At 33.6% G+C, this 72,089-nt stretch overlaps 2 protein-coding genes across 2 annotated transcripts; both read right to left on the bottom strand.

The window, feature by feature from the left end:
- Window positions 1–27,467: 27,467 nt before the first annotated feature.
- On the bottom strand, window positions 27,468–28,925 carry LOC109618005 (Zinc finger MYM-type protein 2). Its single transcript, XM_066074176.1, has 2 exons — window positions 28,242–28,925; window positions 27,468–27,936 (listed from the first exon to the last, which is right to left on the bottom strand). The coding sequence occupies exons 1-2, from the start codon at window positions 28,837–28,839 to the stop codon at window positions 27,530–27,532; spliced, it is 1,005 nt and encodes a 334-aa protein (XP_065930248.1). The 5' UTR covers window positions 28,840–28,925; the 3' UTR covers window positions 27,468–27,529.
- A 13,278-nt stretch (window positions 28,926–42,203) lies between these two features.
- LOC117692107 (tolloid-like protein 2) lies at window positions 42,204–65,830 on the bottom strand. Its single transcript, XM_066073740.1, has 12 exons — window positions 65,747–65,830; window positions 65,493–65,620; window positions 62,016–62,177; window positions 57,325–57,432; window positions 54,871–54,976; window positions 54,602–54,714; window positions 54,294–54,458; window positions 50,748–50,832; window positions 46,685–46,806; window positions 43,210–43,356; window positions 42,914–43,051; window positions 42,204–42,401 (listed from the first exon to the last, which is right to left on the bottom strand). The coding sequence occupies exons 2-12, from the start codon at window positions 65,617–65,619 to the stop codon at window positions 42,265–42,267; spliced, it is 1,410 nt and encodes a 469-aa protein (XP_065929812.1). The 5' UTR covers window position 65,620; window positions 65,747–65,830; the 3' UTR covers window positions 42,204–42,264.
- Between the last annotated feature and the right edge of the window lie 6,259 nt (window positions 65,831–72,089).

Here is a 72,089-nt window from a genome sequence, read left to right as displayed (position 1 = left end):
GAAGAAAATGTTGGCATCAATGATTTAAATCGATTCCACTTATCAAAACACTAATGTCTGTCCGCATTAGGGAACTACAGGGCTGGCCCCTAAAATATTCAAACATTTGTATCTCAAACATGAACAACAATTTAAGATAGGTGCAAGAGCAAAAATGTTTGTATTCTTAAGACCTTTTCAAAGAAATCAAGAAAAAGGGGCTGACCCCTTTCATCAGGGGCCAAGAGACTCGTAAATTCTATTACAAATAACTTAAAAACGATAAAGATATTGGTATCAATTATTGAAGCAAAGTTGTTGATAATACCAATATCTATCAGACAAAATCATTGCCACGCCCCTTTATTACGCAACAAGGGATTTTTAGGGGCCAAAGTACATAAACGTTGACGCAATATATCTAGAAAAGGAGACATATTTTGTTAGACATCATAGAAGAGAAAATGTTTGCATTTATGATTTAAATCGATTCCACTTATCACAACACCAATGTCTGTCCCCATTAGGGATCTACAGGTCTGGCCCCTAAAATATTCAAACATTGGTATCTCAAAAATGAACAACAATTTAAGATGGGTGTAAGAGCACAAAATGTCTGTATTCTTAAGACCTTTTCACAGAAATCAAGAAAAAGGGGCTAGCCCCTTTAATTAGGGGCCAAGAGACTCGTAATTTCTATTACAAATAACTAAAAAACAACTCTTACAAATACCTTAAAACGATTAGGATTTTGTAAACCATTATAGAAGTAAAGTTGTTGATTGTAACAATATTAGTTTGTAAAACCCATTGCCACACCCACTGATGACGTCATTAGGGATATTAGGGGACTAAAATCTTAAATCTTTAATGTGCTGTATGTGATAAAGCAAAACTCTTTGTTAAGCATTTGAAAGGATATTGACAACCGTATACATTATCTGAAAGGGAGGGGTTGAGTGGAAATTCTGAAATTTCTTTGATATTTTAATGGAATCGTTTAAAAAATTGAACGGAAGACCTACTCGTTACTCGTAACGAGATCGTTTCTAGTTATTATTATTTTTGTCTAGTTACTATCGTGTCTAGTTATTTTTTTTTCTTACAAATTTTGTGCACGCATTTTCTCAGAAACGGCTCGACTGATTTTCATGAAACTTGCAGATTTGATAGATAATGATCTAAACCTCATAGGTTTTTTAATTATATTGATGACGTCACTTAGGTTTTTGAGAAATTGACGTTTTAACGATTTTTAAAGAGGTTGCTTGTTCCTCTACGTTCTCCAAAATTATAAAAGATATCGAGTTCAAACATTTAAGGATAGTAGATAAAAGATTGTAGATTTGTAAAAAAAAATTTCATTTTGATCTGTCTTGAAAGGCGCCGAAGCTCGCCTAGACCCGGAAATTGAGATAAAAATATCAACATATTAAAATTCTTTCAAGCAACTTCAATCAACATGCAATTTGCACCAAATTACAAAATAAATATATATATATAATCTGTAAAATCGATTTAAGGCTATTTTCATTTCAATGGACTTTTGATATTTTAAATGTTTATATTACATTTAATCAAGATGCTAATCGATTCAAAACAGCATGATTTGATGATTTAATGATTTCAAATCTGTCTTAACCATTTGAATTGAACTAAATGGTAAAAGAAAGAATACAATTTATATCAATAAATTTTTACTTTGAAAAAGAAAACATATCTTTCTCTATTTCTCTGAATTAAGAAATGAAGATAATAATTTTTCTATTGATCGACGTATCAAAGAAAAATTTGACCGGAAAACTTTTTCATCAATGCGCGTAGTTTTCCGGTCAAATTTTTCTTTGATACGTCGATCAATAGAAAAATTATTATCGTCATTTCTTATCATTTAATAAAACATTTTCAAATGAAAAAAATGTGAAGTGTCTTTGATCAAAAATGTAAATAATGTAAATGAAGCGACGCGTATGAATACAAAACAACAACAGCAAAAATATTCAAAATGGATGCGCCTTCAGCTGATGCAAAGCTATTGAGCTAAATTTAATTGAATAAACACAAATCGTGAGTTAAAAGTTGAACCGGTTGAATTGAAAACGAAAGGAAAATACATGCGATAGCTTGTGATATTATTCACTGTGCAGAAAAACTCGTAATACAAATAAAACTAGTTTTCATGTGAGATCGCTGAAATATGCAACTGGACATAATCATCCAAGGAAAGGCGATCGTGGACGAAAATAGCTGATATGTCGACAAAGAATAGTATGTATAAGCGACTTTTGTAAACGTTGTGGTAACTAGATAGCCACTAATGTACTTAAATGGTATATCTGCCGCTTGGAATGCGCTGAAGGAGTTGATGCATTACTCATAGATTTTTTTTTACGACGCTTATTCTGATGACCGATCGTGTACGTGTGTAAATTTAAAAATTATCGTTACCAAATTTGAACAGCATTATTACCGTGAAAGTTTATAGACCTATATGTTAGTTATTGTTTCCTGGAGAAGGAACAGCATGTCTCGCTGTAAATGTTGATTGATCTTAAGCAGACGAAATCGTGAGAAGACGCTTAATTTTCTATTTCGTGAATCAAATAATGTGTTTTGTTTATTTTTGAAGGTTAAACTTTTAAGTTCTTGTGTTTATAAAGTTGTATTCTGTTTGCTGACAATAAAACAGACACAACTTTACATTTTGTTTACAGTGTTTATTTTTGAAATTCCCGTTCTATAAATACTGTTAGATCAGAACAGTTGAGAAAAGTAGATCCGGCGAAAATTTTATTGATGCAGGTATCAAAGAAATTTTTCGACCAATCAGAAGCGCCGATATCTCATCAAATGAATAAATATTAAATGATATTATTTTCATGCAATTTCCGTTTGCTCAATTGAAAGATTATTGAATTTCTAAAAACTAAATTTCTATAATTGATTTTATATTAGAGCTTTGTCTCAGGTGAACTTACAACAATGAGAAGCGAAATACTTGTAAAACTTACACAGGAAAGCCATTGGAACCTTTAGGTGGAAATCTGAAACCCCTTGGATCGTAGCCATCAATCTCGATTTCTTCACTGCCGCCTGAACATGCAAGGTCACCTAAAATAGTTGAATGGAGAGGAATATCAAACCTTTTGGTTGAATTACTCCTTGAATTAACTGAACAGGATACATTTAAATTAAAACAGTGTTAACATTATCATAGATGTTTTTTTTAATTAATACAATACGGTTAGATTTGTAGAATCTAAACATTTTTTTTATCATTAAAACAGGTTTTTTTTTTTTTTTAAAAAAACAGCATGTATTAATCAGATCATTGTAAATTTATCAAAACCCCAACATTTTGCAAGAATCATGGTGTATTTTGATATCACATGAACAGTTAACATTGCAATAATAAATTGAGCTTTAATCGGTATTTCAATGGTAATTGTTGAACTATATATGTTATAGAGGCTTTAAGAATTCCAATCACAGAGTATTACGTTTGTAATAAATAAGTTTAAATTAATAAACTATGTTCATCAGCATTTATTTTTTTTTTTGAAGTTTTAATTTCAATAGTCTGATGGTCTCTTATGAAAATGGTAAGAGTTACATGCAATATGGCCTGGCTCTCGTGTGTTTACCTTTAAAATATCAAGGCAATTGAACGTTCCTAAACTGATGCATCTTTCATTTAAAAAATATTAGTGTGGTCTCTTGAATTGAGAGTCATGTAATACTAGTTTAAAATTCCCCTGCATTGAGGCTAGAAACAAATTTTAATGGTTATTGGTTATACACCCGTGATTTGTAAAAATAATTATAATGGAAGCTATATTCTGCCTTGTATCGAGTAGATGTTCTTGCTTGGTATTTCATCTTTTATTAGTAACAATAGATATACAAAATAAGCAAGAGTTGAAAGAACTGCGAACGCTAACGCCCGTTCCCCGCCTACATTTTACATCCAAATATTTCGGAATTTCTGTCAGATATTCAAAAACTAAGTTTTCTAATAAAAAGTATAATCAAATCCAAATCAATTTATATAAGAATAAAATGTGTAATCAAATAATTTATCTTTAAACAAAAGTTTTGCTAACGCAGGGTCTTAAAACAAATTCATTGAAATCGGACTCTATGAGTGAGGAAAATATTATAAAGCGGCCAGTATGTGCATAAAAAACTAAATAATAACATAATTACGATATGTCTCAAAGTAAAATTTCATTTAATTCATATCTGTTAATTATTTTTCGAAAATTTACGATGCAAAATTCTTTTTTTGGAATGTATTTCGGTCTATACATATATGTCCCCCCCCCCCCCGTGAAAAAAACAAACCCTTTGGTAAAAAATATGCTTAATAACAATAATTAAAACCCCTCAAAAGGAATTTTTGTTTCTCGGGGGGAAAGATGTTTTAAAAACATTTCCGTTTTCCGTTATTTTATATTAAGAAATTAGCTATTTTAACCCAAAATACAAAGTTATCGCTCTTTGTTTGACCAAATCATTAATATTTAATGACAATATACATAAAGATAACTTTAATCAGACAACTTTCAAAAAATTACTTTTAGTTAGGCTATCGTTCGCAGTCCTTTGTATGTACGCAAATATGTATATTATCTGCTTAATTTTATTTTATATATTTTATTGAGGTAGCAGCACTTTAAAAAAAATGAAACTTCCCCTTAATTGGTATTCGGAAGATGATACTGATTTGTTTAGTGTATTAAAAAAATAGATTTAGGTATGTTTTCCGATGTCAAACACATAAAAGTTGTACATTAAACACTCTAGAAAGAAAGCATACGCTTAAAAAATTGCAAGGTAATCACAACACAAACATGATTTGCATTTATGAGTATAGTAATTGTTTGAACAGTGTGATCCGTTTATTTATGAAATGCGAAATGTTAAAAAATTGATTGATTCAGCTCTTTCTTTACACACATGTTGTATGCCTCAAAATATCAAGTGCGATGTCAAATTAACAAGTGTACCGCGATTGGTCAGTTGTTTAATATATTAAACGTTCTTGAACTTACTTGAATACAAAATTACACGCAAAAGTAATATTCAATGTAAATTAATGTATTCGCATAGATGACATTCGGGTATTACTTTTTTGTGCAGTTTTAATGCCTTATTGATGTGTGTGTGGTCATAGTTAACATTTACCTACTTTTTGGTAGTCGTGATTAATTAGTAGACCCAATAGTGCTGCGCAAAACAGTAATGACCCGAACAACTACTGTCAGTGCGACTGTTATGATTTCACTTTGTTACTCAATAACTGTCATCCGTAGATTATCTATCAACAATAGATGCTTGGTACACTAGTCATCAAGTTTTGTCCATGTTACCTTCAGGCTGTAAGCAGGCATTGACGCAACTGAACTTGTTGACATTAGCTGGGTAGTATGTTCATAAATTCAGAAGCTCTTACAGAAATATATATCTCACTTGATATTTTAATTTACATTTTTTATTGAAAACATACATGTACTGACAAGGGCGATCAACGACAGTTCCCCTGGCTGGCGTCTGTGAACTTAGCAGTTATTTCACTGTATCAGGCGATATATTATAATCATCCTAACATAAACGTTTTACTGGCTTAATATGTTGAATATGACCTAATAAACAGAATTTGAAAAAAAATTGACTGCTTCTGTAAAAATCTCATCTAGCCGGATCTCATTCACAAAACAAATTCTAGGGTTCTGACTTTATTGGAGGGGGGGGGGGCGTTTGTTCAGAGATTGGCTAGATGCGGTAGTGTATCTCCACAAAAAGAATTAAAATTAAAGGACCGTGGAACTACACTTTCATTTTAACAAATAAAAAAATCTTTGTTTGTTACCTAAAACATGTTAGGCACAGTTGGACTTAATAAACTAATTTAGGTTTATGTTCTGTGCAAATTAAATTTAATGCCAAAATTTCATTGCGACATTTAACCTTAAATATCAGTACGTTTGTGATCTCTAAGTATTAATGAAGTAAAATGTCTCGAAAATCTTTTGATATGAAAATATTTAAGGAACATATTCCTAAATGACTTTTATAGGATTGCGCATCTTTATGTGCGCTAATATAATGTTGTTTTGTATGGATAAAACTGCATTAGTTCCATTATTCATCAACCCGAATCCTGCTTGGAGCTACAAATTGGCATAATCAAGAAAATTAAAATTAATTTGGATAAAAAGGGAGATTATTTTTCGTACCATTTTCATTTATTGTTTAATTGTATTTCTTTTGTTAACTTATGATGTAAAGACATTAGTAGAAAAGAGTGTTTTAACGGAAGCTTGTAAACGCTATGCAAATTTTTACACATATCCTTAGGGATACAATGTTAATGAACAATGAGAAAAGATAGAGACAGATAACCATTTGATCAATTTATTGGAATCACACAGCTCGACAATTCGGTAAACAGTACTGAAATGGTTTTGTAAGACATCAAAATAGGAACTGTATATAGATATCAACCGGGTAACAATGAGAAAAGATAGAGACACATAACCATTTGATCAATTTATTGGAATCACACAGCTCGACAATTCGGTAAACAGTACTGAAATGGTTTTGTAAAACATCAAAATAGGAACTGTATATAAATATCAACCGGGTAATTCTAAATGAAATATATTCAATTCAACGACTTGCAGATAAAAGTCTCCTCAAATCCATTTTTATTTACCAAATTTGATATTTGATATTGCTGAATCCTAAGGAAATCAGATGGAGTTTCAGAGAAACACAAATTCAATTTGCAATCAAACCTGACGAAAAATGCTGAACAACAAGAGAAAGAGAGAGTTGGGGGATACACAGTGTTAAAGGGTTGAAGCGATGCACGGATATATCGTATATCCAGTATGAATTTTTCATGTTTTGTAAATAAGAAAATGGAATAGTTCTTTTATTCACAAAATCCAGGGATTTTTTCAATTTTTTAATTTTATATTTAAAGACATAATTAAATTTAGTTTTGCTTTGTACTGCGATATCAGAGATATGTTTTAAAAAATGATGAATAATCAAACATCACAACTCGAATACACGATTTAAAAAGTTTTTTTTTTCTTGTATATTGTCAACAAGCGTGATTTATAGATTTTAAGATTTTGATAAATACTTCTTGCTCATCTTGCATTCCTGTAATCTAAATTAACAATTTATCTTTTAACAAAAAGAAGAAGCAAAACAAAAATGCACACATTTTGTTTTTACCAAAAATAATCCTTATTTTCTATGACATATTGACTATGGTTGAAATAATGAGGTAATAAAGCTACATTTACTGAATCAGATGTATCTACTCCACATCGTGGTACCTGAGGGTGTAAGAGGATTTCAACCCCTTCATGTAACTCATCCTGGATCTACACTCTGACAATAGCAAAATGATGGTCATAATTTATACATAAAGTTTAAATATTTTGTTTGTTGTAATTTTTGTCTTCATTCCTATAAAATATCGAATATTTGTTTATCTTTTTGGCGGCATATTTGCGTGACCAAAAATAATTTTCCATAGAGAGGGGTGGTTTAAAGTGAAAATGTGTTTTTGCTGGTGGTACTCTTGTTGTTTGGTGTAAATTTACTACATCTTTCATTTTTCTGGAGGGGGCACCCCGTCCCCTTTCTAGATTCATGATTGACAGTATACAAGGAAAGAATTAGAATAAATGGAATGTACCGAGCATTTTCTTTGATGAGAACGGGTTCATGCCGAGGAAATGTCATTTAGGGGTATACACTTTAGTAAGGATATTGCTGTCTTATGACAGTATTAAGTTTTTATTTAGTGATTAAAAATATGGTAAGTGAGTTGGGAAAAAAACCTAGTGTACTCACCTATCTGTATACAGGTTACTGTCAATAAGTTTAGGGCAGCTAAAATCCAAACAGGTCTTAGCAACATGTCACGTTGGGGATTGAAAAAAACTCCTGGTAACAATTTTAACACATTTTGGTAGTGTAATTATTGATATCAATGTTATCGTGTTATATACAATTTTCTCACTTGCGTATGACTCGCGGCTATGTCTACCTATACCAAAAAAATCATAATGCATGTATCCATCATTGGTTGAAGTGTTTGTCCTGGTGTCTGTGGACGGTTGGTGGAACAAATCTTCCGCTATCAGGTCCCAGTTTTATCGTGAACCCGCACGTTTGCAAATGAGGAAACGTAAACATCGAATAAGCAAAGAGTAAACAATTTTGTAGTAGGTTCGGACTGAGTCTTTCGTGTTCTTTATGACTGGTTTGCTAACTGTTAATTCTTAATTGGATTGTGAAGAGCTGCGAATAATCACCACTCATTTTTGTCGTTTATAAGTAAAAATAACCACTACGTAGTGGATTTATCAGATAATTTTATTTTGTCTCTGGACAGTGCGATGTCACCCAATGCTTTCTTGATAAAACATTTCTTGTATGAAATCAAAGGAAGGATTGAAACCATTGCACTTAGTATTATCGATAAATTACACATATAAAATGTTTGTTTACAGATGTGTACAATTTCGACACGGACCAGAATCAGTCACAGACACAAAACAGAACATGGCATTAACTTCTCAAAAGACCTTTAAAAAATTGGATAAAATTGAAAATTTAATATTAAATGTTGCTAAAAAAGGTACTGGAAGTCACGAACATTAATGATTAATGAACTTTGTGCACCCTTCCAAACAAAAGATAATCATTGCCAAAAATGTCCTTTCCTATTTTGAATTTAAAACAAATAATTTTTCTAACAAATTTTTAAATAGCATTGATTTTTGTCCAATGTTTTTAATTTTTTTAAAAATATGTTTTAGAAAAAGATAATTGAAAACCGTTGACCGACGAAAATGACGTCACCCATTGAAAAGTACATTTGTTTAGATTAAGTTATCAACATTTATTTGCTAAAATATTGTGAAAATTTCTATGAACTTTTTTTGAGATATTTGGTTATGCAAGTAAATATGCCACAAAAGCAAATCTCTGGCATTCTTAATACTTATCAATTTAAATAGGCAAAATTCAAACTTTTTCATCACACTGGTTGTAGAGAGGACACCAATGAACCTCTTTCATATTTTTTTTTCAGATTTTCAAATCTTCAAAACGAGTCTGTAGCTGTGCAGTTTGACAGCTGTTCAGACTGATTAAAAAAAGTGTCCTGTTTTTGTATGCATACTTTTCACACAAAAAATACATGTAAGACTTCATATTTTTTGCTTTTATATTTTCTGGCAAAATTGTTAGCAGAAACAAGAAACAAGAAACATTTTGGCAGAAACAAGCCAATTCAAGAAATGATTACATTTTTTTCCTCAAATGTACAAGTAGCCACACATCCCCCTTTAGAATGCCACAAAGTTTCTTGGTGCATCGTTAGATTTGGGAACTGGTTAAACTGCAAACGACACCTTTGCACTGCGTGGCTAAGAGCTATAGCCCGTTAGCACTTTAGTCCTAAGCGAACGCAGGTAAGATAATTTCTAACTTGAAGTAAATTAAAAATCACGATAAATCACACCTTTCGTGATATAAAAAACACACTTTCCTCAACAAATCAGGTCTCTCTCTCTCTCTCTCTCTCTCTCTCTCTCTCTCTCTCTCTCTCTCTCTCTCTCTCTCTCTTGTCCCCCCTTCCCCCGAATGATCCTTTTTTTTCATAGAGTGAAGGTGTTAACTATCTTAAAAATCCATAAAACGAAATACAAATCCAAAGCAGAGCAACACGGACCTCCAGAAAGATAGAGGTAAGATCAAGTGCCTAGGAGGAGTGAACATCACACCCGCTGTGTGCTCTTTGTCGTAATCGTGGGAAGGGGGACCCGGAAAAGTCTTTAGACAATTAATTGATTAATTATGTTCTAACAATTAGAATAAAAAACTTTAGTCAGCATGCGACCCAGTGGAAAATTCTACTAAAAAGTATAATCAAATCCGAATCAATTTATATAAAAATAAAATTTTTAATCAAATTATTAATATCTTTAAACAAAAGTTTTGCTAACGCGGGGTCTTAAAAATTTTTCATTGAAATCGGACTCTATGAGTGAGGAAAATATTATTAAGCGGCCAGTATGTGCATAAAAACTAAATAATAACATAATTACGATATGTATCAAAGTAAAATTTCATTTAATTCATATCTGTTAATTATTTTTCGGTTTTTCGGAAATTTACGATGCAAAATTCTTTTTTTTTGGAATGTATTTTGGTCTATACATATATGTCCCCCCCCCCCCCGTGAAACAACAAACCCTTTGGTAAAAAATATGCTTAATAACAATAATTAAAACCCCTCAAAAGGAATTTTTGTTTCTCGGGGGGAAAGATGTTTTAAAAACATTTCCGTTTTCCGTTATTTTATATTAAGAAATTAGCTATTTTAACCCAAAATACAAAGTTATCGCTCTTTGTTTGACCACATCATTAATATTTAATGACAATATACATAAAGATAACTTTAATTAGACAACTTTCAAAAAATTACTTTTAGTTAGGCGGCTAGACAATGCTATCGTTCGCATTCCTTTGTATGTACGCAAATTTGTATGTTATCTGCTTAATTTTATTTTATATATTTTATTGAGGTAGCAGCATTTAAAAAAAAAATGAAACTTCCCCTTAATTGGTATTCGGAAGATGATACTGATTTGTTTAGTGTATTAAAAAAAATAGATTTAGGTATGTTTTCCGATGTCAAACACATAAAAGTTGTACATTAAACACTCTAGAAAAAAAGCATACGCTTAAAAAATTGCAAGGTAATCACAACACAAACATGATTTGCATTTATAAGTATAGTAATTGTTTGAACAGTGTGATCCGTTTATTTATGAAATGCGAAATGTTAAAAAATTGATTGATTCAGCTCTTTCTTTACACACATGTTGTATGCCTCAAAAAATCAAGTGCGATGTCAAATTAACAAGTGTACCGCGATTGGTCAGTTGTTTAATATATTAAACGTTCTTGAACTTACTTGAATACAAAATTACACGCAAAAGTAATATTCAATGTAAATTAATGTATTCGCATAGATGACATTCGGGTATTACTTTTTTGTGCAGTTTTAATGCCTTATTGATGTATGTTTGGTCATAGTTAACATTTACCTACTTTGTGGTAGTCGTGATTAATTAGTAGACCCAATAGTGCTGCGCAAAACTGTAATGACCCGAACAACTACTGTCAGTGCGACTGTTATGATTTCACTTTGTTACTCAATAACTGTCATCCGTAGATTATCTATCAACAATAGATGCTTGGTACACTAGTCATCAAGTTTTGTCCATGTTACCTTCAGGCTGTAAGCAGGCATTGACGCAACTGAACTTGTTGACATTAGCTGGGTAGTATGTTCATAAATTCAGAAGCTCTTACAGAAATATTTATCTCACTTGATATTTTAATTTACATTTTTTATTGAAAACATACATGTACTGACAAGGGCGATCGACGACAGTTCCTCTGGCTGGCGTCTGTGAACTTAGCAGTTATTACACTGTATCAGGCGATATATAATAATCATCCTAACATAAACGTTTTACTGGCTTAATATGTTGAATATGACCTAATAAACAGAATTTGAAAAAAAATTGACTGCTTCTGTAAAAATCTCATCTAGCCAGATCTCATTCACAAAACAAATTCTAGGGTTCTGACTTTATTGGAGGGGGGGGGGGGGCGTTTGTTCAGATATTGGCTAGATGCGGTAGTGTATCTCCACAAAAAGAATTAAAATTAAAGGACCGTGGAACTACACTTTCATTTTAACAAATAAAAAAATCTTTGTTTGTTACCTAAAACATGTTAGGCACAGTTGGACTTAATAAACTAATTTAGGTTTATGTTCTGTGCAAATTAAATTTAATGCCAAAATTTCATTGCGACATTTAACCTTAAATATCAGTACGTTTGTGATCTCTAAGTATTAATGAAGTAAAATGTCTCGAAAATCTTTTGATATGAAAATATTTAAGGAACATATTCCTAAATGACTTTTATAGGATTGCGCATCTTTATGTGCGCTAATATAATGTTGTTTTGTATGGATAAAACTGCATTAGTTCCATTATTCATCAACCCGAATCCTGCTTGGAGCTACAAATTGGCATAATCAAGAAAATTAAAATTAATTTGGATAAAAAGGGAGATTATTTTTCGTACCATTTTCATTTATTGTTTAATTGTATTTCTTTTGTTAACTTATGATGTAAAGACATTAGTAGAAAAGAGTGTTTTAACGGAAGCTTGTAAACGCTATGCAAATTTTTACACATATCCTTAGGGATACAATGTTAATGAACAATGAGAAAAGATAGAGACAGATAACCATTTGATCAATTTATTGGAATCACACAGCTCGACAATTCGGTAAACAGTACTGAAATGGTTTTGTAAGACATCAAAATAGGAACTGTATATAGATATCAACCGGGTAACAATGAGAAAAGATAGAGACACATAACCATTTGATCAATTTATTGGAATCACACAGCTCGACAATTCGGTAAACAGTACTGAAATGGTTTTGTAAAACATCAAAATAGGAACTGTATATAAATATCAACCGGGTAATTCTAAATGAAATATATTCAATTCAACGACTTGCAGATAAAAGTCTCCTCAAATCCATTTTTATTTACCAAATTTGATATTTGATATTGCTGAATCCTAAGGAAATCAGATGGAGTTTCAGAGAAACACAAATTCAATTTGCAATCAAACCTGACGAAAAATGCTGAACAACAAGAGAAAGAGAGAGTTGGGGGATACACAGTGTTAAAGGGTTGAAGCGATGCACGGATATATCGTATATCCAGTATGAATTTTTCATGTTTTGTAAATAAGAAAATGGAATAGTTCTTTTATTCACAAAATCCAGGGATTTTTTCATTTTTTTAATTTTATATTTAAAGACATAATTAAATTTAGTTTTGCTTTGTACTGCGATATCAGAGATATGTTTTAAAAAATGATGAATAATCAAACATCACAACTCGAATACACGATTTAAAAAGTTTTTTTTTTCTTGTATATTGTCAACAAGCGTGATTTATAGATTTTAAGATTTTGATAAATACTTCTTGCTCATCTTGCATTCCTGTAATCTAAATTAACAATTTATCTTTTAACAAAAAGAAGAAGCAAAACAAAAATGCACACATTTTGTTTTTACCAAAAATAATCCTTATTTTCTATGACATATTGACTATGGTTGAAATAATGAGGTAATAAAGCTACATTTACTGAATCAGATGTATCTACTCCACATCGTGGTACCTGAGGGTGTAAGAGGATTTCAACCCCTTCATGTAACTCATCCTGGATCTACACTCTGACAATAGCAAAATGATGGTCATAATTTATACATAAAGTTTAAATATTTTGTTTGTTGTAATTTTTGTCTTCATTCCTATAAAATATCGAATATTTGTTTATCTTTTTGGCGGCATATTTGCGTGACCAAAAATAATTTTCCATAGAGAGGGGTGGTTTAAAGTGAAAATGTGTTTTTGCTGGTGGTACTCTTGTTGTTTGGTGTAAATTTACTACATCTTTCATTTTTCTGGAGGGGGCACCCCGTCCCCTTTCTAGATTCATGATTGACAGTATACAAGGAAAGAATTAGAATAAATGGAATGTACCGAGCATTTTCTTTGATGAGAACGGGTTCATGCCGAGGAAATGTCATTTAGGGGTATACACTTTAGTAAGGATATTGCTGTCTTATGACAGTATTAAGTTTTTATTTAGTGATTAAAAATATGGTAAGTGAGTTGGGAAAAAAACCTAGTGTACTCACCTATCTGTATACAGGTTACTGTCAATAAGTTTAGGGCAGCTAAAATCCAAACAGGTCTTAGCAACATGTCACGTTGGGGATTGAAAAAAACTCCTGGTAACAATTTTAACACATTTTGGTAGTGTAATTATTGATATCAATGTTATCGTGTTATATACAATTTTCTCACTTGCGTATGACTCGCGGCTATGTCTACCTATACCAAAAAAATCATAATGCATGTATCCATCATTGGTTGAAGTGTTTGTCCTGGTGTCTGTGGACGGTTGGTGGAACAAATCTTCCGCTATCAGGTCCCAGTTTTATCGTGAACCCGCACGTTTGCAAATGAGGAAACGTAAACATCGAATAAGCAAAGAGTAAACAATTTTGTAGTAGGTTCGGACTGAGTCTTTCATGTTCTTTATGACTGGTTTGCTAACTGTTAATTCTTAATTGGATTGTGAAGAGCTGCGAATAATCACCACTCATTTTTGTCGTTTATAAGTAAAAATAACCACTACGTAGTGGATTTATCAGATAATTTTATTTTGTCTCTGGACAGTGCGATGTCACCCAATGCTTTCTTGATAAAACATTTCTTGTATGAAATCAAAGGAAGGATTGAAACCATTGCACTTAGTATTATCGATAAATTACACATATAAAATGTTTGTTTACAGATGTGTACAATTTCGACACGGACCAGAATCAGTCACAGACACAAAACAGAACATGGCATTAACTTCTCAAAAGACCTTTAAAAAATTGGATAAAATTGAAAATTTAATATTAAATGTTGCTAAAAAAGGTACTGGAAGTCACGAACATTAATGATTAATGAACTTTGTGCACCCTTCTAAACAAAAGATAATCATTGCCAAAAATGTCCTTTCCTATTTTGAATTTAAAACAAATAATTTTTCTAACAAATTTTTAAATAGCATTGATTTTTGTCCAATGTTTTTAATTTTTTTAAAAATATGTTTTAGAAAAAGATAATTGAAAACCGTTGACCGACGAAAATGACGTCACCCATTGAAAAGTACATTTGTTTAGATTAAGTTATCAACATTTATTTGCTAAAATATTGTGAAAATTTCTATGAACTTTTTTTGAGATATTTGGTTATGCAAGTAAATATGCCACAAAAGCAAATCTCTGGCATTCTTAATACTTATCAATTTAAATAGGCAAAATTCAAACTTTTTCATCACACTGGTTGTAGAGAGGACACCAATGAACCTCTTTCATATTTTTTTTTCAGATTTTCAAATCTTCAAAACGAGTCTGTAGCTGTGCAGTTTGACAGCTGTTCAGACTGATTAAAAAAAGTGTCCTGTTTTTGTATGCATACTTTTCACACAAAAAATACATGTAAGACTTCATATTTTTTGCTTTTATATTTTCTGGCAAAATTGTTAGCAGAAACAAGAAACAAGAAACATTTTGGCAGAAACAAGCCAATTCAAGAAATGATTACATTTTTTTCCTCAAATGTACAAGTAGCCACACATCCCCCTTTAGAATGCCACAAAGTTTCTTGGTGCATCGTTAGATTTGGGAACTGGTTAAACTGCAAACGACACCTTTGCACTGCGTGGCTAAGAGCTATAGCCCGTTAGCACTTTAGTCCTAAGCGAACGCAGGTAAGATAATTTCTAACTTGAAGTAAATTAAAAATCACGATAAATCACACCTTTCGTGATATAAAAAACACACTGTCCTCAACAAATCGGGTCTCTCTCTCTCTCTCTCTCTCTCTCTCTCTCTCTCTCTCTCTCTCTCTTTGTCCCCCCTTCCCCCGAATGATCCTTTTTTTCATAAAGTGAAGGTGTTAACTATCTTAAAAATCCATAAAACGAAATACAAATCCAAAGCAGAGCAACACGGACCTCCAGAAAGATAGAGGTAAGATCAAGTGCCTAGGAGGAGTGAACATCACACCCGCTGTGTGCTCTTTGTTGTAATCGTGGGAAGGGGGACCCGGAAAAGTCTTTAGACAATTAATTGATTAATTATGTTCTAACAATTAGAATAAAAAACTTAAGTCAGCATGCGACCCAGTGGAAAATTGTATTTGCTTACAAGGTCGTTGTATCGACCATAGAAATTGCGAAAAGATTACTTCAAGCGACACTGTTTATACTCCTGTTTTATCAACTTGTTTGTCAGTAGCTTGCCTTGCCTTAGAAACTGTTCATACGAAGAGCATGCCCTTGCGATCGAATGAACTGAGAGACAAAAACACCATATGCAGGTGTTGAAGGTATATTGCAACATAAGTAAGGGGAGTTGACAATAGAAAAAATGACGTCATCGCGTTTACCATAAAGTTTTGTTGTAAGGTTACCATATGTGTCGATTTCTAGTAAAATATCCAAATTTGAAACAGATGACGCAGACTCTATGGTATCTTTAAAATCAAGTTCACTGGGATATATCGAGTCGACGTAAGTATGGAAATAACAATTGTTAATTTATAATACGTCGTCAATATACCTGAATGTTTAGTTGAAGGCCTGTTGCAACCACTATTGAAATAAAATCACTATTGAAATAAATTATTTCAATAGTGGTTGGGAATGCATTTCATTAGAAAAATCACTTTGCAACCACTATTGAAATAAAACCACTATTGAAATAAATTATTTCAATAGTGATTGGGAATGTATTTCATTTGAAGAATCACTCTGCAACCACTATTTAAAAACAACCACTATTGAAATAAAATTATTAAATAGTGCTCCAGGATGTATTCCATTTTGAAAATCAATTTACAGACACTGTTGAAATACAACTACTATTAAAAGTATTATTTCAATCGTAGCTTAGAATGAATTTCTTTATAAATATTACTTTAAAGATTTATATTTTTTTTTACATTTCTCGTTGTACAGACATATCATGTCCTATGAAAATTGTATATTATTTGCTTAATATTGAACTTCTTGTAAATTGCCAGAACTTCTTTTCAAACCCCCTGTATATTGAATAATTATTTCTTGATAAATATTATTATAAATATCACTATTGAGATATATCATTTCAATAGTGGTTGGGGTGTACTTCATTACGACCACAATTGAAATATATTATTTCAATAGTGGTTAGGGATACCTTTTATTTCAACCACTATTGAAATGTTAATTATAGTGGTTAATGATGCATTTCAGTTTAATGTATATTATTATGTTTCTTTGTAACACTTTCCTTTCTGCTAGGAAAGTTTCTTAAGATAAGAAGTATGTCTTATGAGATGATGAATTCCTCTTTGATTATGATGTTCATTGATTTACCTCTATATGGTCATGTTTCCCACACCACCTGTCATCTGGAACCGAAAGGGTTATGCACAGTCGGAATAATTGGCATTAAAATGACATGCATCCCTACCACTATTGAAATATTTTATTTCAATGATGGTTGTAATGAACTGCATCTTTAACATGCACAATTGAAATAAATCATTTCAATGGTGGTTGTAATGAAATGCATACCTAAACACTATTGAAATAATTTATTTCAATAGTGGTTATAATGAAACGCAACCTAACCACTATTGTAATAATTTATTTCATTCAATATTGGTAATAATGAAGTACATCCACAACCACTATTGAAATTATTTATTTCAATAGTGATAATCACTATAACATATCTATAATGATATATAAGCTATAAATCATTTTTTAATATGCAGGGGTTTTGAAAAGAGGTTCTGGCAGTTTACAACGTTGTCTTCTAGTACACATAATTTACAATTTTCATAAAACATGATATATCTATAGAAAAAGGTAAAGAAACAATATGAAAACAATTATATTTGTTAATCTGCGAGGATTTGTTATTTCTGCACAACAGTGAAAATCATAAAATAAGTATATTTATTTAATAGTCTTGATTATTACTACTGTAAAATATGCAAGTCTTTAAGACCTTAATTGTATATTTGAAATTATTTGTTAGATAAAAACAAATATATATGCATGTTTATTTACGAGAATTGGTTATTTATTTCTATACAGCAGTGAAAATTGTAACTTTATTGTGTGTTTGAAATTATTCGTTAGATTTCTTGCATTTCAAAATAGTTTGGAAATATGATATACAACGTTTGATTACGTAGTTATATTTATAAAGTAATTCATTCCAATCTACGATTGAAAAAATAAATTTAATAGTAGTTGAACTGTAATGGTGTCTGTAAAGTAGTTCTTATAATGACATACATTACCAACTTCTATTAAAATCATTTTTTCAGTAGTAGTTGTATTTCAATAGTGGTTGCAAAGTGATTCTTCTAATGAAATACGTCCCCAACCACTATTAAAATAATTTATTTCAATAGTAGTTCTATTTCAATAGTGGTTGCAAGGTGATTTTTCTAATGAAATACATTCCCAACCACTATTGAAATAATTTATGTCAATAGTGGTTTTATTTCAATAGTGGTTGCAACAGAGGACATTTTAAATATAATAATATAGAAAAGTATATAAAAAAAAAAAGTTCGCGTCTGAAATATTACACACAGAATAATTTTATCATCGGTCTTATTTTTCAAAAATATTTGGATGAATCAATTGTTCAAATATTATGTAACGCTTAAAATAAATAGAAAAGTATGGTGTATTTGATATTTTGACAAATTTTGATGACAATTAGATGAAACTCAATAAAAACAGTAAAATTTAAGTTTTTTTTTAAACTAAGATAAAAAATGCTAATACTAAAGGCATGTTATAATTTGAAGGAAACGCTATTGTATTTTTTTTTCTCTATTGAAAATATAAAAATTGATAATTTTCAATGTTTTTATTTAGTAAATGTACCTGTGTATTCTAGTTAAATACAGTGTATAAAGGTGTATATCTTGTATACAATATGTTCAATAAAATGTATTAGAATAAACCAAAGTAAAAAATAAAAATACAGTTATTCTTAATATTCATATTTTGATCTTTGAATTTTTTTCGATTTCTCCGTTGTTTTTAAGGTGAGGGTTGTCATTGTGCTTTTATGACGTTATAATAAATAAGAAATTAGAGGAGGGCATTTTAAAAATAATAAAATAGAAAAGTAAAAAAAAAAAAAAAGTTCGCGTCTGAAATATTACACACAGAATAATTTTATCATCGGTCTTATTTTTCAAAAATATTTGGATGAATCAATTGTTCAAATCTTGTGTAACGCTTAAAATAAATAGAAAAGTATGGTGTATTTGATATTTTGACAAATTTTGATGACAATTAGATGAAACTTAATAAAAAAAATAAAATATACTTCGTCGGATATTTTCCCTAATTTATTCTTTAAAATTGAAATAAAAAAACCAACTGCGTGGTTGGATATTTAGAAGAGCGGTTAGGGATGAAAAATCCAAACTGAAGTGGATAATATACACATGTAAGTGGTCTTAATTCTGTATGTTCCAGCTGACTAAAAATATAAACTGTTTTTATTGTTTTTATTTCAAACCAGTGAATGGGCATTTAGTGTATCTCTCTCACCAGAGGTCGTGCTTCGCAAGCAAATGAGTATCAAAACTAAAATTGCCCATTGAAGATACGAATTGCCTCATTTTATTTATTCATTATTTGTCAAATTTAACTTCTGTGTTTACTCTAAATAAGCGACCAGTAAACATATACAATCTTAACGTAATCATTCAATATTATTTCTTTGCAAGTATATATTATAATCCAAAATAATCTATTGTAAGATTCTTTTAAGCTCGAAAAACTCTGAAAAAAGGACGGAAGACTGAAATAGATATTAGTTCAATAGACTAACAACATCAGCAATATATGTTAAAAAGCATGTAAACATAGAACAAGTTATGTAAACTTATTGTATTTAGCGTGTACGATATTTGGCGAACAGATTAGCTTGAATTTGATATGGCATGTTTTGGAATTTTCCTATCAATATTTATCATAATGATTATTTGTCATTTGACGATGTACTTCATTTGGGTAAAGCCAAATACTAGGTCCGTGTTGCTCTGCTTTGAATTTGTATTTCGTTTTATGGATTTTTGAGATGGTTCACGGTTTGTTATTGTCACTTTTTTCATCTATGAGATTAAATTTGCACCAAATACCTAATAGATAGTTTGAAGAATAAACATTTGATCCATACAAGCTTTTGTAATTTTCGGTGTTGTCTAAGCTTCCTTTGATAAACAATTGAAGTCCAAAGACATGATAAAAATTTCAAATTTATTCTTTGATCAATGTAATTAACAAAACTGTCTATGCATACATCGTTTGTTTAATCCTTCATTTTTTTAAACCAAAACTAATATGATCATAGAAAAATATGTCTTTGAACAAAATGTTATAAGATTTTGAACGGCGCGGAATACGGAAAGTATGCTTCAAATAGAATTTCATTTCATTTGATCTTTCGATAAATTGAAAATATAGAATATTTCAAATCTATTACTCATATATCCAAGAGGAATTTGAAACCCCCACAATACGAATGCAGTAAGCATAAACATTTTGGAAAAAGAATTAGAAAAAAGGAAACGTTCGACGGTAACAATGCTGTTTTGTTTGTTGGTTTGTTTTGTTTCCTTTTTGGAATTGTGTCCCATGGTTTTCTCAAGCATTACGGTAAATGACTTTCGTCGTGTACAATCTGACACGATTTTGTCATCTGAATGCAGTATAGACGAATTCTATGTAGAGAATTCATCAACTTCTGCACAAATGCAATGTGGATTGCAGTGCAGCTCTTCCGAGCGATGCATTGGAATGGAAATCATCGGAAAGAAGCAATGTCGTCTCTTGTCTTGTATATGTACTGCTTTGGGACCATCGAATGAATCTTCGAAGCAAGTAATAAGATATCAAAAGGTATCTATCTATCTATCTATCTATCTATCTATCTATTTATCTATCTATTGAATTATATTTGAGTTATGACATACATTTTTGACAAATAAAAAAAATTCCTGAAGCGTAGACATTTTTTTTTTATTTCATTTCAAGTTAATAAATATTGAAAAAGAGCAAACAAAAAAAACTATGTAATAGACAATAAAACTGTGTTATAAATGTTCGCGAAAAGATGTATTCTGTTATTTTGTTATATCATAGTCATAATTGTTTATGTTTGTTGTAGCTAACAGGAATCGAAAAAGGTATTATAATTTCTTTCTTTTTTGTTGAAATAGAATACTAACTGCTATTTGTTTGCTAGGGTGTTATGCTATTGGTTTTGTGAGGAAGTCAAATAAATGTCATATTCAAAACTTCAAACAGTGTCAGCAAGCATAAAATATAACCGAACGTATCTCTGAAATACAAAAAATATACCTGGTATATGGATGAGGTATTTTACCCATTTTCTAATTGTGATAAATAACTTTTTGAGGCGCAAATTTAAGCTACTTGATCATACTTATGCGTTTTTTTTTTATTTTCTGAAATACTACTTTGCAATGTGCAATCGACTTTTTTGAGGTCCATACTGATAACTGTAAGGATTTTTTCATTTCCTTTTTCCATAACTTACTACACAATTTAGAATAGCTTGCGATACTTGTACATGTATCTAAAATCTAAATCCTTCTTCTTTTAACGTAAAGAATTACACATCTTATCATGAAAAAATCAATTTAGCTGTGTTTTTTATAACTGGATGTGCACATGTAAGCTTAAGTAATATTGATGAACATTTGAAACATTTATTTCAAATATCAGCACTAAAATATACAGTACCGATCAGACCCAACCTCACAGAAAGTAAACCCAAACTAAACCCTTGGTTTACTTTCTGGGTTTACTCGGGGTTTACTAGAGTTGACGACCCAGAGTAAACCCAGAGTAAACCCAAAGTTAAACCCAGAGTGGACACAGAGAGTTAACCCGGTCAGAAGTATACCACTGAAAGAAGACGCTAACTGTGTATTAGGAATATACAAGAGACAGGAATTATAGGCAGTGGGATGGTAAAATAGCAGGTCTGTTTCACACTTCAATGCATAAATTTGACCTCAAGAGCAATTTCAAAGTAAATCCAAAGTAAACCTCGAGTGAACCCAAATTTTCAAAAAGTAAACCCCAAGTAAACCCAGGGTTTAGTTGGGGTTTACTCTGGTGTTAGGTTGGGTGATCAGTACTGTACCTATATTTACCTATATTTGTTATTATTCTCAAGCTGGATGGGGTTCCTTTTGCAAAATACGATTAACAAATGGACTTCAAATATATACCCTTTGTTATCAAGGGACTCACCTTTGGATGGTAGAACAAATCTCTCTCTCTCTCTCTCTCTCTCTCTCTCTCTCTCTCTCTCTCTCTCTTAAATTGGTGAAACAAATGTTATTTAGATTTTATTCTCGCAAGATATTTATTTGTTTTGTTATTAAAACGGGAGCATTTGTTTTTTATGCTTTTTTTGGTTGTTTTTTTTTTCACAACAAAAGCTCATACAGAGACGACTTGATGGATCAGTGAATTTCATGAGACACTGGACAGATTATGAAAACGGTTTTGGATGCTTGGAATCCGAGTTTTGGCTTGGTAAGTTGTTATAATGTATATGATACATCACGTCGCGATGGTCTAAGAGTTTCACGCTGTAATATTTGACTAACGTTGTTGATTTATTTGCCCCTACGTATTCATTGAGATAATCATCCTATTCCCTATTGAAAAAGTTCATCCCCATACAAAAAATATATTATATATCGTGAAGTTGATTTCACACAGCTCTAACCGCTTTATAAAATAAATTTAAGCAGATACTGTAAACCAACTTTCATTTGCGTGCGAATAATTTTTCCGAGGTTCGCGAGGGCCTCATTGTCGCGAATATTTTTCGCCGCGTACCAGTATTTACCATATAGATGTAATAAAACAAAGAGGTGTGGATAACGTTAAGTCGCGAAAATTAGTCGCTGCGAACCAGTTCATCTCGGATAAATCGCGAAATAAAGTACTCGCGAATAATAGTTGGTTTACAGTAGATTATATGCTTTCACTCTGTATTTCAGGCAACAGGAACATTCATGAGTTAACAGATGATGGTTATCAGTATTTATGAATCGAAATGATAGACCATGACGGTGTTTGGAAATATGCAGAGTATTCGACCTTTCATGTTGAATCTGCCAGCTTGAAATATAAACTGCATGTCGATGGTTATTCTGGGGATGCAGGTATATACACCCACATATTCTCTTTCCCTCTCATTTTATTGATTAATTTTACAAATTTCCTTTAGAAAATTAATAGATTGATCGTTTCGTTTGATATTCGGTGCGTGAAGAATTTAGTCCCGTTAGTTTCTACTGAACTATGAATTATATCAATTTCTGTAAGAAATAGAGGTATCACAATTAGTGGATTTAAAAATCTCCTTATGAATCTAAATGTTTTATGAGAAAAGTCAACTTAGATATTTTAATTGGATCAGCATGTCTTATAATGACTGAAAAGTCGTCAAAAGTTACTGTAGTGAATTTGTTATATGAGTCCTTAGCAATACTTGAGTAAAAAAATAAAAAATCCGATTAATTTACTTTACATTTTGCACATACTTCTAGTAGTTTAACCATTAATTGATCCTTCATTGAAAATTTGTTTTAAAGTAAATCGAATATCTGAAACATTCTCCCCCGAGACTCCTTAAGAACATATGTTCACTAATAGACATCATTGCGGAAAGTGTTGGGTGATCAAGTTTATCGTGCGTCAGCAAATACTCTGGATCGGACAACTTATGTTAAAAATATACAACTTTTATTAAACATATAGCAATACATATTCATGCATTCGCGTTTTTAAATTACAAAATATTCATACATGTACGAGGGTTGTCCAAAACGTTCATGGACAATCGCGTTTTTGTCATTTTAAATGGGTTTGTATATAAACACATTGTATATCTAAATTTTTATCATAAAATTTGAAATCAAAGTTTTGTCGTTTATAATGATTTTCATACAAATAAACTAAGATTTTAATGTATCAAAGGGTCGAGAAAAGAACGCACGGCCAAGCGTAAAAAATGTCCAAACTCTGTAATTGAGTTTTTAAAAACTTCAAAAGCTTCTACATACAATCCTGTCAATGTGAAAAAAGTGATCTCTCTAACGTGCTTGTGCTTGATGTCAAAAAGTGTAGATTTAAAAACAAAACATGGTCATAAAAAAGTATCCTTTAGCCACTAGGTTATATCTTTAAGATACGAGAGTATATCCTTGAGAAACTTCTGTATATGTTTAGACACTAGTGTTAATATTTCAGACAAGAAAGAGTTGCTTTCATAAACTATTGTATACTAGTATGTTTTAGACACCATCTTTTAAAAACTTGAATTGTACATGTTTATGTCAAAGGGGCATGGTCACGATTTTGGTCAAAAATTAATTTTTTGATTTTAATGTTTATAATGCTTCAGTAAGGCATTTTTAATTGGCAACCAAAATTTAAGTTCCATTTGTTGAGTTATAAGCGAGTTACAGAGCTTACAATTCCTCGCTCTGTAAACAAAGCTTTTGCTTACATTTTGAATGCTGAAGTGAAAATTCCAGTTTTAGACCTAAAACGAATGTGTTAATCGTTAGGAACTGTTTATTTTTGCTTAAAATGAATAAGAATATAGACAAATCATCTTGAAAAAGAATTTTTTTCTGGTATATTGAACCTATATAAACAAAAATAGGGCACGAGCCTTGTTTACATAACGAAGAATTGTGAGCCCTGTATCTTGCTTAAAACTCATCGACGACCAAACAAATTTCATTTGATCATTAGAAATGCATTCATAAACCATTGTAAAAAATAAAAACAGAAAAATAAAATTTGACCAAAATCGTGACCTTTAAGCCACAAATGTTTATATTTTACAGGTGACAGCTTGTTGTACCATGACGAGATGTTCTTCAGTACATTTGACAACGATAATTATACCGCAAACTGTGCCCAATTAAGGCGCGGAGGGTGGTGGTTCAAATATTGTCACAAGGCTAATTTAAATGGAGAGTACGGAAACACAGAATTTTCCAATGGCATTAATTGGAACTCCTGGAGAGGATTTTACTACTCCATGAAGGAAGTCAGAATGATGGTCCGAACAATTTAATCTAGATAAATCAATGAAAATCTCAATTTCCAACCCTTACCGTAAGGGTAATCGATCAAGAATTATGGCTCTTGTATATATATTTATTCACTTGGTTCCAGGATATGCAATCATTTCTTGCTTTCTTGATGCGAAATTGTCTATCATATTCCGTCCAACCAAATCCATGTGATCGACTAGCAGCAGTTTTTACATTTGCCATATATTTGTATTAGCATCTTTTGTGCTTGGTCAGGATGGGCTACTAAGTATATGCTCATGTAAATAAAAAAAAATCTAACCATGTTTGGATATCAAACATTTTGTTATATTTACATTCAACTGTGTTTTTCCATTAAATTCGGTGATCTTCAAATGCCTCTAAATGCAACAAGTAGTCAAAGGTTAAAATGATGAGTTTTATTATGACGTCACAAACGTTGAACGCTGTAAACTGCAACGTCACAAGCGAAAATCAAAGTTCACGCTTGTGGCTGTTACAGTGGCTCTTCCATTAATATTAACTTACCCTTAGGATAAGATAGGAATTTTAAGGTATGAATCACATTTGCAGACAAGGCAAGAAGTTAAAAAACGTAAATATAAGCATTAAATCATGATTTTTTGAATTATATACTCTCATAACTGCAGCAGTGTGTGCATACAACGCGCGTTACTCAATTTGTATGCAGTTATGAGAGTGTATACTTCAAACAATCATGATTCAATGCTATATTGATTCACTGGTTTGAAAGAAAAATATTTACATTCTACTGTGATTTTCCATTAAATTCCGCGATGTTTAAATGCCTCTAAATGCAACACCTATTCACTGCGTATGAATTTACAAGTAATTTACAGTTGTTCTCAAACAGCGATTTCTATGTTTTCAGTTAAAAAATGTATTTCATGAATATTGTCAAAACACCATGTTTTATAATTATTCCACAAAAAAGTTGACTTTATTGTTAAAAGCAACATTTCAAGAGTTATTTATCATGGATTATATTTTCATGCTCGTCGATCTTATCTCAACAGTTTATATGAAAACCAGTTTAAACCGGTTTTACAAAACAGCTGTTCTTCCTGTTACTTATACACTCCCTCCGTGATCTGCAATTTATATCGATTTATTTAAGTAAACAATTGATTTCCTTAGTAAGGGAATGTAAATATAAGCATTAAATGATTTATTTTTGACACGACGACGTCAAAAATAAGTCATTCAATGCTATATTGACCATTATTCAAAACTTTTTTTTTTCCTGGTCATTAACTTGATGTTTATTTTTTAAAAAAAAACCTTACAATTCAACGGCTTCTCCTTTCATATTTTTTTTGTTTTGTAGCATGAGCTACGTGCATACATAGTTCACCATTAACGCTTATTATACTGGCGTGCGACCAGTTCTCGCCAGTACATTGTGACGTCATTTTTCGTCTATAATGTTATGCGTTGATAAAATGACGTCAAAATGTACTGGCGAGAAATGGTACTCGGTGAGAACTGGCCCCGGGACCATAAAACTTAGACGAGCTTACTTTTGATCTAAGTCTCACTTTTACAAAAGGAACATATAGTGGTAAAGTGAGACTTAGATCAAAAGTAAACTCGTCTAAGTTTTATGGCACCAGGCCCTGGTCGCACGCCAATAGCATTGTTAATTTCTAAATCTCTAAATCTGCTTTGTTTGAATGAAAATTTATGCAATCAAAACTGGTACCTTCACATGAATCTGGCTGATGTTGGTTGCTGATCGTTTCAATGTTTTGCTCAGAGTCAGTAATCGGGCCTGCCAGCTGGGTTTCTAAATATCGATTGCCGCTGAAGATTGTTCAACCGGTTGTTGGTTTCTTGAGACCACGCCATTATCTCCCCTCTGGGATATTCATGTCTGAGTCGTCTGTATTAATTCAGGGAGGAATATTTGTGATACAGATGCAGCTACTTCCTCGATGCTTACTCCGCTATTCGTCGGGTCTGTATGGTCCGGTACGTTTTGAAGTTTCGACTTCTTTGCCCTACCCGGTAGACGAGCTTTACCGACCAATTCCCTGTTTTCGGTCTGCCAAACATCCTTTGAACGGGAAGCCTGACGGGGCTGCATTTCAATCAATTTTCATTCCTCTTTTTACCCAGCTGATCAGTTTTCAACCGTTGTGGAATGTGACGCAAAGAGAAAAAAGTATGACGTCATAATGTAGACGGAGTATGAAATTTCCCAGATTTTTTAAAAGTGCAGTTAGGTTTGTTCATTGCTATAATAATCTGATTTATTTTTCATTGTGACACGACTTGGTAACTTTTACTATAGGATTTGTTTGTGCTGTATCTGTGATACAGAACACTTTTGATGGGCGTTTCTTATGCAAAGGAGGCAAAAGTGTTCTGTATCTGAGAAACATCACTGATAAAACATCGGTACTCTTTGGATTGCTGCCAACCTTAAGAAGAAAAAACATGAATAAATTGATCAAACTTTAATGTTGCTGTTTGGCAAAAACCAAAATCCTGAAAAAAAAACCATTTCATGCTTTTTTTTTAAAATTTAATTTCCAATGCTGAAATTGAAGTTGCAATTGGCAAACACGGCTTTGTTTGAATTTGTAAGATCCTGCAGAATGTTTTCACATGGAATATTTTCAGGTTTAATTTTTTTTTCTCGGGGGATCGGTATCACACGCTGGTTCGTTCATAGGTGGATCTAAGATCTTTGACACATCCATTTCGATTTGTTCACTGCTTCTCTTGTACTTTTTTACACTTTTCTCGCACCTATGACCAGTGCGTCGCATGATTTCCTGCTCAGATACTCCATTCATATACAACTGTGTGGCACACGTACGTTTTCCACTATGATTAGTGAAGTTTCCTTTTAATCCACCCTTTTGAGTTATGGTTTTCATGAACGACTTCAGTTTATTTACTCCAACCACCTGCTGTCCGAAGCGAATCTGCTCTTCATCTGTAGGAGGCAATGGCCGTCTATAAAACGCACCGGTATTTCCTAATGATCCCAGATATAGCTCGAAGTAATCAACTAAGCACCGGTCCCCTTCAATTAAAAAATAAACATGATTCGATTAACTGTAAACTCTAAAAATGTTATTTTCGGTTAATAAGCTCTATATGCGCGGATTCAAAAAATTTTCCAGGAAGGTCCAACGGTAATTCAAGTTTGACGGGGGTGGGGGGGATTGGGTAACGATGCATATTTATGGTAGTTTTATAATAAAAATTTAAAGAAATTTGAATTTTGCAAGGGGGAGGGTTTCTGGACCCTTCAGACTCCTCCTCTAGATTCGCGCATGCTCTAAATATGTTTTTTATCACCGTTAAAAAGTGCATTTATTGGCTTACCTGGCGATGAATGATGTCTCAGGTTCTTTGACTGCACATTCAGATGCCCAAGGCCGCCTTTGTAGGTCTTTGTGGCCCTTCCCGAGAACTGAATAAATCGCCCAGCGCTGTCCTCTCCGATCGTGAACTGCTCACACTGCAAGTCGTGGTGTTCGTCGTATCCTCTTACTCCAAAGACTTTGCATGCGTAAAAGAAAACGGTGTGTTGCAACTGTTCGGCACTTTCCTTTCCAAACACGTGCTTTTGCCACAAAGTCTCTTCGTCTTTAGGCAGAATAGGGTCCGCTTGTTTTAAACTACACCTGAATCCTTTGTCAATTAAGGATTTCATTCTTGCATCAACCAATTTCCGGAAATCGGTAAATTCTCCGTTATTTTCGTCAAGGAAATTCTTATCATAGACACCATTGTCTTTCAAATATCGCAAAAGTCCGCATAGTATGAGGTAGATAGATCTTGGCGGATATTCTGTTCCATCGCGCTTCCGCGCCTCCATTACGAACCGTCCAAGCCAAAAACTCATCTGCTCCGTGGTCATCAGCTTAAAATCGGGAATATTTTCCCGCCGGTTGGCCCGCCATTTTTCAAAGAGATTCATGGCCCACTTCGTGTTGTTTTTCGTATTAACGTTTTCTTGATCTTTGATAAGTTTCAAGATTTCATCATCACTTACAGGTTGATCAAAACGACTGTCGCTTGATGTAGATGCGCTGTCTTTACAATCTACGTCCATTGCTCCGGTTTGTATACCATCAACATCCATTGCTCCACAGCCTGCCGAGTCGGGAGTTAAAGATAGGTCCAACAGTCCCTCAAATGCGGCGTTTTCACATTCTAACGTCTCGCATACTTGCGATAGGGTAATGTCATCTATTTCGTTGACCAGAAATTCGTCAATCGGCGCCAGTTCGGTGAGCAAATCAAAATCAAACTTTAGATCAAGTTCTCCGTCCATCGTCTTCAAAGTTTCGGCGCATTATGTCAAAATTAAAGACTAATAGCATGATCAGCTAAATAAAACATATCTCATTGGTCATTTGATTGCGTGATCTTGGAATGATAATTTATGATTGGTCATTTTATTAGGGAGAGTGTTATAACCTTTTTTCCTATATTTGGGGTCGAGTCACAAGTCATTTAGAATACTTGTTTCCTATTTTATCAGAGATACAGGGCGGGCCCGGCTCGAGCTTTCGCTCTCGCCTTAAGCCACGCCCTGTATATCTGATAAAATAGGAAACTCGTACTCTAAATATAACAAAGAAAATAATTTTTTTCAATTTTAAGTGTAGGATTCAGTAAATGCTCTCATGTAGCGGAACAGTCATTCAATTGTTATTTAATTACCAAATAAATTGATTTTTTTGCGATTTAAAATTCAGGCGTGTATTATATAGTGTAATTTTAAATTCTACCCGAGTTTTGAAAGCTGTGTGTACTTCCATCGTACATGTAGTAATACACCCTACCAAAATGACAAAAACACCAGTCACGTTTTCTTATTATTGTTCACATGGATTATTGAGCTAACGTATCATTGCTTATCTTATCTATTTACAATTGTACCTGAAATAATGACGGGTAAATTTTTCAAATGAAAATTAGCATAATAACTTTACATGGTACATGTACATATTAATGCGAGGATCGATTTACGTTGTGCTCTATTTTTTCAAAATATAAAAACCGAATATTACATTTGATTTAATTTTTTCGCTATCGAATTATGTGAATGGGAGACACTGACATGATACGGAACCTTTAAAAAATTGATTTATTGAAAGTGAAAACTGCCGTCAAGATGTAAAATGTCACTTGAAACATACTAGGTATACAATCATCTTAACTTTAGTTATCTAGTTGGTTTCGAACAGTTTTTGGGTACATTTAGGCTACTGCATGGATTAAAGATGGTTACAAACAAAATAAGAAGTGACAACACCCGAACTTATTTTTTTTCACTTATGCTCATACATGTAGTAAAATTGTAGTTTCAAAATTTAAGATAAACGATTTTTTTACTATCAAATACAAACTGTATATATGTAAAAAGGGGGGAGGTGGCTTTGTTTAGGTACAGCTAAAACAAAGCGAGCTCTGTGCTCTGTGTTTCGGGTATAGCCACTATCACTTTGATTTGTTGGGGTTTTTTTTGTTTTTTTTGTTTTTTGCTGACCATTAGAAATACCTTTGTTAAGCATTCTTCATATTGAAATTGGAAAATCAAAATTTGAAGAAAAGAGTATCATTCTCTTTATTAAAAAGCAAAAGAAGGAGGATAGGATGTGGTAACCAAGCAAGTTTCTGACATTTCCATAACAAACCCTGGCATTCATGTAATACATTTGACAGTAATGTAATACGTGTAATACATTTTTGTTCCCGTTCAGTCCAGTACATATATACTGATGAATTAAATTGTAAAAAAAAAAATAAAGATCATAAAATATCGGCAAAATTAGAGGAGGCAAATATTTCAAAAAATATTCGAAGATTGTATATATCACTCTTGTCAAGAAAGTGTATCCATAATAGGTGTTAAGGCTAATACAGAAAAGTCGGGAATATAAGGTTTTACCGCAGACTTAAGGAGGAATCAAGTGACAAAGTTTGAAAGCCACCAACACACTTGGTTAATAGATCTAAATGTGTATCATATTTCAAAATCGAAATAACATTATTCACGGTTTCTCACATACGATTTCTTTATATTCAGATGAGTAAGATTATCGACATGTTTTATGCGTTTAAATAAACGATTGTTTATACCGTATTGCTTGTAATTTTTTTTCTTAAAAAAAATGTCATATCGTGGTGATTTTTGAAATTCACTATTTAAAAACACCAGCTTAAAGTACTTCTTTTCAGATTTGAACAAATATTTTTTTTTATCTTACTAAAAACATTTTACTGTCAAATGTGTGACCAAAATTTCAAAGTACCAACTACAAAAAGAGTCTGATAGAAAATTTGTCGACCATCGATGTTCCTTAAACTCAAACTGAATACTGTAATTATTATTACACTACGATTAATAAAGCAATGATATATTTGTACTGTGCTCTGGAATATATATAGCATTGAGTACCTGGTGATCTAGAAGAAATAATAGGAGTGTCTTTTGTCGTGTATCTCTCAATTCCAATCTGCTGTCCGCCAACCTGGGCAACAAGACTTTAAAGCAACAAACGGAGAGATTGAGGGTTCCTTGGAAGTGTCGATGATTTTTTTTGGGGGGGGGGGGGGTAGGGAGGGGAGCGTTACGAGTTCCTACCAAAAGTAGAACATATTCTAAACGTGACAAGAGTAAAGACGTTGTATTTGCCGTTTGCATGCGCCTGTGCATCTACTATTCTCACTACCTGTTTATATCCTTTAAATTACCTCCAATTTAATTGACTTCTCCTACCATTCAAAATAAATTGTTTAATTTAGAGTCTTTATGATGCAAATTCTGAATTCCGGAACACCTATACACGCAATCGCAAGCTTATTATTGCAGTCAAGAGATTCAATCTTTTAGCATATTCTTTTATTTTACTATGTTTAAAAAAACTTAAAAGATAAGGAAAATGAGCTGTAATTTTACTTTAAAACAAGCACATTGCTTTCAACAAAACTTGCATTTATATAAAGTTACCATAATAAACAAATCAGTGATTTAACATGTCATTATAGAAATTTCTAACAAAGTCTTACAAACTGTTTTAACGTATTCACACGTGCTTGAGGATAAGAAATGTCCTCCTCATCGTCCCATAGTCCCCTTTCACCCCAACCCCAAGTATAAACCCCCGATACCTAGTTTACTGTGTCTTTTTAATTAACATATCATTTTATGATAAACCTTTCTAATCCAATTCATTCAAAACATGACTCGTAACATTAATTTTATTAATTAAGGTCTTCCGCTGGGAGCGGAAGACCTTACTATTATTCTGAAAAATTTTCAGATCTTATTTTTTTTTTCTTCTAGACGCCAACTTTGATCCTGAATATCTCGCTCGTTTGTTCACCGATTGTTTTGAAATTTTCAGGTCTGATAACATGCCGCGCGATGTTGTCGTTGCATATTTTAGTTGAGGAAAATCCCCATCCAGTTTTTGAGTTATTCCCCTATTAGTAAAATATAACGACTTCTTTCGTCCAGGAGGGTTGGCTTTAATGATGACTGGCAGAGTCTCAAAGATGGGCTGGTTTAGGTGTCCAAGTAGCGTAGTGGAGAATGCACTCGCTTGTCACCGTTGCGACCCGAGTTCAATAGGGTATGGCGGTCGCCCGCTTGGACAAGTGGGTTCTCTCCGGGTACTCTGGCTTCTTCCCACACCATTGACCCCCTCGCGCTAACATCCGTGCCAACGAGAGATATTGATATAAGTTGTAGAACTTGCTTATCAATCGTTGTAAAATAAATAAAGTTCAGTAAAAAAAAAGAAAAAGAAAAAAAGATGGGCTGGTTTAGAAGCTGATACATTGAATTTGTGCAAAACATATTTTATTTATTATTTAAATGCAAATAAAAGGATTGGCATAGATGTTGAAACAAAGGTTAGAAAAATTGCAAAAAAAGTTGCGTATTTTCCGTTTTAGTTTTTTACCTAATAATAATTTGTTATAAAAAGATGTATTTTAAAACTTCGTGGTCTTACCGAAACCTTTCATTCGGTATACAGAAAAAGGGGCTGGCCCCTATAATCAGGCGTCAAAAGTTTCTTGTCAGTAACTTGTAAAGGAATAAAAATGTTCAATGCATTATTGAAGCAAAATTGTAAAGAAATTAATTTTGAATCCTTCCGTAGTATTTAATTTAATGTTTTCGTAATTTATAGATAGTATTTGCAGAAACAATTGTTGACAGTTCGGTCCATTTTTGTAGGGATGTGCACGTTTATGAGGTTATGAAAGGGCTTCTTGTAATGCACTAACTGATATATACAGCGCGCACAGATAATTCCACATAAAATTCCCAAATGTTTTTATTCATATTTACATTTTCATTTCAGAAAGATGAACCTCTTTGACCTTATTGTGATCGGCTTCGGCCGATCACTGTTGTGTCCATATGAGGCATCCGGCAAATGTTTCCACGTGCGCACACATTCCGCTTGCAGAAGTAGTTCTTTTAAAAACTTGAAGCTTGGTTTAGTATTTATATAACATTTTACTCAGTTTTATTTCAATTCATTTACCATAAGAGAGCAAACATACATAAAATACAGTTCGACCTGTTCATTCAAGAATGCACATTTTGTCTCACGCGTAAGAATTTCGATCGAAAGATTCATTCAGTAATGCAGTTGACCTCGATGAACTGACCTCAATCAATGAACTGACCTTGAACTATTGATGTTGCATAATAGTGGCTAGGAAGACGGCTTGATTTATAAACAAGGTTACGTTATAATGCGACCTCAATAGCAAGTTATGATGGTATTCAATGTTTTTCAGTCGCATTAAATTATTTTAATACAACTCTTTCTTTGTATACGTGTTAATGCTTTTTGAAGAGCCCTACTCAGTATTCTGAAGATGAAGAAGATACATTTACATTTAATAAATTTTACGTTAAAAATATAAAACTAGACAAGAAGTTTACGAACGGCTTTCCCCAAATTTATTTCAAAATTTAATTTGTTGACGGTTTATAATGATAAAAATATGGTGTATAGATTCAAAATATTCTAGATTTTGTAAAAATACAGTACTTTTTTAAATTATTTTACATCAAACTGATTATGTTGATTGCTTCTAGCTATCAATATATCATACTTGCCGATCATTCCTTTAAAAAGAATACTTGTTTTTGTTGATTGTTTCATAACTGTGCCCCTTTCTATATGTAGATGCATTACGAGACTCAGGTTACCGATCGATAGGAGATTCGCTAGCTGTATTCAGGCCGTCGCCTAGACGACAGTGCATGTGCTTGTACTGTAGAGCTGGACATACACATGTTTAACGCCCCATTGTTTTACTGTAACGGAGACATTTTGAATTGTTTCAGTACTGGGAGATGTGTTAATAAAATGGTTCCAATGCATGGTAATTAAACTCAACTTTTCTACAATACGTATGTACACGGCCGTCATATAAAGCACAATGTGTATTACTGACATGACAAATGTACGCTGGCAATTTATGCTCCCGATAGAACATATCTTTTAAAGCAAAACAAAATACTGATTTACGATGAAGATAATATTATCATCGTGGAGATGATTTTAAAAAGTTATTATGCCATTCAGAAGTTGGAGTTCTATTCGCTTTTTGCTATTCACTATTCGAATAGCGAATAGAATAATGTGGTCGATTCGCTATTCAAATTACCGTAAACATGCTAATAAACGTAAATTCAAAATTTCATGTAAATTTCCCTCTTTAATTAAAAAAAAACAGTTTTATAGTAAAAATTATTACTCGCTGACCTAACCTGAACATTGACATAATAAACACGACCAGTAAGAGGCTAAGCTAGCCTGGTAAAAATGCGACATTTCCAATAATACAGTTATAATGGGATATCTTTCAAGGGGCTGGCTAACACCCTCTATCCCATATTTGGGCCTTCATATTTAGTGGGGATGGGGCCCCGGGAAGCCCAGTCGACCCTCAAAAGGAATTGGGTTTACACGACAAGTAAGAGGCTTAGCTAGCCTGGCGAAAATGCGACATTTCCTATAATAAAGTTATAATGGGATATCTTTCAAGGGGCTGGCTAACACCCTGTATCCCATATTTGGGCCTTCATATTTAGTGAGGATGGCGCCCCATGACAGCCCAGTCGTCCTTCAAAAGAAATTGTGTTTACACGACCAGTAAGAGGCTTAGCTAGCCTGGCGAAAATGCGACATTTCCTATAATACAGTTTTAATTGGATATCTTTGAAGGGGCTGGCTAACACCCTGTATCCCATATTTGGGCCTTCATATTTGGTGAGGATAGCGCCCCGTGACAGCCCAGCCGACCCTAAAAGGAATTGGGTTTATACGACCAGTAAGAGGCTTAGCTAGCCTGGCGAAAATGCGATATTTCCTATAATACAGTTATAATGGGATATCTTTGAAGGGGCTGGCTAACACCCTGCATCCCATACTTGGGCCTTCATATTTGGTGAGGATTGCGCCCCATGAAAGCCTAGTCGACACTCAAAAGGAATTGGGTTTACACGCCCAGTAAGAGGCTTAGCTAGCCTGGTAAAAATGCGACATTTCCAATAATACAGTTATAATGGGATTTCTTTCAAGGGGCTGGCTTACACCTTCTATTCCATATTTGGGCCTTCAGATTTGGTGGGGATGGGGCCCCGGGACAGCCCAGTCGACCCTCAAAAGGAATTGGGTTCACACGACCAGTAAGAGGCTTAGCTAGCCTGGCGAAAATGCGACATTTCCTATAATACAGTTATAATGGGATATCTTTGAAGGGGCTGGCTTACACCCTGTATCCCATATTTTGGCCTTCATATTTGGTGAGGATTGGGCCCCGGGAACGCCCAGTCGACCCTCAAAAGGAATTGGGTTTACACGGCCATTAACAGGTCTAGCTAGCCTGGCGAAAATAGTATGATACAGTTATAATTGGAATATTGGCTTTCCAGTCTACCATCCATTGGAATTTGGTTTACATGACTTTAAGACATATATGTAAATAGCTATTTGAAGTGGCAAATATCATGTAAATTGCTATATGGGAAAGCTATTGTAGGAAGTGACTTACATATCTATATCTTCTTTTGTCAAAATGTGGTACTTGATGAAATCAATGGATATTTAAGAAGGAGTTATTGTTCTGAATATATACATGTGTAAGGACATTCACTCTCATTTGTCGGAGAAAGAATCGAAATACTATCAATAATGCAAATACTTCCAACAAGCTTGTTCCCCTCTTTACAGAACATTAAATCATCTGTTCGTGTTCTAATACCGCTGAATCGCGAGAAACTTTCTTTTGTTTTAAATATCATCAATCTGCAACTACTATATTTTTTCCAAGTCGAAACTTACTATCTACTAATCCAATAAGTAAGGCTTAAAAAAGAAATTTGTACGAGTGTGAAATTAAACCTGGTAGTTGCCGAGACGAAAGTTTTCCCTTTACATAGAATGTATTTAATGGACATTGTCTCATGATCAGTGTGTATTACGGAGACAATGATAAATTTTTCAACACGTGATGAATTATTTCAATTTTGTATGTATTTTGACATATTTCCATTTTCAACTGTCTGTCTGTGATAACATAACGAATCAATTTTGAACCCTAAAAACCCAATAACTTCATATAACATGAGTGACACGAAATGGGCGTGTCTTACCGAAAAACGGTATTGGCTGTGCCGCGTAGTAATACATAGTATAGCATGTGCTACATAGATAATAGTGGTTTTAAAATAATGTTGTTTTAGAGTGTACAGATTTAAAATAATGTAAATCAATGTAATCAATAGATTTGACCACGCCCCGACCGAAATTATCACCTCATAATACTCAAAAAATGATTCCTTATTCCTAAAATATCTATATATAGGCGTTAAATACATGTATATATAAATATATATACATGTATTTTAAAAGCATATAGATATACAATAAACACACAGTTATAGAGAACACGCATATAATGAATTGACGCTTACAGCACATGATTTTCATTCCGACCGAAATTATCACCTTGTTATACTCAAAGAATGATTCCATATTCCTTAAATATCTATATATGGGCGTGAAACACATGTATATATAAATATACATACATTTATTAAGCAAATATTAGATATACAGTAAACACACAGTTATAGAGAACACGCTTATAATGAATTGACGCTTACAGTGAAGTGATTTTTATTCCCCGTGACTAAATAGCACGTTTTAAATTTGACGGATATAACGACTTTCGGTTATAACTAAGCAAAATCAACCTCTGGCACTTTGTTAATTATAACCCTGTTTTACTGTACATGAATGCTGTGGTTTATATCTGTAACCTTTCAATCATACAATTGTTCTATCTTGTGGATGTGTTGACTGTACATTATGAATGTTTATTATACATTTTTCCTGTTTACCCTTTTAGGACCCTTAATGATCCATTAAGAATTGGAATTGAAATTTACAGCTTTTAAGAATTATTTAATTTTTATGATAGGTTTAAACTTTGAAGACTTTTTCATAATTTATAAAAAAAAGTATTTGCTTATCAATATATTGGATAATTCTCGCAATCAGTTTCAAAAACAGATGCTAAGTGCCTCATACATGTATATGCAATTTAAAACTTATTTTTTTACAATTTGCTACCGGAACATAATGTAAACGTATGATATTTGGCGTGTACGATATTTGGCGGAAATGAGTTTTTGAACAAGTTGGCGTAGATTTGAATTAGCGTATTCCTGAATGTGACTATTCATGAACATATATGCATGGCATTTGGCGATGAACCTGATTTAGCGAAAGCCACAGACCACCAAAAGCGCTAAATAGAATACACATCTAAATGTAGTACGTTTACAGCAGGTTCAGTTCTCTAAAACTATCACAATTTTGCATGTAGATAAAAGTGGGAACATTTGTTCTGGCGTATCGCGAAATTTTCTATCATCTTCATCGGCGGATTGAAAGAGAGAGAGAGAGAGAGAGAGAGAGAGAGAGAGAGAGAGAGAGGGGTGCCTTCAAGATCAAGAAAATTGTTTTTTTTAAAGTCATAAATTTTATAATGTTATATACACACGGCCTCCTTTACATAAAATGATGTAAAACATTGAGTAATTGGTCGAAGGAAAGGCATATTTCATGTGTTGGGGTGGGATGGGGTGGGGTGGGGTTGGGGGTCATTGCTGCTTATTTATAAACTATTTGGATCCGATGCATAGTGTTGATTAGGAAATAAACAAGATTTAGCAATTTTGTGTCTTGCACGTTTTTTTCCTTCAAAATATTGAAAGCGAGCTCGACTGTCATATCAACAAACGGATATTTTGTTTATTAGGATAGGTGGTTTCGCAGAAAAGACCCGGTTAAATTTTAGAAAAAAAAGGTAAATGTGAGGTTTGATTAGGTATTTGAGGGGTAAAAATTCCTAAAATATCTATTTCATTTATTTTGTGGATAGAAGACCTTAAGTCTATGTAATTGACAAGCGACACTTTAAATGCGAAACTGTGACGTTGATTTTCACTTTCGATTTTACAAAGGAAATGGGGGGGGGGGGTCAACACATGAAATCTCACTCAGAGGGAACGTGTATGATTTGAAATAAATTCTTGAATATTTACATGGATATAGCTGCAAATTCTGTCGTAGGGTATGGGAAGTGCCGGGGATTGGAGAGTATAATGGGACTACGTATATCAAAAACAGCGAATAAGGGACAAATCTTCAAAAACTTTTGAGATCGACCCTGGCTGTTTAAGTAACTGTTTTATGTAAGTTGTACATTTTTTTATTCTGCAATGTCTGAAATGAGTCCTGACCATGTCTCCCCTACATTTAATCCTCACCAAACATGAAGGCCCAAAAATAGGATACAGGGTGTTAGCCAGCCCCTTAAAAGATATCCCATTTTAACTGTATTATACGAAATGTCGCATTTTTACCAGGCTAGCTAAGTCTCTTCTTTGTCGTGTAAACCCAATTCCTTTTGAGGGTCGACTGGGCTTAAATGGGGCGCCATCCTCACCAAAGATGAAGGCCCAAATATTGGATACAGGGTGTTAGCCAGCCCCTTCAAAGATATCCCATTATAACTGTATTATAGGAAATGTTGCATTTTTCGCCAGGCTCGATAAGCCTCTTACTGGTCGTGTAAACCCAACTCCTTTTGAGGGTCGACTGGGCTGTCCCGGGGCCCCATCCTCATCAAATATGAAGGCCCGAAAATGGGATACAGGGTGTCAGCCAGCCCCTTGAGAGGAATCCAATTATAACTGTATTATACGAAATGTCGCATTTTTCGCCAGGCTAGCTAAGCCTCTTACTGGTCGTGTAAACCCAATTCCTTTTGAGGGTCGACTGGGCTGTCCCGGGGCCCCATCCTCACCAAATATGAAGGCCCAAATATGGGATACAGCCAGCCCCTTGAAAGGAATCCCATTATAACTGTATTATACGAAATGTCGCATATTTCGCCAGGCTATTTTTGCCTCTTACTGGTCGTGCAAACCCAATTTCTTTTGAGGGTCGACTGGGCTGTCCCGGGGCCCCATCCTCACCAAATATGAAGGCCCTAACATGGGATACAGGGTGTAAGCCAGCACCTTTAAAGGAAACCATTATAACTGTATTATACGAAATGTCGCATTTTTCGCCAGGCTATCTTAGCCTCTTACTGGTCGTGTAAACCCAATTCCTTTTGAGGGTCGACTGGGCTGTCCCGGGGCCCCATCCTCACCAAATATGAAGGCCCTAACATGGGATACAGGGTGTTAGCCAGCCCCTTGAAAGGAATCCCATAATAATTGTATTATACGAAATGTAGTATTTTTCGCCAGGCTATCTTAGCCTCTTATTGGTCGTGTAAACCCAATTCCTTTTGCGGGTCAACTGGGCTGTCCCGGGGCCCCATCCTCATCAAATATGAAGGCCCGAATATGGGATACAGGGTGTCAGCCAGCCCCTTGAAAGGAATCCCATTATAACTGTATTATACGAAATGTCGCATTTTTCGCCAGGCTAGCTAAGCCTCCTTCTGGTCGTGTAAACCCAATTCCTTTTGAGGGTCGACAGGGCTTTCCCGGGGCATCATCCTCACCAAATATGAAGGTCGAAAAATGGGATACAGGCTGTAAGCCAGCCCCTTGAAAGGAATCCAATTATAACTGTATTATACGAAATGTCGCATTTTTCGCCAGGCTCGATAAGCCTCTTACTGGTCGTGTAAACCCAACTCCTTTTGAGGGTCAACTGGGCTGTCCCAGGGCCCCATCCTCATCAAATATGAAGGCCCGAATATGGGATACAGGGTGTCAGCCAGCCCCTTGAAAGATATCCCATTATAACTGTATTATACGAAATGTCGCATTTTTCGCCAGGCTAGCTAAGCCTCTTACTGGTCGTGCAAACCCAATTCCTTTTGAGGGTCGACTGGGCTGTCCCGGGGCCCCATCCTCACCAAATATGAAGGCCCAAATATGGGATATAGCCAGCCCCTTGAAAGGAATCCCATTATAACTGTATTATACGAAATGTCGCATTTTTCGCCAGGCTAGCTTAGCCTCTTACTGGTCGTGTAAACCCAATTCCTTTTGAGGGTCGACTGGGCTGTCCCGGGGCCCCATCCTTACTAAATATGAAGGCCCAAAAATGGGACACAGGGTGTAAGCCAGCCCTTTCAAAGATAACCCATAATAACTGTGTTATACGAAATGTCGCATTTTTCGCCAGGCTAGCTTAGCCTCTTACTGGTCGTGTAAACCCAATTCCTTTTGAGGGTCGACTGGGCTGTCCTGGGGCCCCATCCTCACTAAATATGAAGGCCCAAATATGGGATACAGGGTGTTAGCCAGCCCCTTGAAAGGAATCCCATTATAACTGTATTATACGAAATGTCGCATTTTTCGCCAGGCTAGCTTAGCCTCTTACTGGTCGTGCAAACCCAATTCCTTTTGAGGGTCGACTGGGCTGTCCCGGGGCCCCTTCCTCACCAAATATGAAGGCCCAAAAATGGGATACAGGGTGTAAGCCAGCCCCTTGAAAGGAATCCCATTATAACTGTATTATACGAAATGTCGCATTTTTCGCCAGGCTACGCCTCTTACTGGTCGTGATCATTATGTCAATGTTTAGGGTAGGTCAACATGTAATAATTGTTACCATAAAACTATTTTTTTCAAATAAAAACGGAAGTTATTATGAAATTTTGAATATACGTTTATTAGCATGTTTACGGTAATTTGAATAGAGAACTGACAACAGAATTCTATTCGCTTTTCGAATAGTGAATAGCGAAAAGCGAATAGAACTCCAACTTCTGAATGCCGTTTATATCTTGGTATTTTCATCGGGAGTTTATTAGTCACAGTGCAATATTTCAGTGCAAAGAGGTGTTTGGTTCAATTCCCTGTACTTCAGACTGTGGGCGCTAGATTTGAACCTACCCTATGGAAGGTCGTGGGTAACAGACGAATGTCGGGGACGCATGCTGCATTGAGCGGGGCGTACTAGTAAGAATTGGTTGCAGGCTGCAAGCGAGAGACCTGTGAGTCTGGAGCTTTTGGTAAGGGCGCACGATACAGGCAGTGTGACTAGCGCAGGGGCGTCACAGTAGCATATTGTTCTTGATGTATTACGTGACTGGCTTCCTTTTCAAAGTGAGGTTATCAGTATTAAAGTGACTGTTGTCACAATTTAATTTTTCTTTATGCAAAGCTGAAATTTAAAGTTCATGTATTTTTACGTTGTTTTTTTTTAAATATTGAACTTTGACAATGTTTGAGTAATTTTTCAACCAGCGTTTTATTGGTTGAAACAGATTCTAAAAAAACATTTTTTTTTCAGTTTCATACCATTTTATTTCAGACGCACTGTGATGAAAAACACTTTCAAGTTTGGAATAGTATCAGCTATTTGTTAACTTGTTTAATTGAATTATATTATGGAAGTCATTTTCGAATGAGAATGGAGTGAAAGGGGGAGTGAGAATATTAATTTGTTTTGTTTAGTATTATTCGTATTCAAATTAAACTTGTTTATTTTCTTTTCAAAGTCTTATTTTTCATTCAGCCGACAAAATCCATAGAACTCATTACAAAATCAAACAGTACTCCTCGTTTTGCAAAAGTTGAATACGACTCATGGAACGAACATTTTGGTAAAACAACCACATTTTTAAAATTTTACGGGGATTTCATTGTTATACAAATGTAGGATCGCCCTTTATAGAACTAACATTTATTTGAGTGTGAATGTGTCTATGTGTGGTTGTAGTATTTAGATCCAAATAGATGAAGAGAAATAAACCAGAAATTTATCAACATTTTATTAATCTGATAGATGGACAATTGCTTTCCGTGGTTACCAAATGGTTACCAAATGTCGCTATTCCGTGCAGCGGCCATTTTGTACAGCAGAATCAAGAGCATTGCTCCGTTGACAGTTGTCCCCAGGGACCAGACTAGGTACAGGGGCAGCAGTATCTTCTTTCTTGACATGGTAGTCGATGCTTTAACAGAAATAATGATGACATGTATGTTACTTGAAAATTGTTAACGTTAAGAATTAGATTGATGAGAAATATATGGCGAAGAAATTGGTTATCTTTTTACCTGCTTCTTTTACATATCAACTACTTTTCTTTTTGTCTCGAGTTTATCTTTCTCGACTATTATTTTATAATAAACAAAAAATCTGCAAAATTGGCAAATAAAATAGCATGCGTTTTTTAAAAAGTTATCGTTATTTATAGTTTTTGAGAAATTATATGACAGTTTCGGGGAGGAGATTCATGATTTTAATATTTCAGTTTCTCTCATCAGAAAGCTGCTTTACATAAATGTTGTCTTTGTTATATTGCCGATTTCCAATAAGGAAGTTGGGAATGCTCTAGTTTTGACAAACAAAGCACAAAAAAAATTCTCACTTTAGTGACACGGTAAAATACATATTATAAATGGTCTGAGGTATTTCATATTAAAACTACTGTCAACTGCAATTGTATAAAATGTTTGCTTATACCTATGCACGCAAAGCCACTTCCTGTAAATCCGTCCTTGCATTCGCATTCAAACGATCCATCTGTGTTGATACATACAGCGTTGATGTCACATACACCCGACTCTGTTCCTGTGACATTCTGTTTGCACTCTTCAATGGCTGCACGCAGGAGTTTAAGTAAGTTAAAATTCATCATTAAAAACAAGATTGTTGTTCAGCTGTTTAATAATGATTTGATAATTCAAAATTGATTTATCTGATACTCTTTATGGTAATTGGTCAATAAATCAAGGTTATTTTTTTTTTCATTTTAATACCTTTTTGCTTGAAAGTTACAGCAAATCCAAACTCTTTTGCTAAATCACCTCTGTCATTCGATTTAAATTTGATACGAAGATTATTTCCCGTTGTTTGGCTGTTGATTGCATTTCGGAATGGAAGGCATGTATAATACGTTTCCTTTTCTGTAGAGGATAGACGATTATTAGCTACTAGTGGACAAACTTTAAAAAATTCTTTACACATGAATATATTTGGAGATATATGACGTCGTAAAATGCAATGACTATTATGGACATCAAGTTGTTTGAATCATTTATATAATCTTTATTTATGTAAAGAAAAAAATCTTTATTTTGTTGTGTGTTGTCCAAAACCCAGATATTCCTCTTTTTTATAGGGTAATATATTTTGATCAGTTGTATAAAGTATAATGTCCTAAATAAAAGTTCAAAAGTTGGGGAAATTTAACATTTCTAATTTCATAAATATTAATGTACAAATTTTTAAGTGGTTAATATAATCATTAGTTCATTGCAATGATCATTCACTTCACGTTGATGAATAAATCTTAACTAGAGGTACTGTGAACAAGCTCACAAATGATAATCCCCGCTAAGAAAAAATCATAACTCAAATATTTTTTATGATAACAAATAATGGATGCTATCTAGCTAACCGTCCATGTTCTATCGATAACAACTGTTAATTTAAAAGAAAACTATAATTTCCATTTATACAACACATGACACAGACAGAAATTAAGCATTTTTATAAACAATGACCTTTAACTTGCCCGAATGACCTTGAGTCAAGGTCAGACACACCTTCAGGTCATAAGAGATCTTTCTGGACTTGCTTATGTTTCTACATAAAAGACAATTTTTTTTTAATGTTCCAGTCAATGACCTTGACTTTACCCAATTGACCTTGGTCAATGTCGTGAAACACCCTCATGTCATAAGCAATCTTTGTGTGAAGTAGGAACTTCTATTGTTTATCCATTAAAAAGATATGGACCTGACAAGAATTTTGCATTTTTCCTGCCAGTGACCTTGAACTTGCCCGAATGATCTAAGTTCAATGTCTCGTCACACCATAAGCTCAAAAGCAATCTGTGAGTGAAGTAGGAACTTCCAGTGTTTCTCTATTGGAAAGATATGGACCTGGCACGAATTTTGCACTCTTCCTGCAAGTGACCTTGATCTTGCGAAATTGAACTTGGTTCAAGGTCATGACACACCCTCTGGTCATAAGCAATATTAGTATGAAGTAGGAACTTTCAGTGTGTCTCAATAAGAAAGATATGGACCGGACACACATTTTGCACAGACGGACAGACGGACGGAAGGAAAGACAGACGAACAGACAAAGTGTTTCCTATATACCACCCTTCCCAACTTCGTTTTCGGGGGTATAACAATTGACTACTTTTTTGACGGTTCAAAACAGAAACTGTCACAAATAGTCATTATTCCAGATTTATGTGTGTGATTCGTATTTCATTATCTACCTTCAATGCCAAGAAAGTTGTCATGATATTATTTTATATTATAAAGTATATTTAATATTGAGTAATATTTTTTTTTAAATCACTGGGTATAATTTATGTGCCATTACATTTTGTTAAAATTTAGAATAAAAAACTCAAAACTTTGAAGTTTTAATTTTAGCAATATTTTCATAAAATTATAATATTTCTATGTTAAAAAGTTAATGCTGTAAATAATTTAAAAACTTATTTCTGTTCTTAGAATTTTTTAATGACGCGAAAAGGATTGCCATCGAATATAATATTTACTGCAGAAAAATGAAAATATAAAAAAATAATCATAATATTAGAGAAGGGGAGCACTTGTAACCCCCCCCCCCCCCAACAAAAAAAAAACCCAAAAAACATTGACAATTAATTTTACATTGCAACGTCTTGTTCCCCATTAATATTAGTTTAACATGTGTGGGTTTTTTTTACATAATGCAGAATAATACATCAACCATTTTATAACCTAGGATTTATTCTTGATCGTCAACTTCAAATAAAATAAGTACTATACTTAAGTGTATAAATAATTTCTGATTCTTATGCAAGCGGGTAATAATAATTTGCATATGTTAATTTTTGATTATAATCAAACCAGCACAGGTGGCGCAGGGACAAAATCTTTCATCTGAGCAACAATAACCAACCAAATCCTAGGTGGAATGCTACACCAACATTTTTTATGGATCATTATAAAGTTATTTGGGAAACATGATTTTGTCGTTCAAAGAAGAATGCATGCTTTTCATTATTTTATACGATTTTTGGTGTTTTTTATGAAACAGTGGAAAATCTTTATTGGCTGATAGTACATGTAACACACTGCACAGTTGAAAATATGGTATGGATTTATACATTCTATTTATATCTAATATATCATGTCTAGAAATGTCACTAGTAATGTTAAAAGAAGTTTGTCTTTAGCGTATCAACATATTCTGAAATTACATATTAATTTGGTTTTGTTGTTTAGTTTTTTTGAGAAAGATTTGAAGATTTTTTTTCAATATATTCGAAAGTAAAATTTCATCTCCTTTCCCATTCAGGTACCACACTAACCCTTGGATTCATTAATTGGACGTATTTTAATCTACACTACCTGAGAATGATTCCATACAATTTTCAGATATTTGTGTTGGGGGGCGATTTTAAGAATAATATTTTCTCAGTGTTTTATCTATATATTCCAAAGTAAAACTTTGGGAAAACACTGAGGCCCCACCCAAACCCTGAAAATGGGATGCTTTGGACCGAGTTAAATCTTTATTCCCTGAGGTTGATTCTATTCAACTTTGAGTCCTCTTGGGTTTTTATAGTAATTTTAGAACGATAGTTTCCAGGATTTTCTCTCTATATATATACCTATGTAAAATGCCCCTACCAAATGTTGGATCCTGATTTGAGCAACATTAAATCCTAATTAATTGAGGATGGTTCCATACCGATTAGAGCTTTTAGGCCAAATGTGTTTTTAGTTGTTGTAACTGTCAACTGGGAAACTGTACTCTAATGCAAAATTAAGTTCCCTTATCCCATTTGAGTAGGTATTGTTACAAGACACGAATCATTTCTAAATCTACTTACATAAAAATTGAGCCTTTAATGTAGAATATGGTTAAAGATAATGAAAACATTTTAATCTTTGCTTTAATCAAACCATTTGATTTACACAATTCTGATAATAATAGTTATTTTTGAAGCTCTAACTAATCAATATATCGAATTTCCAACTTCACTACATCGTAAAATATCACGTACTCCCGAAATTCCAAGCTTAAAATTGATATCAAATGTTATAAATTGGTGACAAGTAATAAATCAAAGAATTTGAGATCGAAAGCTTACGTAGTTAGGGGCTGATCTTGAAAATACAAATGTATCGTGCAATTTTTATTGCATTTCATAAAAATTAATTAATATAAAAATGAGTTTTCGTAGAACCAAATCATCCAAAAAGGATTTTATACTTGTACCTGTAGACAAAGTCAAGTAGTCAAAACATAAATCCCGATATCGATCGATGATAAGACAGGGGAAAGAGAAAACAATAACCATTCCTTCGTCAGCTGTTATTGTGACGTCACAGTCTCCGTCTCTGTAAAACGATTAAAAAAGTGCTAGCATAATTCTATGATATATTGATACTATTACTTATTAGTTAGTTACTGACTCACTACGGAAATATATTGGGTTGATCGATCTCATAGATGGCGAGGCGAAACCGAGCCGTCTATGAGAATGATCAACCCAATATATTTCCGTAGTGAGTCAGTAACTAACCAAATAAGTGTTTTGTTTTCCCGAGGACTATCAAGCGATATATTTAATCACAAATAACGATGACCTACGCAAAACCATGTACAAGATGCCTAACATCTCGTTCAATTTAACTCATTTAAACTCTTTAAAATTTTCAATCTCACCTTTAAAATACTCTTTAAAAATATTTGCTTGACCCATGTTTACTTACAATGTTTTGTGGCTTTTCAATTTTATATGTTTTCTCCATTTCCGCACAGATTTGAGCAAATTTCGACGCTGCCATTTTGTTTTGCTCCAGACAGAACAATTTGACGTCAATATTCGAAGGGCAACTACTCTCATTTTAAAGAATTTCAAAGGGCAACTACTCCAAATAGTATAAGAACTTATGGCATGCGGGTTAGTATTAAATACTATGACGTGTCGAAATGAGTAAGCGAAGCGTCGGCAAATGACGGCCATATTGCCTAATATTATTTCTCACCGAACAAATATAGAGATATATGAGGCAATCACCTGCTATGTTTAAACCAATGAAAGTGTGACATTTCAGTCCAAGGGAAAACAAAATCAAGTAGCGAGCAAAGAATATCTCTTCCGTATTTGTTGTCTTTTTCTTGGAGGGGGTGGGGTGCTAATATTTTGGCTTTTGTTACAGTGTTTGTATTTTACTTTAGTCGATCACACTTATACCTGTTGAGGCATTTCACTTTTTACGCATACATTACGCTTCGCACCATTTGTTGACTATAAGTAAACGATATATGTAAATTCTTAACTATTATTGTTATAAATAAGGAACAGTAGAATGATGTGTTTGACTTAAGATTTTAACTTTAATAATAATAATGATAATGATCTTAATCACGCTTTGTTTTTCTTTTCTTTTGTGTTTCTTTTTGTGAAAGCAACAAAAAGCGCGATTTAACCTATTTAACTCAAGGTTTACATGAACGTTTGGCATAGCACAAAAACAGTTCAATTATTTGTAATTACAACTAAACAAAATTAGGCTAAGTAGAACTTATTTTTTCAGTTTTATTCTTTACTTCATGAATCATTATAAATATTGCATTTATTCTTATATGATGCGGATTTATTGTTAAAGTATAAATGTATTCGCGTTTAAAGTTAGCTTATACTTCATAATTATTCAGTTTATTTGTGGGTACATATATACGTCTTTGTGATCAGACATTGAAGAAATAAGAAATGTTAAAAGTCACACACACACATACATGGCGTCCGTTTTTTTTATTCGTCTACAATTTATATGTCGAATTGTTCGTCGATTGGATTCTTCAGTATTTAAACTGTAAAGGTCTTTAAATAAAACAAATGAAAAAAATCATTTATATTTTAATTTCACGCTGTATTGTGTAACATAAATTGTTTACAGTATTTGCATACTTACGCTTTTCCGAATCAACAAAAGTGTAGCGCGCATCAATTTTCTTCACCGTTTTGCGAATTTATCACACTATCTATCATTTATACAATAAATGTTGTACTTTGTATTACAAATGAAACTAATTACATAAATTTCGTTTCGCAAATCACTAGTAAACATATATTCAAATCTGATTGGCTACGAAATGCAGGATAGGATAGGATAAGGTAGTATTTAACTTAATTATTTCTATTTCTATAATGTTTTGTGCATCCTGCATTATATCCTAATCTTGTCAACTTTTATGCGTCAAAACAAATTCAGGATGACGCTGGTTTCAAGCAAAATTTGCGCCATTGCAAAGGTTTAGCTAAAAAGCCATACACATTTTGTTGATGGCTAAGTGGCTAGCCATGAAAAAAACACGCTGTCTAACACAACTGCACAAAGTTCAAGCTTTATTTAAGATGGTTCTGCTTGATTCGGTCGGTCACCTTTTAAATGATAAAATAAATTTATTAAAAATGATGATACTAATCTCACGATCTCATCTCTCGATCTCCGATCCTCAGTCACGTTCGATAATTCTTAATAATTGGATTTTTTTTTTATTTGAACTATCAATTTTTTTATAGACAAAATTTTACTGTTCTAGTGTTAATATTACGCTCAGTTATTTAACAAAATGCTTGGATTCGAGTCTCTATGGAGATCCACTACGTATATGTAAATGGGTTTGAGCCACGGTCCACCAATGTAGATGTACAATTTCTTATTTAAATTTAATCTCAGCTTGTATATTTTTTTCAATTATATTCACCGAGAGCAAATTTGCAATAACTTTCCAAATATGCTTGGATGCCATTATTAATTTTCTTTTCATTTATAAAGAATATACTCTAACATTGAGGGTCGGATACCTTAATCTAATTACTAATGGGCATTGGAAGAAAAATGCATATTAAATCACATAAATTTGATGTTTTAGAATTGACGATAAGTCCTTTAAACTGAATAATATTGATTTTATATAAATTTATAATTCATCAACCAATTCAATCATCAAAACAAGGTAATAATGGACACAAAATACGCAAGAGTACCATATAAGTATACTTGATGTTTAATTATCAATTTGATGTGCTTTGAATTTGATTTCATTCATTTTAAACTAAAACAGTATCATCTAATTATCTGTAACAAGGTATAATTGTACGTAGAATGTGAAGTTAAATATTTCTTATTTGATCCTAGCACAGAACTAGATATTCTGGAGAAAGGAAAATACTCTGAAACAAATAATTTTAAACGGATATTGGTGATAAATTACATAAAAATATGTTATAGTAGGGTTGAAGCATGACTTTAAAAAGAGAAAATCCAACTAATAAGTCAATATTCCGGGAGGGAGAAACTACAATTAAAAAAAAAAAGATTTTCAGACAATGAATTTGTTTTTTCTAACCACTGATAAAGAGATAATGAGTCCCAATGGTTCGAAAATTGAATACAATGATATTTCTATTAATTGTTTAAACATTATTTTGAAGTTTTGTTTATAAGTTATTTGAACAAAATGCAACTAAGTATACTTTACAAATTATTGATATCGATTACAAATATGTCAAAACAAAATGGGTCGGTATATTAATTTAAAACACATCTCCATTTAGTATTCTTAAATACAAAGTACTTAGTTCACTTGACAGTTTGAATGTGGAAGACACGATTCAACAACTTGACTAAACCATGCATATAACGTCTGTTATGGCAGTGCACTGTCATTAAAAAAATACACTGAGATCAGCTGTATTTGTACGAAATACCAGAGCATCCTCAGCTGAAGAATTTTTATACCTCGTGTCAAGGCATGTCAAACCGACACCTTTTACTTTAATGACATTTAAGACTTGAATATTCTACCACCCCGTATTAAATGTTCCAACGGGGGGAGGGGGGGGGGTGTTCTAAACACAAAATATAAAAGTTTTATCTTACATTTTAGACTTAATAATGGTGATATGTTGTTTATAAGACAGTATATAATATAACTAAATGCATATTAACGATGCTATCATATGTACACATTGTATACTAGGAATTGTTTATAGCGCTTTGAATAGTAGAATCAACACAGTGCCAACACTTTGTTTCAACAATATATAGGGTCGCTGTAAAAGCTAAAAAAAATGTCATGTAATTATTTAAAAGTCTATGGGAAGTTTCCAAGCTTTAATGGGTTATCCTGGTATCATTTGTATAATGAATTTTGAACAGCTAGTCTATAACGTATAACCATTTGATATTGAATCTTACTCTGAACAATATGTATATTATATGTATGATGACATAATACCAAATACAATTTTCTATCTCTCACTTACATTCCATATGATTCGGGAAAGTTTGCCGAGGTTATTGTCTGGAAACTGTCGGTAGCTTGAATGGTCTTGGATCCAGGACATGTTCCTACAAATATATTTGAAACTTTAATTTTATGTATGTTCACAAATTGTTAATGAATGTTTCTCAGAAGTTATAAATTCATATTTTGCATTTGTTACAATTATTTAATATTTAAACATTGCATATATCTAATTCAATACCTCAAGGCTTTTTAACAAATGTTACATTATAAGTACATTAAATAATAACATCATGATACTATGGCAGCATGTTTCTCGATACCACATGTATATTTTGTAACATGCTTTGATATGATATGATGATAAATGTAACTGATTGAATTGCGTTTTATGAATGTTATACGCAACGCCAAAAATGTTTCTAAGTACTGTTATGATAAAACAAACTGGGTCTACGAAGGGTAAAATTGATCCTATTACAGACATTGTCTGTATGCATTATTAAAATATTACATTTTTATATCATAGATTATTTTAACGTTAATAATTTCATTCTTGTTATAACGCGGCTCTTGATAGGATAGAAATAATTGACCCAAACTTTGCCTTGGTGGTACATTTTTCAACGGCCAGCTCCTTCTATTGGAGCTGTGTGTTACCACTAAGGCCAAGTACCTAGGGGTCTATATTTCCAGTTGATTTTTCGTACAGGTGTACATACAAAAGAATACAAAAGTTTCATCAAATATTATTCGTACAATTGTGTACATATGAAATAAACATCAACGTTTGAGTGGAGATGGTCAATTAGGGAATGTCCATACGTTAAATTGTCAGACTCGTGCATTAGACGATGTGATTCAGGTCATTGAAAGATCGACACTAGTCCAGAAAAGATTTTATTGACGTTGCACATGTTGCCCCAGAAAGATATTGGACTAAACCTTTGCAATATTTAGTTAGATCATGCTAGTTATATTGAAATGTTTTGTTTTAGTTCTATTTTTTGTGTACACTTTTGAATTTAATTTTTCAATTTTTAAAGTTACAAATGATTCTAACTTTTCTGTTTGTTACATTATTGGGTTTTCCTTTGGGGTATTACCTATATGTATATATGTCTTCTTTGGAGAGGTCGATATTGAGTAATCTCTTACGCATATCAATAAAAATATTTTCTGTGTTTATGCGTGCTATTGGGTTTCCTGGAGGCTCTGGACTATTTCGGACTGTTATGTTTCAAGCCTTGAAATTTTTGGGGGGTTTTGTTATTCTCTCTCCCGGTTACTTTACTTGAGCTCGAGTACTCTGCACTTACTCAAACAGTGTCGCAGCACATATTTTGAATTTATACAACTGTACCGAGGTTTTGGTCATTGAAAGTTTCACACATAGTATATCAGTATTTCGTGATATATCTGTAAAGTCTGTTAATTGAACACACAGAAATACAACAGCATACCCTTATTTCTCTGAGATAAATCTACATGTCAGTGTTTGACGCTGTCTTTAAAGTTGACTAAAAAGGGCACCTCTTGCAAAAGGGTCTTTCACTTTATCATTTCCAGTAGTTATCAGCAAATTTGATGCTAAAATCAAAGTCACATTTCCAAAAACAACAAACTATCGACTCTTTTTTAGTCTAAAAAGGGATTCTCAGGTAACAATCGTCAACTCATTAGCAGTACGCATTTTCCTGTTCGATTTAAACATATATTGTTTTAGCTGGCCCGTTTTGCATATCGGGTTAAACGTATTTTCGTTTGTTTTCATCGTCGATGACTGATTTGTCGTGTAGGGCAGACGTTGAAGAATTCGCCGAGCAAAACTTGATCATCGACTGACCATCGGCAGACAGTTTGTTTTAGCAGTCCTCAGTTGGTCAACATCTTGATATTGAACTTTCTTAATCGTCGATAGACATACATCAATGACGACCAAATATCAATTGAGAGTTGTAGGGCTTTTGATCGTTATTGATAAATCTACTAACGAAGGCTGACTATATTCGGATTACCTTCAGCATTATTCGTCTGTCGCTTGCAAAGCGATGGGAATGATAGGGTAAACATTCGCCAAATAAGATAATTAAAAGATTTGAAGTCATAATTATTTTTAGGATTCAGCGTGACAGGGCATGTTTCTTCTTAAGCCGACGAATTAATAAAATTTTGTTACCTAGACCTACGGTTGCTCATTAGCTACCTCTTGAAATAATTTCTCAAATCAACAAAAAATTACTTGATTATAATAGATTTTATAAAAGATTATAGATATAAAAAGGAAATAAAATAAGTTAAAAACTATTTTTACAAATTGTATTAAAAAAATATGAGCAAAGGACCTCGTAATGATCTGCGGTTCACGCGACTAATGGTTTAACCACTGAGCTATGCTGATTTTCAACGAATATAATCGTTACAACAAGTTTAACAACCTTTAAAGCCATCATGTGGCGTACTGTCTCAAATAGTTTTTGATGTAGTGAAGGACTTTAAAGGTGACCCAGGTATAAACTCCCATTTTATTCCTCATTTTTTTGCTCTGAAACCTTTCCGGTTCTAGAGGTGTATGTTAAACTATTAACGATAATGCATATTCGAAGAAATCGAAATAAGTTTGGTTAAGCTTGAAAGTTTATGAAAAAAACTGAAAGCCAAAATATTCAACAATTGCCCGATGCACGTTACACACTGCCTGACGACAGACACAGACGAACAAGTATTCCTTTTAAAGGAATGATCGGCAATAATGATATATTGATAGCTAGAAGCAATTATCATGATCAGTTTCATGTAAAATAATTTAAAAAGTACTGTATTTTTACAAAATATAGAATATATTGAATCTGTACACCATAATTTCATCATTATAAACCGTCAACAAATTTAATTTTGAAATAAATTTTGGGAAAGCCGTTCGTAAACTCATTGTCTAGGTTTATATTTTTAACGTAATTATTAAATGTGAATGTATCTTCTTCTTCTTCGTCTTCAGAATACAGAGTAGGGGTCTTCAAAGAGCATTAACACTTATACAAAGAAAGAGTTGTATAAAAATAATTTAATTCATGCCGGTGAAAAACATTGAATGCCATCAGAACTTGCTATTGAGGTCGCATTATAACGTAACCTTGTTTATAAATCAAGCCGTCTTCCTAGCTACTATTATGCAACATCAATAGATCGAGGTAGTTCATGGATTATCTTCTTATGATTGAGGTCAGTTCATTGAGGTCAACTGCATTACTGAATGAATCTTCCGATCGAAATTCTTACGCGTGAGACAAAATGTGCATTCTTCAATTAACAAGTCGAACTGTATTTTATGTATGTTTGCTTTTCTTAAGGTAAAAGAATTGAAATAAAACTGAGTAAAATGTTATATTAATACTAAACCGAACTTCAAGTTTTGATAAGAACTACTTTTGCAAGCGAAATGTGTGCGCACGTGGAAGCATGTGCCGGATGCCTCATATGGACACAATAGTGATCGGCCGAAGCCGATCACAAAAATAGCTCCTCCTTGTAACCAGATTTTACAATAACCTTGATAATTTCTTACCAGAATCCCTGCCGCTGTTAACTGATACCGTAAACCTCTCCATTTTGTTGAAGTTGTTGTCTGTGGTCAATATGACTTTCATAGAACTATCAATTGATATCCGATTTCGATTATCTGACTCTTTGGTGAGCGGGCCTCTGAAAGTTGTTCGTGTCCCAAAGCCTACTGAAATTTTTTAAAAATTCACATTAAAGCAACGAAACTTTTATGAGAAACTCAAATAGTATTACAAAATACATATGATATCGTTATTGTAGAGTAGACTCTCTCTCCCTCTCTTTCTCTCAGAATAGATTTTAAAAAAATACCAGCATCATCATCAACACTGAGGCTGTCGGATCCTTCAAACGTCATGTTAAAAACGTGAATGATGATTCCTGACCCTTCTTCCCCCTTAAACGTCCATGTACAAGTAGAAGAGCTGATATACACAAAAATATATAAGCTGAATTTCGTTAATTGCGTGCATGCATTTTTGATTGAGTAGACGAAAACATGACATATATAGTGCCCAATGATATTTTTGCATCTTTTCTTTTCTGATATTGCTTTTACATATACTTTAAAAAACAATCACATTGGAAATCCGTCTGTTTCTGGCGGTGGAAATGAGAACGTTTGGGCTTCAAATTCAGGAACATCTATAACAACTTCCGATCCATCGTTTGGACAGGACAAGAATCCTACAGTCAAATTTTAATCCATAATAAATATTAATAAAACTGTGAATCAATTAATATTTCATCCATCGCATTTTGTTGCTTATTTCATACCTTGTACATTATATATCGGATACAGTGGTAAATTTGTAAACTATAATTCATTAATTAATGCAAAGTCCTGTAACGATTTTTGATGTATGTGTGTTTATTTGTAGTGGCAAAATGTATGTTATATTGATAATTACATTAGTAACAACCGAAAAGCGTCACTCATCATTACGATATGTTTCAAATGTATTTGATTTGTTGTATATTGTTACTTTTACCTTAAAATTAATCATATATTTATCCTATGTTTTGTTTTCATTCCTGTCACTTCCGGTAACCAAGCATCGTCGACCAAATGGGTTGTGCAACGTTACGTTAGGTTGCTTGACGTCATATATATATATATATATATATATATATATATATATATATATATATATATATATATATATATATATATATATATATATATATATATATATATATATATATATATTCATGTGAGCTTTTTAAACTTTAATTAAGTCAGTATTTGACGTTAGTTTGGGGAGTCAAATGTAAAGTGGGTTTGAAGTCAACTGATGTATTTCTTAGAGTTTGGAATAAAATTATTTATAAAAGTCATAACCAATGTCTTACGTCATTGCCATGTAACCCCATTATGGCATGTTATTGGATTTTTTTTTCGAAGATATTATATTTATGAAAATTTACATTTACCTTTAACGAAGAAGTCTTTTCTGGGTTTTCGATATGTTTAACATAAATTTCATTAATTGTTTTAATAACTTTATTTTCCTATCAAATTACATTTTTATACGCTTTTTCAGCGCTTATTCTATAAATAGATGTATGTAAAAAAAAAAAAGCCATAAAATTGAATTTTCTTTCTAATTAAATGATCAACACATTAGCTTTTTTGTCAATTGATATCTTCATATAAAGTCTTTATAATATCTAAAATCCAGAAATAAAAAAATGTTTGAAGCATAAAAAATAATCGAAATATCTTCAAAATTTATGAAAATTTCAGAAAATTCTGGCTAAGCAATATCAATTGAAGTTTTAATATTTAGTCCAATTGAGTAATATAAGCTGACAAACATTCTATTTTTCTTTCGTTTCATTGAAGAGTAGAAACCTTATATCTCAAACATGTGTCTATATAACTGGAGATAGCAACATATATTGTTATATCGTTGAGAAAAATGGTAAGGACCTTGACCTGACCTTATTTCGAAAAAAAGAAAGGTCAAATTTGATGAAACTGATGGAATCAATAGGTTATGTGATATGTTTGAAGGTGTTAACATTTTATGGATTTCTTAATGTAAAAAGTATGTCTAATAATGAGATGACTCATTTCATAACGTAACTGGTAATATATTGTTTCTTGATTTATTAATCATCAAACTATAATTAACAAGCATTCTGAGAGTATTGCATCAGCAATACACGTCCCCTACCGGTTTGTGGAAATTGTGAAAACAATGCACTGTTATGCAGAATATCGAACCCGAACATTAAAAAATTGGAATAAAAAAAATAAATTTTCTCGAAAATATGTCAACCAGACGCTACAAAAGTGTAAACTTGATCTGTAGTTTGACATTTTGAAGCTGTTCAGCAAAATTCATATTATTTCTCAAACGCATAAAGAAAAAAAGTGTGGAAAACTAGAGTGGGTCAGACAGACGGACGGACAGACAGACGGACGGACAGACGGACTGACGGACGCAGAGGAAAGCTATAGTCCCCTCCGGTGAAAACCGGTAGGGGACTAATAAAACTATATTATCATGTTGTTTATTTCTTTTAAAAGAATCGCTTCCAGGTTAACAAAGTATATATTCGCTACCAGAACTTTGTTATAATAGACCGGATGAATTTTTTTTAACATATCTTACGAACTCATTAAGGCATAAACGTAGCAGCCTTATATATAGATACACCTTTCCATAATTTAGGAAAAGTAATATTTAGAGACCATATCACATGGGTATCTTCCAATACTGTTCGAGGGGACATAAATCCCGAGAATTGTATCAGAACTACATCTATCTATCAAAACCCGCAAGATATCACGCATATTTTAACAATCCTAGATAAATATAATTTTTTTAAAGTTATATATTGAAAATGTTATATATGTCATGGAAAAATCGTGAATTTGTATTTTAATTTTTGCGGCATTCGGTTTTAACACTTATTAAAAGGAAATATAAAAACATGTCTTTCAATTAAAAAAAAACGTTTGAATCTTACTATAAGGTCAAAGCGCCTTAGCATCTAAGGAAAAAATTGTAATGTTTAAAGATTACGTTTTGCAGTAGTTTCGGCATGTCCGTTGCACTCAAACTCGTTCAAACTTTCGGGTTCAAAACATATATCTCTTGGTGAGCAGTTTTTTTCCAAGCATTCATTAACATCTGTAAATGGAAACACAAACAAAAAAAATAGTAGACATTTAAGAAGATATTCAAAAATTAACATACGTGTACATTCCTGTAAAAAACAAATGCGGACATCTCTGTTGCGCATTGCAGGGAAAAAACCGGATACTCGGAAACAAACAAGTATATTAACATTGATTTTCTTTTTATTTATTGACCAAACAGGAGGCCCACAGGCCTTGCCGGTATCCTGAGCACCATCTCTTTAAATTTGTTAACGGACATGGACACCAACGGTAATAGGTTTTTCAAGTGACTTAAGTTCATTAATATTTACTGTATCTATCACCGACTTCCTTTATCCTGTACAGACACAAATGAATCAGTTAGGTACATAAAAACTATTGAAACAATTTTTAGACAATTATGGCAGTTTTTTGAGAACTCACCAAAGAGAATGGCAGCATACTTAAAAGTGCAAACTCATATGAAAAACATAATATTAGGAGAAGAAGCCAAAAAGTCAGTAGGCAAGCGCTTGAAAAAAGCATGTAGAACAAGATGGCTTTCAGGCGGCTGTGGATGCCATTGTGAGTGACTATGAGTCTTTGCTACAAACACTTTTTCAGATGGATGATGATTCAACAGCTTGTGGTCTGTTGAAAAAGATGAGGTCTATCCAGTTTTTAGGTGCTCTCTACATTTTAAAGGACATTCTTCTTATCCTTGCACAACTTTCCAAATATTTTCAGAAGGATGTCATCAGCTTTTCTGCAATTAACCCTGCAGTAAAAATGACCAAGGACAAGATAAAAGAGATACAAGAAACAGAGGAGCCCTTGGAAAAGTTAAAAGTCGATGCTGACTCTTTTACAAACATGTGTGGAGATATCAAGTGGAATGTCGGAGATTCAGAATATCTTTACAAAATGCTGACCAACTACACCAATGCACGAATTGAAAACATTGATGACAGATTCAATGACAGTATGAAACTTTTGTCTGCATTTCAGATATTGGATCCAACACTTGTACCACTGCCAGATGATATTGGTTTTAAGGAATACGACAAGCAGGCCATTCTGGTAATTCAATGTAATGATGTGTATCTGATGTTTGTCCGATCTAAATGTAACCATAGTTTTTATGTGATATTCTCTTTGGAATAAACATTCTCTGTACGACGAATGACGTAATTTTGATCGTATCACCGATTTGCTTACACCTTTTGCTTTGCGTTTTTCACTTGTTCCGTAAGTGAGACTAAACATTTTTGGTCTCAGTCCTACAAACCTTGTCATAGGTATTGACATGGTTTCATCTTTCATTTTCTCTAGGACCTTTTTGTTGGTACTATCATATAGAAAATGATCGGTTGGATAGTCGCTAAAATCAGGTTCATTTTTAAACTTTTTCCAGATCTTTGTACAAGTCTTCTGTAAAAATGTTGTAGCATAAGGAATCCGTGTCTGTACACAGTAGCTCTGCCTTTCCTCCATATGCATTTTTGACATGGTTGTAGTGGAAATCGTACATCAATACCTTTGACATTTATAAGATGGAAAATCTAACGTATATAGGCCGATTCAAGACCAGATTTTTGTTGTAAGTTCCACCGATGCCAGGTCTTGATGAATATCTTAAATTTTTTGAACCCTGGATTTGCAGTGACCTTAAGAACCCTCTGCTCACAGTGAATGAGCTGAATATCAACTCGTTTCCTGAGAATTTACATAGTCTTTCCAAACATACTGTTATTCATTAATTTGTAGAAGTCTTTTTCAAAGGCATTCTTAGCTGCTTTCCGCATGTTCGTGTTCAAGTCAATATCGTTTTTCAAACAAGGCTCCTGTTGAAACGCAAGCACTTGATGAATTCTATTGACCTTCATTCCAAGTGATAAATATAGTTGCAAATTCCTGTAGTCGATAACGTAATATTTTTTGTTGTGTAGATTAGGAACCAATTTCCTAGTTGATGTTCCTTGAAGTTTGAGATCTTTGAGTAAGAGCTGCTGATTGGGTGATAGCATAGTTGGCTTCACTTCATAGATCACATGGTTCTGGTGCTAACGGATAATAACTGTGAAGGTCATGCAATTCTGCTGGATTATCAAGATCTACTGATAAAATGTAGCCTTCCTTGGAATTTTCACTAATATGTTTAATATCAAAAGAATTTATTTCCTGCCTGGAAAGCCATTTAAACCCATGTGTTGGAAGAGATTGACTCATCGACCATCCATATAAGTTGTTTGTATCTAGATATATGAGGTAATTGTTTGGTTTGCTCTGACTGTGATCTTTTATATACGGATTGTTAGCCTTGGCGTATCTTTGCGATATCATAGATATACCTCCCCTTAGACCCTTTTCAATGAATAGATGCATGTCAGGATCTGTAAAAAGTTCTAAATGAATGTCTGTCATTTTAAGAGCAGTTTGTCATGCCAGTCCCGGTGCTGTGTAAAACTGTGCTGGGTTTAGTCCATAAATACGAAGACAGATATTTGAAAAGTTTTCAAATACATCAGCTAAACGAATGACGTCAGTTTCCATGAAGAGATCGTGGTGGTCCCCTAACCTGGATGTCTCAAATGTTTTCCAAACAACTTGTGTGTGATAATAGTCGGCTTCGGACAACTCCCGATCGTCAATATTATTGTGAAATGCTGATTTCCTTGGAAGGCATTTTTCTTTAAATTTTTCCATACTATTTATGTACCCGTAAGGTTACACCCCTTTGCGCATGAGTAAATTTATCCTTTCGGTAATGTGACCTGGGTGCCGCTTTTCAATGTAATGATGGAGATGCTTAAACATCTCTACGCCTTCCTTTAAAAGGTTTGTCACAAGTTTCTCTAGAGATGTTGACAGAAATTTAAAGGAGTCAATGAAATCCAGTTTTCCCATCGATGGGATATGTACTTTTCATGGTTCTTAGAAATGCAGTTCAGTTTTTTGTTTTTAGGTCTTTCCACGTTTCAGGTGAAAGACCTCTTGTTTTCTTTATGTTTTTTTTTCTTCTTCTTCTTTTCTATTTAGCTCGGGGTGCCTTTTTTGTTATTAGAGTTATCCAAACAATTTTAATTTAATGTAATTGCTCATTGAAAGTTATGGTAGCAATTGACCCTGTGTCAAAGAACTCCCAGAACTTACAGAGTTATTGCCCTTTGAAAAGGAAATGCTTGTTATCGCTACTTCTCTGAAACCATAAGAGATAGAGATTTGGAATTTTTACCAATGTCTTCATTACACTTAGAGGGTTCTTCAATCTATTCATACCAAAAGGATCTGAGGCCCCCTTGTAGTACTTAGTTATTGCCCCTGAAAGTATTTGGATTTCCATAAAATCACTTTCAACTTTTTTATTATTTTTCATAGAGACTTCCAGCCACTTGGGATGGAAACGTCTCCCTTGGCCAAACAAAATGACATAAAGGTCAAAGGTCAAAGTCATTTGAGAAGCTGTTAATTAATGAGTTTTTATATCTCTTTTGTTTAGGGTGGTAGAGAAAAACTGTTTTATGGATGTAGTAGGACATTGATTGTTGTTTACTTATTATTTATTACAAACATTTTACTAAAATGTGTAGTTCATGCATTTAAAAGTCCGTGGAACCTGAATGCCTCAATCAGAAAGCAACAGACCGTAACTTTCTCAACCGATATATTTACCCCATTGGCAGTTAAGGAGCGATTGAAACTAATATGGTGACCAAATGCTTTTATGAGCATTCAATGGAGTCTACAGTCAATGGGTAGTTCACAATCAAAGGGGAGTCTACAGTCAGGGGGTAAGTCTATAATCAGGGGGTAGTCTACAGTCAGGGGGGTTAGTCTATAGTCAGGGGTAGCTATATATATAGTCTACAGTAAGGTGGTAGTTTACAGTCAGTGGGGTAGTCTACAGTCAGGGGGGTTAGTCTACAGTCAGGGGTAGCTATATATATAGTCTACAGTCAGGGTGTAGTCTACAGTCATTTGGTTAGTGTACAGTCAGGGGGCTATCTACAGTTAGGGGGTAGTTATATATATATATATATATATATATATATATATATATATATATATATATATATATATATATATATATATATATATATATATATATATATATATATATAGTCTACAGTCAGGGGGAAGTCTACAGTCAAGGATAAGTCTACTGTCAGGGGGTAGTCTACAGTCAAGGAGTAGTCTACAATCAGGGGTAGTCTACAGTCGTTATTTAAACTCCTTAGATGACGTCATTGGTATACTCACACCCTCGGAAGATACCAGGAGGATACTTCATAGTAACTCTATGGGAGGACACTATTCCAGAACCACTAGTTTTCCCCTACTTTTAACATTAAAATTTCAATCATTCTGAATTATCTTCCCTTACAACAAAGCTTTGTAATTTGGGCGACTCAGGTGTCTAAAACATGTTTTTTAAAGTCCCGATACATACCTAATATGGATGCGATCACTTGTAATACACGTAGATCAAAACAGATTCCATTCTATAAATTATTTTTTTTCTATGTAAGTGTTTTATTCAAATAGGAAATGCAATGTAAATTAGGTTAGGCAAGACAGTTTTATTGATCTTTAACCAGCTAGTTAAAAAAATACCTTCTTGTTTAAAAAGCAACACAAATCCACTTTTTTCGACTCCAAAATCTGACACGAATCGAAGATCGAGAGTTCTTCCAACACTTGTCGTTTTCAATTTGGATAACCTTCCGGGTAAGAATGAGTTGCAAGTATCAAAGATTCTGTTTTCCAATGTTGACCCTGTAAAGGTTACAACTGATTTATAGATATTTATCTAACACAAAATTACGCTTATACGCTTATACACGAAAAAAGAAATTAAGAAAATCGCTTACTAAGCTGTAAACTTGGTAAAGAAGAAATTAAGGGGATAAAAAATGATACTGTAGATTACTAATGAAACGCAAGGAACTAATTTCCGCGTACAATTGCGAGAAAGAACCCTCGCGGGTTTTAAAACTTCGCTTTTATTTTTCAGACAAATTGAGCTATAGGAAATAAAAACAAAAAATTGGTGATCGCGATTTGATACAAAACAGCGAAATCGCGGAATTAAGTGCTCGCGTGAAAAAAGGAATTTACAGTGCTCTTACTATCGCTCAAGTACTTCGTTCTAATATTTAAATCCCGATAATTGCTTTAAACACTACCCCCCCCCCCCCCCTGTATTTTAAATTTAATTTAGGTTTTAAGACAAGCCATCGCTGACCTAAGCAATAGAAGCCCAAACTGGTCATGAAAGGTTTATACCGTCTTTAGATAATCAAATGCAAAATATACTAGCGGAAAAGAGAAACTGTGCATTATTTAATATATGAAAAAAAAAATTAAAAAACTACAATGAATAATTTTTTTTTGTAATACTGTTAATAATCTATTTGTAACAACGTCTCATAACACATGAATGTCAACGTCGAATAACTTCAATTTCAGCACACTCGAAAGTCATTGTTATTTGAAATTGAATTAACAAAATTAAAAACGCGTGTGACCACCATTTGCGTTCACGCATGCTTGACAGCGACGCCTCATTGATGCCACTAAAGTGTTCCGAAATGCTTGAGGGATGTTGTTCCAGATGTTGGTTAAAGCCTGGCCTAAATCAGCCAATGTCACTGGCTGATTTGGTAAACGGCGTAAACGTCTTTCCATTTCATCCCAGACGTGCTCGATCGGCGACGAATCGGGGGAAACGGGGGTGAGATTTCCATTGAAAATTTGTAGAGGGGTCCTTCCAGGTGCCGATAATTCACCCCACACCATAACGCTACCTCCACCAAATTGTCGACGTTGCACAACACAAGTGTTCTGGTAACGCTCCTCAACGCGACGATATACCCTACAACGGCCGTCACTGCTATCCAAAGGAAATCTAGATTCATCAGTGAACAGAATATTGGCCCAGTCCTGTATTCTGAATGGCAGATGTCGTGTGCACTACGCTAGTCTGGCGATACGATGACGTTGAAGCAGTACTGGGCGCACCGCTGGACGTCTTGGTCTGATGTTTTGCTCGCGCAGACGATTACGCACAGTTCTTGGACTAATTGGTCGAAGCCCTGGAATGCTACGGGCAGTCAAACTTGCTGTCTGAAAACGAATTCTCAGATGCACAAGTCTAATGTGGTTGTCCTGTTGACGTGACGTCACACGAGGTCGTCCAGAGCGCGGTCGATCTTGAGTGTTTCCAGATTGTTGACAACGTCTCCATAATGCCTGGATGGTGTTCCGATGAACTCCAAAGTGTCTTGCTATAGTATTTTGTGCCATTCCAGCAGCTTGCAGCATCCCAACAGTGCGATTACGTTAGTTTTCGTTAAGTCGTGGCATGCCATAGGGGTACATTTTGTTGAAACTAACGTGATTACCTTAACATAAACAGTTTAAACAAATCATTTACAGTTCTTATTCCAAACGGTATTTGACCTTAAAAATCGTGCGTACAAATTCTACAATAAACAACAGGTGCTTACTAACCATGAAAAAGTCCGTGCACCCGGACTGTTACCATCCGATATTTTCAAAAAAATTACGATTATCGACTGTTTAAATTCTATAAATACAAACAATAGATATAGAAAAATTATACTTAATTTTATAATGCACAGTTTCTTTTTTCCGCTAGTATATCTGGACAAATTTGTAGAAAATATTGGAAATATACGGCGCACAAAAATGTTTAGGACTAATAATATCTTATTTCCTCACTAATTCTGTAGAAACATTTAATTCTAAAACAATTCTCGGCCATTTGACTACAGTCACTTTACTTACATCTGTTAATATTTGAAACACCAGCTCCAGCCCCGTAAAGTGAAATGGTGCCGTTTGGCTACCTGTAAAAATTGCGGCTCTCGATCTCGACGTGCATTTTGCATACTTCTTTTTCCGAGGTCAGTTACATGTAACGGGTTTCGAGAAAGTCCGATGCAAGTAAAGTGACAATACAAGAAGTAAACTGTTTTTAATAATAATCACTTTTTAACAGAATTTGTGTGGAAAGAATATACATAAGCTAGCCTCATGTTGAATAACTCTCACGTCATCAATTTGTGGTTTTTTCAGACCGGGAGCGGTAGGTAGAATTGGGCTTCTTTTCATGTTACAGTTTTTGAGTAGAAGATATTTTTAAGTTTTCTATATTTAGTTGATATAACCCCCCCCCCCCCCACCCCCTTTGTGCTAAGTGGTTGTGAAAAAGATAAAAAGAGAACAGTTTATGACAACGACAGTTTTGACTCAGGTGAGTTAAAAGAGAGGCAGACTCCATTTTTTTTATTATAAAACAGTACAATGTAGTTGTTTTGCATATTTTTTTTAGACAGTGATGCTTTTTTTTAAATTAAACATGGCTTTTTTATATGATATTAAAAAAAAGGACATAAATCCCTGTCTTCCTCGGCTATATTCTTCGTAATTGTATATTGAAACCATGGACAATATTTGAAAACCAAATAATTTGACATTCCTCTTTTCTTTCGGTATTATTTTTTTCTTTTTGAAAGTGACATCGGTTTTGAAATTTATCGATTTAATTATTGATATCTTGGTAAATCTTGTTCGAGTGTATTAGCTGGTCAAAAAAAAAAAGATTGATAACTCTTGTTAACTTTCTTATCTCTGTAACTATGTCTATTAAGACAGTTCTTGATCCTTAAACTCTAAGTTTGCTAAAGAAATAATGTAATAAACTTGAAGCTATGTTGTATAGCATGATGGTCTTTTGGTTTTAAGATACGTAATTTTTATGTTTGATTATTAGCATCAAAACATTCTCGAAAGTTTCGGATGTCATTGTGTCTGTAATGTTATTTGGAACGTCATTTGTACGTAAGCGGAACCGGCTGATGCAAATGAGTTACATGCCTTCTCTTTTTAAGTGTCCGTCGAGAAACCTTATTTTGAAAGACGAATACGTACATGTAACAGCAGCAATTAAATATCATGCACATAAATAATAAGTGTTAATTGGCCTTGGATGTTTCTAATCAGGTAAAATGATGGGGAGAGGGTATAATGTAAAACATTGTCTGTGAACAAGAGTAGCCAACATACCGTCGAAAACTTCAAAAATTTCACCACACTCATCAAAGTCTGTTGAGTCTTCTATTTGTTTAAAAAGTATTTCATACGATATAACTTTGTTTTCGTCGGCTGTTATCGACACTGTACATACTTCCATTCTGTAAAACAACACATTCATTTATTTAACACATTTCTAACAAACAATACAATACATACATTTTGTATATATTTTTAAGATTAAAAAATCAAATACAAAGCTTGTAAAGAATGAAATAAGTACTTACTCGTTATATTTGTCTGGAAAGTTACTTGAGGTTATTATTTGATATTCATCTGTCGCGGATATTTTGGAATTGCCCGGACATGTCCCTGGAACACACATAATGTATTTAAAGGCCCATGTTAATTGGGTTGCATTACTCAAAACGATACAACACGTATACCGGTGTCATATAATATTTTGAACCATGTGATATATTCAAAATATCGCTGCAGTTTTATTGCCCCCCCCCCCAAAATAAGATATTGAAATTCGGTTTCAATTATTATTGCCGCAAAATATTGATCATACCTCTGCTTTTTCAAATGCTATTGGGAGGGTGTTCAAATTACTATGGCCATGATACTTGTATGTTGCGCCCACCTCCTATTTCCAATTCGAATTGGAGAGGGGTTTGAAAATATCATAGCTGCAATATAAGGACCTTCCCCTACGATTTCAAATTTCAATTGGAGAAGGGGTTAAAAATATTATGGCTGCGATACATTGAACCCCCTCAAATTTGCAATTCCAATTATAGAGTTCTAAATATGGCCACGATATATTGGTACCCCAATATTTTAAATTCTGATTGGAAAAAAGATTCAAAATATTATGGCAGCGATATATTGACCCCCCCCCCCAAAAAAAAAAAAAAATTGCCATTCCAATTGGATGGAGGTTAAAAATATTATGGCCGTGATACAATGACTCCTTCCCATCCAATTTCAAATTTCAATTGGAGAAGGGGTTTAAAATAATATGGCTGCGACGTACTGAACCCTTTCCTCTTCTGCTTTCCAATAGCCAATGGAGAGGGGGTTCAAAATATTATGCGTACAATATATTGAATCTCCTTCCTATTTCCATTTGCAACTGGAAAGGGGTAAGGGGTGCTAATGTTATTTCTGCAATATATTGAACCCCCTCCTAATTTCCAATTCCATTTCGCCTGGAGAGGTGTTCAAAATATAATGACTGTAATATACTGACCCCCTCCCCCTGCTTTTCGTTTGCTACTGTAGAGGAGGTACAAAATATCATGTCTGCGGTAAATTTACTCCCTCTCTAATTTGCAATTCCAATTGGAGAGGGGTTCAAAAAATCATGGTCCCAATATTTTTAACCCCGTCATATTTTCAGATAGGAGAAGATTTTCAGAATATTATGTCCGCAATAGAATGTGCATCCATCTAATTTCCAATTTCAATTGGAGAGGAGGCTCGAAATATTATGGCTGCAATATATTGAACCCCATTCCTATTTCAAATTGTAATTTGAGAGGGGTTCAAAATATTATGACTGCGATATAATGTTTCTCCGTATAATTTCAATTTCAATTGTAGAAGGGGCTCAAAATAATATGGTCGAATATATTTAACCCCCTCCAATTTCCAATTCCAAAAACATTATTGCTACAATACATTGAACCCCCTTCATTTTCCCTTTCCCAACTAAAGAGAGGGTTTAAAATGTTATGACCACGATACATTGACCCCCCCCCCCTCCCGTTTTTCAATTCCTATTAGAGAGGAGGTTCATATTATTATGGCTGCAATATATTGAACCCCCTCCTAATTTCTAATTCTAAATAAAGAGGGGGGTTAAAATATCATGGCCGTGATATATTGAACCCCCTTCAATTAGCAATTCAAATCAGAGAGATGGTTAAAAATATGATGGACGCGATATATGCAACCCCATCCAATTTGTAATTCAAATTAGAGACGGGGTTCAAAATATTATGGCAGCGATGACTATATTGAACCCTCGCCTTCTTTTTAATTGCTTTCGGAGAGGAGTTTCAAAATATTATGACTGCGATTTATTGACCCCCCCCCTATTTCTAATTATATTTGGAGAGGAGGTTTAAAATATTACTGCCGCACTATATTACCCCCTCCCCCTTTGGTTTTCAATTCAAATCGGAAATTTCATAGTAAAGGGGGTTCAAAATATTTAAGCTGTGATATTCTGAACCCCCCTCCTTCTTCAATTCTAATTGGAGAAAGGGTTCAAAATATTATGGATGTGATATATTGATCCACTTCATATTTCCAATTGCAGTTGCAAATGTGGTTCAATGTTTAATGGCTTTGATAAATTGAACCCCTCTTCTAATTTTTTATGCAAAAGGAAAGAGGGTTCTTAATATTATGGCCGCGATATATTGAGCCCCCCATTCCACCTATTTTCAATTAGACTGGGAAAGTGGGTTCAAAATAGTATGGCTGCGATATATTGAACCCCTTACTTATTTAAAACGCCCATTTGAAAGGGAGTTTCAAATATCAAGACAGTGATATATTGAACTTCCCCTACCACCTATTTTCAATTCTCTTTGGAGAGGGGGTTCCAAATAGTATGGCCGCGATATATTAAAACTCCGATCCAAATTCCAATTCCAAATGGAGAGGAGGCTCAAAATATTATGGCTGCGGTATATCAAACCCCTTCCAATAAGCAATTCCAATAGGAGAGAGGTTCAAAATATTATGGACACGATATATTCAACCCACCTTCATTTTCCAACTGAAAATGGGGTAAAATATAATGACAACGATAATTTTATTGAACATAACCCTGCTTTTTTAATTGCTTTTGGAGAGGGGGTTCAAAGTATTATGGCTTTGATTCATTGAACCCCCTCCTATTGCAAATTCCAACTGGAGAGTAAAGAGGGGCGTTAAAAATAGTACGGCCGCGATATAGTTATCCCTCCTGCTGGTTTTCAATTCCGATTGGAATTTTATAGAAAAGGGGTCCAAAGTGTTTAAGCTCTGATATATTGACCCCCCCCCCTCCGATTGCCAATTGCAATTTGAGAGAGGGTTCAAAATATTATGGCTGCGATATTTTGAGCCCCCCATCCTACCTATTTTCAATTCCAATGGGGGGGGGGGGGGGGGGTTCAAAACATTATGGCTGCAATATATTGAACCCCTTACTTATTCAATACGCCCATTTGAAAGGGAGTTTCAAATATAACGGCAGTGCTATATTGAACTTCCCCTCCCACCTATTTTCAATTCTCTTTGGAGAGGGGGTTCCAAATAGTATGGCCGCGATATATTTAACCCCCCCCCCCATCCAATTTTTAATTTCAGTTGGAGTGGAGGTTTAAACACACACTTCCAGTTAGAAATTCCAATAAGAGAGAGGGTGGAAAACATTATGGACACGATATATTCAACCCCCCTTCAAATTGCAATTCTTATTAAAATATAATGGCAGCGATAATTATATTGAGCACGAATCTGCTTTTCAATTGCTTTTGTAGAGTGGGTTTAAAATAGTATGGCTGCAATTTATTTAATTTATATATTCCTAATTCCAATTCCAATTGGAGAGTAGAGAAGGGGTGAAAAATATCATGTCCGCAATATATACCCCTATACTGGGATACTATACTGGTTGAAAGCAGCTATGATCGGAGCTGATAAATATTTACCTAACACCGATGTGTATACGCAATACACAGTTCTTAACCCCATTTTCTCCCACCTTAGGACAAGCATTTAGAATATCCTCCAAGCAGGACATTCTATGTTCTTTGTAACAAAAAGATTCACCAAAACAATATGTTTGATATTCATAATATGTTTAATTTATTACAGACTGACAAATAAACCCACAATTATACCACCTGACTCCCCACCAAAAAAAAAGGAATTCCAAATTAAGCCTTTTTTTGTATGTGTATGCCTGAAGTTGGTATGGGAGGGAGGGGGGAAGGGTCATTGATGAGAATTAAAAATAAGAAGGCGTTTCAATATTTCACGTATAGCTATAATATTACAATATATATATTAAAACCCCTCTTGAAATCAAGGAGGTAGATGGCAATTATTCTAATTTCATGGCCATAAAATTTTGAACCACCTCTCCAATAGCCAAAGAAAAAGCGGGGTTTTCATTATTTCACAGTCATAACGTTTTGAACCCTCTCTCTAGTAGGAATTCAAAATCAATTAAGGATTAAATGATTTGCTGCTATAATATTTTGAAAACCCTCACTACTGGTATTGCATTATAGGGATACTAAAAAGGTTGTATGGGAATTGAATGTTTACGAACCCTGTGTATATACAGTACACAGGTGTTAGCTCTCTTTCTCCCACCTGATGACAAACATAGAGTAACTGAGTATACCAAAACCATGAAGTTGCTAATACGATCTAAGGGGGTTTAAAAAATTTCATAGACACAATATCCTGATCCACCTCTCCAATTGGAAATAAAAGGGGTGTCGTTCAATATTTTCTAGCCATAATATTTTGAACACATCTCCTAAAGGAATATGAAAAAGGATGGGTTTAAATATTTCACAGCCATAATAGCAATGAACATAAGATGGGAGGGGGGGGGGGGTTTCAATATATCGCAAACAAAATATTTTTAACCCCCTTCTGAATAGCAATGAAAAGAAGTCGGGGTTCAAATATTTCACAGCCATTATTTTTTGGACACCCTCTCCAAAGGGAATTGGAAATAGGAGACGGGTTAAAAATATCGCGGCCATAATATTTTGAACCCCTTTACCAATTGGAATTGGAAGTATGAAGGGGGTTCGATATATCGCAGCCAGAATATTCTGAACCCTCTTTCAAAAAAGAATTTGAAATAGGAGGGGTTTCAATAAGATAATCCCAGACTTCGATTTTTAGGGGGGATTTTTTAGGAGGGGAGTGATTTACAAATGTTTGATGACACAAGAAATGCTACAGAATATCGAGAATACATACATGTATAAAGAATATGTACGCGTATTCTATTCATTGATGCATACATACCAGAGTCAACACCAGAAATGACGTAGATATATATTTCTTCGTCGTTAGAAGATTCGTTCGTGTCTAACTGTATGGAAATGGAATTTCCAGTGGAGGTAACAATTTTGAAACCTTCTCTCGTTCCAACAGCGACAGATGTAGTTGGCAAAATATCCCCTGATAGTCAGAGTTAATGAATAATTTGTACGATGTCAAGCTTAATAAAAATGATACATGTAATATGTATATAACATAACTCTTAAGCGCTTTACAAAGTTATTTAAAATGACATGATAAAAGAGGAATAGTTTACGTTATACTGCTAAAAAATAACTCATGAATAGGATTTAGATTAACTTAGATCAGGAGAAAAAAAATTGAAATCACCATGTAAAACCTCTCAGATATAGCATTACACTAAAAGAAACGCATTTCCCGAAAAACTACGCGAGCTTATTCATAGAATTGATGTTTTCCGAGTAAATCAAATTATATTTATACCGGTATATTTGTTTTAACCGGTATAATATCAAAATCAAAATAATTTGAACATAATCTTAACTATACACTAGACTTACTAAAATGTTAGACTTATTATTTAAAACATAACATTCCATCCCTTGTTGTGGAAATGTTTTCTTTTAGCGACCTTCAACCAGAAACAACGCTATTGATGATGCATTTTCTTAATAAATATTTTAAGTTCATACCGTTTGAATCTCTCAGAGTTATTGTATCCGTTGCATCTTTCGTTATATCCGTACCACCAAGAGCAATTCGCAGGTCTGCTTCTGTATTGAATTTCCAAACACATGTTGTGGACCTGTGTATAAAATACAACTTCGAATATTTGCACAGCAGAAGGAAAGAAAATCAATGAATATGGTTTTATCAATTATTACTAGTATTCATATTTTATGTTCGCATCGTAGCAAGATCCACAGCATTTGTTAACCATATTTGTGCCACAAGGACGAATTTGGCCGATTAAATATATCTCATCGGGTTCGGAATTGTTTGAATTATTACAATATAGAAACAGTCATACATGTATAAGGTGTTTGTCCGAGCCCTGCCGGACACTGAGATGTTGCGATTGTTTGATTCGTGTATATTCAATTTATATAGTTATACATGTTTTCTTTGATTTCTCAAAGTTCTCAAATAGTAAGGTCTTCCGTTTCCAACGGGAGACGTTATTGTTTTCGTTCGGTTTCTTTTTACCTATTAAGGTCTTCCGTTTCCAACGGAAGACCGGATTGTTAATTTTTTTTTATTTTTTTTTTGTAATTTTATTTTATCTTGTCATTAAATACAACATATAAACAAAATATAATAGATGCAATAATAATGACAGTATTAGCATTGACAGATTGTTATTGCTTTATTTCTTTTTAGGGTCTTCCGTTTCCGACAGAAGACCGTCTTGTTTTTCTACTATTTCTTTCTTTTATTATTATTCTTAACATTCTTGTTCTGCTTTCTTTAAAGCTTTATTTCTCGGAAACTGTTAGCCCGATTTGCAACAAATTTTCAGGACTTATAGGACATTGGAGAAGATAAATGTTTTTAGTTATATTTTTTGTTGACGTCACT

This window comes from Magallana gigas, chromosome 10, assembly GCF_963853765.1.
Source record: "Magallana gigas chromosome 10, xbMagGiga1.1, whole genome shotgun sequence".
In the NCBI taxonomy this organism is placed as follows: Eukaryota; Metazoa; Mollusca; class Bivalvia; order Ostreida; family Ostreidae; genus Magallana; species Magallana gigas.
The sequence above is the reverse complement of the archived record's forward strand: the minus strand, read 5'-3'. Positions and strand labels throughout refer to the sequence as shown.

Excerpts from the sequence above, each read along its gene's own strand:
- LOC109618005 (XM_066074176.1), bottom strand. The coding sequence starts at position 28,839 with ATGAATCTCTTTGAAAAATGGCGGGCCAACCGGCGGGAAAATATTCCC. Across the intron at positions 27,937-28,241 it reads GAGACATCATTCATCGCCAG|GGGACCGGTGCTTAGTTGAT; the intron begins GTAAGCCAATAA and ends TTTTAATTGAAG.
- LOC117692107 (XM_066073740.1), bottom strand. The coding sequence starts at position 65,619 with ATGGAAGTATGTACAGTGTCGATAACAGCCGACGAAAACAAAGTTATA. Across the intron at positions 62,178-65,492 it reads AATTTTTGAAGTTTTCGACG|GGTCAACATTGGAAAACAGA; the intron begins GTATGTTGGCTA and ends TAACCTTTACAG. Across the intron at positions 43,357-46,684 it reads CTACTTGACTTTGTCTACAG|AAAAGGAAACGTATTATACA; the intron begins GTACAAGTATAA and ends TATCCTCTACAG.